Here is a 72,089-nt window from a genome sequence, read left to right as displayed (position 1 = left end):
CTGCAGCCTGCATTGCATACTTACTTGCATCAGTCAAATTACTGCACAGCTTCCTTGCATTAAATAACAAATATGTTACAGTGGGGATGAGATCTTCAGGGACTTATTAAGATATACTTTGTATAAGTGGAACAAAAGGATAATTAGGATAAACGTATAGCACTGGGGTACTCTGGACATTAACAGTAAATCTGCTTACAACAACTAAATAAAATTTATGAACATATTTGTTTAATAATGTTGGGATATTAGAGGCCAATAAAACACTTCCACATGTTGATATTGAATCAAACATGCGACTAGGCCTATATAGGCATGGTTGACCATAGGATACACATGTAACTATTTTGGGCAGTCTGATATGCAGCATTGGAGCAATGTAACTAGAATTGCTATCTCACGGCGCTTGGGTCATTGGTTCAATTCCCACCAGAGCCCAATCTGTGAGTTTGTATGTTCTCCATGAGTTTGCCTGGGTTTCCTCTGGATGCTCTGGTTTCTTCCAAAAGTCCAAAGATATAATGGTAGGTTAATTGGCCTTTGACAAAATGAACCTGTGTGCGTGTGTGTTAGAGAATTTAGATTGTAAGCTTCAATGGAGCAGGGACTTACCTCCCAATCATTCCGATTCAGACAGGACAGTCCCAATTTGAAGGCTCTGTCCCGCCACACCAATCATCCCGATCGAACTTTACCGGTGAGAAAGCTGGAAGGTTCACTGTTGCTCTGCATGATATGCAAGGAAGGGCTGGCAAACTTTAGCCCGGGGGCAAGACTCGACTCGTCAGCCTATTTTAAATGAAAACAATTCAGGAGGCCCAGTGACTCAGCCCAAGGAAGCCGACAATGGGACCGGCCTGGGGGGGGGAAATGCCTCCATGCCCAGCCTACCCCTGATGATATGGCAGGTAAGTGGTGAATGCACATGACAATGAAGGAGTTTGGATAGGAGGGAAGGAGAGAACAGAGCAGCCTAGAACTTCCATCCCGTTGTTGCCTTGTATGCTACATATCCTATGTACAGCACTGCATAATATCATTTGAGCTATATAAATTAATTATTATAAATAAAAGAAGCAATAATGCCTTTCCTAGTTTCCAACACTAAAAACATGCAAACAGGTATGGGGATACAACTTATGGGTTACAACGACCCCGTACCCACATTTGTGGTCAGGAGTGAAAGTTGCACGTTAGAATCTTTTAGACAATGTTCTATTTACTTCTGTTCACTGGAGTGTCCTTCATTGAACTTACATATTGCAGGTTTCTGGGCACCTACCACCCCCACTTCCTCTTTACTCTCTACCCAGCCACACACACTCTTGAGTTATGAAAATGTTATTATGATTATTTAGTCTTAATTATTTCTCAGCAATAAAAATGATAACCATAACAATAATCAAAGGTCCTTCTTGGATAATACAGCACCTGCACCCACATCAGTGGCATCCACTTCCACCACAAAAGACTGGATTAGAATGTCTCAGGACAGGAGCAGAGATGAATGCTAATTTAAGGGCCTTCAACGAAGATACAGCATCTGAAGTTCAGTTGGCAGTATCTGCCCCTTTGCGGGTAAAGGCAGTTATCAGGAATACCAGGTCAGAAAAGGTATGAATAAAGCTCTGGTAGCAATTTGCAAAGCCCAAGATTCTCTGGGTGGCTTTCAAATTGGTTGGATGTACCCGATCCAGAATGGCTTCATAGAGAGGATATTACATCTCAAAGCAAGGAGACCTATGGACTTCAAACTCACATTTTTCAAATTTGGCAAAGAGACAATGCTCCCGAAGTTTTAGAAGTACCTGTGTGACATGAAGACGATGATGAGCCAGGGACTAAGAATAAATCAAGATGTCACCCAGGTATACCACAAGGAACTGGCTCAGGAAGTCACAAAGTACATAATTTATAAGAGACTGGAAGACTGTGGGTGCATTACAGAAGCCAAAGGGTATGACCAGGTATTCATAATTGCCTGATTGGGTATTAAAGGCAGACTTCCATTAGTCTCCTTCCTTTATGCGGATGAGATTATGTGTCCCGTGCAGATCGATCTTAGTGTAGATTGTGGTACCCTTGAGTTGATTGAAATGGTGATCTCATTTAGACCTCGTTAGACTATACAGCTAAGTAGGCTCCAGTCTTACTTGGTCGCAAATAAGAATCCAGCTCCTACTGAGGACTTTGAGGGCCTAATAAAGCCTTTTTGAAGATTATCCTTCACATATTCTTCCATTGTATTGGTTTTGGGGACAGAAAGTGAATACAATCTCCCCTTAGGCAGCTTGGATCCAGGGATTAGATCAATAGCACAATCGTAATTCTGATGAGGGAGTAAGGTGTCGGCTGCATTTTTAAAGAATACATTCTGAAAGTTATGATAAAGAAGCTGTTCCAACAGAGGCAGAAGAAGCCAGAGATGCAGGATCAGACAAGACGAGGAGCAAAATGAACTCCAGCGAGCAATTTTTTATAAATGACCGGGTTGTGAAGATAGAGCCAGGGATGACTCAGGATAAGCGTGACAGAGGGACAATTAATAAAATAGAAGGACAAAGACTCCAAATGAAGGAATCCCTCAGTGAGTTGCAGAGAGGGAGTTCTAGAGAACAACTTGCCTCCAGGCAAAGGGACTCCATCTAGACCACAGACTGCATGGCTGTATTGATCTTCACACAAAGGATACCTAAAGAGTTGGCAAATCTGATGTCCAGGAAATTACCGGCAACACCAATGTAAAGGAAGGCAGAGACTGTTATAGAACTTGAGTGAAAAGAAACTAGAGCAGGAACCAGAAAAGCATTTTTGGAAGAAATAATATGCAGACCTAGACAGACCTCTTCCTCATCCTATAGGCCTGATCTTTTCCCGACTTGTTAGGATAGTAGCGGAGAAGATGGCCCTCAATGTTAAAGTAGAGACAAAGGCCCATGGTATGCCTTCCCATTCTCTCTTCAGGAGAAAGACGGTATGCCACTAGCTGCATTGGTTCAACTCCCTCCACTGATGTAGGAAAAGAAGCCGAAGATATATAAGAAGAAGGTGCCTTATATTCTGCTTTTCTCTCTTTAATCCACCTATCAATTTTAATGGCAAGTTGCATAAGGTCTTCCAGAGATGAAGTTGAAGGATACTGCACCAGAGAGTCCTCAATCAGATCGGACAACCCTGAGCGCAACTGACTATGAAGTGTAGTATGGTTACTCTCGCTGTAGGTAGACTATCACCTGAACTCGCTGCAGTATTCCTCGACAGAGTGCCGACTCTGTTTCAAAGATCTCAGATATGATTCAGCAGAGGCCACCCAATCTGGATAATCATTTAGTAGACCTAAGGAGTTCAAGAATGCAACTAGATTGTAGAGTGGGGCTACTAGAGTTTAAGCCAAAGGGATGCCCCCAGGACTTAACTCTTGCGTAGTAGAGGTTTATGTGCAGGTAGAAACACTATCTAGGAACAGTCCAAAGTATCAGGTACCATCCCCGCTCTTCTCCCATGTGCTGGGGGTGGATGCCTGTAAGAAGATTCTCATGGCCTAACTATTCCCAACCTGGCTTCCAGCGGGCGCACGTGCAGTGGATGCCATGTCCTGTTGGTAGGCAATGGGACCCTCTCTGGGTTGCTCTCAGCAGTCGGTGACGTACTCCTTCCCTTTTATAGAAGCCTTTTACACCACTAGGGTGCAGCCAAATCCAGCATTAGGTCAAACCCTAGATCCAGTGTTCTCCCTGCCTGTTTCTCTCACCTGTATCCTGCTCCCTGGCTCCAGACCCAGATTGTCTCCTGACCTTCCCTTTGGATTGCGATTTTGGCTGAGACTGATTTCTCTGGTTTTGACTCTTGGCTAACCCTGACCATTCTCTGGATAAGCCTTTGTACTTTGCATCTCAGTTAGTTCTGACCCAGATTGTTTGACTACTCTTACTTCACCTACTGCTTCGCTGGTGACACACTCTGAGAACCTTAACCTGCGCACCCTTTGCAGCCAAGTCCATACTCCCTTGAAGGGGGTCCCTGGTGAACACCAGGGATGCGGTAGACTCCGTGCCTCCTTGTTCAGTTGCACTAATACCAGCAAGTGAATGAATGGACATGGTGACCCCTCTTCCAGTTATCTTCTGCTCCAATTGGCTCAATGAGTTAACCAGCAAGAGTCCAACCAGGCAAAACTTTTACAATGCATTCAAGGAGTATTCGCCCGGTTAGATTCTCTCCAAGGCTCCTTATCTACTCACCAAGTATTTCCAGCCCCCACCCACTCTGTCTCCACTACCACTGCCAGCACAGCTTGTTCCAAATGTCTAAGAAATGCTGAGGATTTTTAAACCAGTGCACCATTTAATTGGAACTTGCTCCAGAGAACTTTGCGAGGATCAAGTGGCCTACATCATTTCCCTTCTCACTGGTCAAGCCCTCGCCTGGGCCTCATCTTTTTGGGAACGAGATGATGCAGTTCTCCAGAATTCCATGGTCTTCATTGAAAATTTACAGAAGGTTTTTGATGAACCTAGCCATGTTTCTGTTAGGAACCCCTCCAGCCGGCACAACACAACCCGGAATCTACTCTGCCAATCAGGTGTTCACTGGAGCCCCTGATGGTGGGGACAGACTGGGCCGCAGACTGACAGAGGGTCGTGAAGTGTGTACCGGCTGGGGAGAACCCAGGCAAGCGGAGTGAGGTCCACGCAGAGGTCAAGGGCCAGCAGCAGACAACAATATCGGTAAACAAGCTGAGGTCAGGGGTCACAGGCAGATAGCAGAAACGGTAAACAGGCCGAAGATCAGGGTCACAGGAAACACAAGCGAAGTCCAATTCAAAGCCATGGGTTATACACGGGAAATCAGTAGCAGTATCAGGATACAGGAACAAGCAGGTCAGCAGACTGGAGCACAGAAGCTATAACCGGCAATGAGGTAGCAGACCTCATTGCCTTACGTAGTAGGCCCAGCCAATCAGAGCCTGGCTCTGATAATCCTCAGCCCCCTTGCACCTAGATTAATTAGCCCACAGGTGTTGTAATATGTTGAGCGCATGCGCCCCGACTTCTCACCGCCGGGACGCAGCGCTGAAGCGTCCATCCGTTGCCCCGGGAACGGCCGGGTCATGGGCGGAAGTGACGTCCCGGTCGCCATAGCGACGGCCGGGAAGCAGGTAGGAGAGTCGCGGCGGCTGGGCACCGCTGCGGCTCGTAACAGTACCCCCCCTTGAGGAGGGGTCGAGGGACCCCGACATCCAGGTTTCTTTGGAAATTTTTGGAAGAAATCCTTCAACTGTTTAGGCGCACATAGTCGTCTTCGCAGAACCCAGGATCGTTCCTCTAATCCACGTTTTTTCCATTGTACTAAGAAGTGTACCTGCCCCTGCACTTTTTTGGAGTCAAGAACTTTCTGGACCATAAATTTTTGTGGTGTGTTCCTATTTCCCACAGAAAGCCCTGTCGGCTGGGATTGACTCGGGTATAGTACTGGTTTAAGAAATGAACAATGAAACGTGTTCGGAATCTTTAGTGAGCCAGGAATCTTCAACCTAAAAGATACCGGATTAATGTGCTTGGTGATCATGAACGGACCAATAAATTTAGGCCTTAGTTTTTTACAAGGCTGTCTGAGCCTAACATTCCGAGTTGAAAGCCACACTTTCTGGCCCACTTAGAATGAGCAGGTGGTACGATGGCGGTCCAAATTTTTTTTAGCAGACAATGAGGATTTTCTCAAGGAGGACTGAACTTTCCTCCAAATTACTCTCAGATCAACAGCTGTGGAACGAATCTCCGGGATACCAGCAGATTTGAGAGAATATAGTGAATTAGACCTGGGATGGAAACCGAAGTTACAGAAGAACGGGGAAGTTTGAGTAGATGAGTGAGATGAGTTATTGTAGGCAAACTCTGCCCAGGGCAGCAAAGAGGACCAGTTGTCATGGAACTCTGAAGTATAACATCGGAGGGACTGTTCCAGTGACTGGTTAACCCTTTCAGTCTGCCCATTTGACTGAGGTTGGTATGCGGATAATAAACTGATCTTGATTCCAAGGAGAGTACAGAAGGATTTCCAGAATTGGGCTATGAACTGAGAACCCCGATCGGAGACGATGTCAGTAGGAAGTCCATGGAGCCGGAAAATATGTTGAATGAATAAGACGGCCAAATCCCGAGCAGTAGGCAGTTTGGTTAGTGGAATGAAATGTGACATTTTGCTGAACCGGTCTACCACGACCCAAATGGTAGTGTGTCCTGCAGAAGGTGGTAGATCAACTATAAAGTCTATGGACAAGTGCGTCCATGGTTTTGCAGGAATGGCCAAAGGAACTAACTGACCTACTGGACGGGTCCTGGGGACTTTGTTTCTGGCACAAACCTCACATGACAAGACGTGACTCTTGACGTCAGCAGACAAAGATGGCCACCATACAGTACGGGAAAGGATTTCTATTGTCTTAAAGACTCCCGGATGTCCGGCAGTTTGACTATCGTGTGCTTCAGCAAGAACTGCCCTCCTCAGATGAACTGGGACAAACAAACATCCTACTGGAGTATTATCAGGGGCTAATCTCTGAAACCTCTGTAAAGTACAGCTCAGGTCTTGGGTTAACCCAGCATGAATCATAGACACAGGAACAATAGGTTCTGGGCTAGTGACCGGAGCATGATGTGCCAGGAAACTTCTGGACAGAGCGTCCGCTTGAATATTTTTAGAACCAGGACGATAGGTGATACTAAAGTTGAACCGAGTGAAGAACAGCGACCAACGAGCCTGTCGGGGGTTCAGACGTTTGGCTGACTGTATATATTGCAGATTCTTATGATCCGTTATTACGGAGATCTGGTGTGCAGCGCCTTCCAACCAGTGTCGCCATTCTTCAAAGGCCCATTTAATTGTCAGCAATTCTCGGTTTCCCACGTCATAGTTGGTTTCTGCTGAGGAAAACTGACGGGAAAAAAAGGCACATGGATGTAAGCGGTGGGTCTGGGGATCTTTTTGTGACAAGATGGCCCCAGCACCGACGTCAGAGGCATCTACCTCAAGAATAAACGGTACCTTAGGATCCGGGTGTCTGAGTACCTGAGCAGACACAAAAGCTTTCTTCAGGGTTTCGAATGCAGTTCTTGCCTGTTGTGACCAAACAGCTGGATCACCTCCTTTACGGGTCAAGGTGACGATGGGAGCCACGATATCCGCAAAACCGCCAATAATCCTCCTGTAGTAATTGGCGAATCCCAGGAATCTCTGGACCGCTTTGAGGTTATTCGGTTGTACCCAGTCTAGGATTGCTTGGACCTTGGTTGGGCCCATAGAGAATCCTTCCGAGGAGATAATATAACCAAGAAAGGATACCTTCTGAACCTCAAACTCACATTTTTCAAGTTTAGCATAGAGGTGATGTTTTCTCAACTTTTGTAACACTTGTCTGACATGACCCTGGTGTACTGACAACGAGTCCGAATATATGAGGATGTCGTCCAAGTAAACCACAACGAAATGTCCCAGAAACTCACGTAGTACTTTGTTAATTAGATCCTGAAACACTGCAGGGGCGTTACTCAGACCAAACGGCATGACCAAATATTCATAGTGGCCGGAGAGCGTATTGAATGCCGTCTTCCACTCATCACCTGCTCTAATACGTATGAGGTTATATGCACCCCGGAGATCAATTTTGGTGAAGACTGTTGCACCTCCTAGTTGATCGAACAATACAGAGATGAGAGGAAGTGGATAGGTGTTTTTAACTGTGATGAGGTTCAATCCTCTGTAGTCAATACAGGGTCTTAGCCCTCCGTCTTTTTTAGATACAAAAAAACAACCAGCCCCTACTGGAGATTTGGATGTCCTGATGAAGCCCTTTTCCAAATTCTCCTCAATATACTCCTGCATGGACTTGGTCTCGGGAGCTGAGAGGGAATACAGGCGTCCCTTAGGCAACTTGGAACCAGGTATGAGCTCAATAGCGCAGTCCAAGTCACGGTGAGGTGGTAGGGTATCCGCCGCTCTCTTAGAAAACACGTCTCAGAAGTTGTGGTATTGTGAGGGAAGTTGCTCCGGAATAGACTGGACGAACCGCGGCGGTAGTGACAAACAGGACTGTTCACAATAAGAACTTTAGTGAACAATTTCTCCTTTTACCCAATCCACTACAGGGTTATGCCGGGAAAGCCATGGGTGACCCAGGATCAAGGGCACCGATGAGCAATCAATAAGGAGGAAGGTTATTGATTCTGAATGGAGGGCTCCGATATTCAACTGTAGTGGCGGGGTCTCTCAGGAAATCTTGCCACCAGGTAACGGAGCTCCATCTAAACCACAAACCATAACAGCAGACTTGAGTCTTACCATTGGAATTTCAGCAGCGCGGGCGAACCCGATGTCAAGGAAGTTGCCCGCAGCTCCACTGTCAATGAAGGCTGCCAGGTCCATGGAACGGATATTGAACGTGAGCTGCGCAGGGATCAATACGGCATTTTTCGGGGAGACAATTTGCAGACCTAGGCGAACTTTCCCCTTGTTCCCTAAGCATGCTCGTTTCCCGACTTATTTGGGCAGGAACGGGAGAAATGGCCTCTTGTGCCACAATACAGACATAGGCCTTGTGATCGTCTCCTGTCTCTTTCCTCAGGGGAAAGGCGATATGCTCCTAATTGCATCGGTTCCTCACCATCCGTGGAAACAGGAACAAAGGCGGTTGGAGGTGATGATGTCTCCTTTTCAGTTTTCCGCTCTTTATACCTCCTGTCATTTTTAATGGAGAGGTGCATCAGATCCTCCAGAGAGCTAGGAGATGGGTATTGCACCAGCGAATCTTTGATCTGCTCCGATAAGCCGAGACGGAACTGACTACGTAAGGCGGGGTCGTTCCATCCACTATCAGGTGACCATCTACGGAATTCAGCGCAGTATTCTTCTGCCGACCGCCGGCCTTGTTTCAAGGCCCGTAGATGAGCTTCCGCGGAGGCAACTCGATCCGGGTCATCATACAGTAGACCCAATGCCTCAAAGAAAGAGTCTACAGACTGCATGGCAGGACTAGTCTGTGGCAAAGAAAAGGCCCAGGACTGGAGGTCATCTTGTAGGAGGGAAATGATGATCCCGACTCTTTGATGCTCTGAACCGGAGGAACGGGGTCTCAACCGGAAATAGAGCTTGCAACTTTCCCTGAAATTCCGGAACAGAGATCTATTTCCAGAGAAGCGATCCGGCAAATTCATCTTAGGTTCACAGGAGGAACTTGGAGTGGGTTGAGAAGTTTTTGCGGCTTCTTCTTGAACAGACAGACGCTCAGCCAATCCCTGGATCATCTGATACAAGGACTCAACATGGGCTGCTAAGGCCTGTGCTGGAGACGGTGTGGATCCGCTTCCATCCATCGCAACCTCGTCTCAGTGTGTGGGCCGGTTATAATGTTAGGAACCCCTCCAGCCAGGACAACACAACCCGGAATCTACTCTGCCAATCAGGTGTTCACTGGAGCCCCTGATGGTGGGGACAGACTGGGCCGCAGACTGACAGAGGGTCGTGAAGTGTGTACCGGCTGGGAAGAACCCAGGCAAGCGGAGTGAGGTCCACGCAGAGGTCAAAGGCCGGCAGCAGACGACAATATCGGTAAACAAGCTGAGGTCAGGGGTCACAGGCAGATAGCAGAAATGGTAAACAGGCCGAAGATCAGGGTCACAGGAAACACAAGCGAAGTCCAATTCAAAGCCAAGGGTCATACACGGGAAATCAGTAGCAGTATCAGGATACAGGAACAAGCAGGTCAGCAGACTGGAGCACAGAAGCTATAACCGGCAATGAGGTAGCAGGCCCAGCCAATCAGAGCCTGGCTCTGATAATCCTCAGCCCCCTTGCACCTAGATTAATTAGCCCACAGGTGTTGTAATATGTTGAGCGCATGCGCCTGGCTTCTCACAGCCGGGATGCAGCGCTGAAGCGTCCATCCGTTGCCCCGGCAACGGCCGGGTCATGGGCGGAAGTGACGTCCCGGTCGCCATAGGTAGGAGAGTCGCGGCGGCTGGGCACCGCTGCGGCTCGTAACAGTTTCTTCTGCTGTTTCCAGTCTTCTGACTCTCTGCCAAGGGTCTCTCACAGGAGATCAATATGTTTAGTTCTGGATCCTGGCTGAAGAACTTAAGTGAAACAATGAGACTTTGGTAGCCAAAATTCTGGCAAAGTCTATCCCACTGCATAAAGAACGATCTGGGTTCATGTGATCTGCCCGCTAGCCTTGGTGATTTGGTTTACCTCTGCATTAAAATTGATATCAACTGTAGGGAATGCACTCAAGAGCGGGATCAGATCTGTCGCCCCTCTCCTAGCGTGGTTCCATGCTTTTAGTTCCCGACCCATACTACTGAAGAACCAATGCAGATCGGTTACTCTCGTCTTACACAAGTAGAGGGGGATCGGCACATTAAAAATCACCTTTGCTTCTATTGCGCGAAGTCCAGTCACCTGCTATTTTCATGCCGAAGGAGGCTGGGAGATGCCTCCTCCTAGGTGATGACAGGTGGGTTGCCCTAGGATCCAAGTCCCGGACTCCCTGTTCATTGAAAGAAACTGACTTCCTCAAGCCAGTCACCCTATTTTTTCCAGATGGCCCTCTCCCGTTGGCAGCCTTTGTGGACTCTGGATCCGCCAGGAACTTAATTTCTGCCAATCTCGCATCTGAGTTCTGTCTCTCTACTCACCCTTTGCCGCAACTGGAACTGGAACTGACAGCAGTTGATGGTAATCAGATCACCAACAGTTCCATTACCTGTGTTACTAGACCAGTTTGGTTGCTGGTCGGAGCCCTCCTCATGGATTGGATTAAGTTCCTAATTCTCCCACAGTCTATCAACCCTGGTTTAGGACACATTCACTGCAGTTTGACTGGCTCCAAACTCAAGTCATCTCTTTGGGTTCCTTCTGCAGGCAACATTGCCTAACTATACAACCTTCCAGGTTTCTGGTACCTTGTCTCACCCTTACTTCACAGTTGGCTCTTCCTGAACCCTATTTTGATTTTATTGACGTTTTCATCAAAACTGCCTATGAAACTTTAATTCCACACCTACCATGGGACTGCCCTATTGATTTAATGCCTGGTAAGAATATTCCTAAAGGCAGGGTATATCCATTATCCTTACATGAGTCACAAGCCATGTCAGAATACATCTCTGAAAACCTTCTTCGGGGCTTTATCCGAAAGTCCTCCTCCCCCACTGGCACTGGCTTCTTCTTTGCTAAAAAGAAAGATGGCACCTTAGGACCTTGCATAGATTACCGCAAATTGAATGCTACTATGATCAAGGATAGCTACACTCTTCCTCTCATCTCTGAATTATTTGATTGTATTCGCAGGTTTTAGATTTTTGCAAAGTTGGATCACAGAGGCGCTTACAATCTGATTAGAATTTATGAGGGTGACGAGTGGAAAATCGCTTTTAATATTCAGGATGGGCAGTATGAGTATCTTGTAATGCCTTTCAGACTCTGTAATGCCCCAGTGGTCTTTCAAGAGTTTGTTAATGAAATATTCTGGGACCTTTTGTACCAATCTGTAGTTGTCTATCTAGACGATATTCTAATTTTTTTCTCAAAACCTCTCTGCTCATCGAAGGCATTTTATTAGAAGTCTTTTCCCATTTATGTTAAAACCATCTGTACTGTAAGTTGGAGAAATGCCTTTTCGAGCTTCCCCAAGTAACCTCTTTTTGGGATATCTGGTCTCAGGCAAAGGTCTTCAGATGGACCCTAAGCAAGTGGAAGCAATACTCAGTTGGCCACAGCCCATTGGTTTTAAAGCCACACAGCGTTTTTTTGGCTTCACCAACAACTACCGGCAGTTTATTAAAGAATTCTCAACTCTCATTGCGTCCATTACCTCTCTCACTCACAAGCAAAGACCTGGCCTCTGGAAGCGGTCCTTGCCTTTAATGCTTTAAAGAATGCCTTCTCTGTCACCTCAGTTCTCAAGCAACCCAACATAAGCCATTCTTTCTGGAAGTCGATGCCCCTACCATGAGCGTAGGGGCTGTGCTTTCTCAAAGGAACTCCTCCGGGGTTTTGGTCCCTTATGGATTTCTCTCCAAGAAATTTTCTCCCTGCAAACTAATTATTACATTGGGGACAAGGAAATGTTTGTTTGCAATTAAGATCGCTTTAGAAGAATGGCATAGCTCCTGGAGGAAGCTCTTTCCCCTATTACAGCTTTCACAGATCACAAAAATCTCTACAGTCTGCACAATGCCTTAACCCCTGTCAGGCTAGTTGGTCACTATTCTTTTCGTGATTTCAGTTAATTGTGACCTACCGTCTGTTTATGAAGAACTCCAGGGCGGATGCCCTTTCTAGATATTTTGACAACCTTGATAACTGTCCTTCTTCCGAAACTAGACTTGTTATTAGGTCAGTCAAGGTCTTGGCTTTGACTATATCTACAGTTAAGAACCCTCCCATCGGTCATTCTTTCATGAACCCCCACCTTTGCACCAGTGTTTTAAAGTTGGATCATGATTTAAGGTTTGTGAGACATGCCGGTATCAAAAAAAAACATTGCCCTACTGTCCCGTTATTATTGATGGCCTTCTCTTGCTTCAGTCCATAAATATATTCTAGTCTGCAAAGTTTGTGCTCGACATAAAGTTTCTAGGCAACCCCTAGCTGGACTTCTTCTCCATCGTCCTGTTCCAGATTCTTCCTGTACCAACATCCCATGGACTTCATTACTGATCTTCCTGAAAGCCATGGTTATAATACCATCTGGGTGGTGGTTGACTGCTTTTCCAAAATGGCCCACTTCGCTCCACTGAAAGGATTTCCATCGGCCTCAGAATGATCTCTCCTATTTATTAGAAACATTTTTCGCATCCATGCTTGTCCCCTCGATGTTATCTCCGATCGTGGAGTACAGTTTATTTCAAGGTTTTGGAGGTATTTTGGTAAAAACCTTGGGGTCAGCCTAAAGTTCTCTTATGGGTACCAACCCCAGACCAACAGACAGTCCGAATGAGTCTATCATGACTTGGAGTCCTTTCTTTACTGCTATTCCTCCAAACATCAATCTTCGTGGAGTGATCATCTCCCCTGGGGTTTACATATAACAATCATCAACACAAGCCTACAGGACTTTCTCCATTTTTTGCAGTATTTGGAAGGCAACCTGTTCTACCCACCTATTCTTATTTATCTGACTCCTCTGTGCCTGCAGTTCAAGGCATGGTTCGTGACTGTTCCCAGATTTGGACCCAAATTCGAACCAAACTCTTGGAGACTTTGAAACGATACAAACACTTTGCTGACTGTCACCATAAAAATTTCTCTGTACTTCATGTGGATGACAAGGTGTAGTTATCCACTTTTAATCTTTAGCTCAGAGTTCCTTCCATAAAATATGCACCAGGTTTTATTGATCCTTTTTGTATTTCACATATTATCAATTCAACATTCTATAAACTTTAGCTACATTCCTCCCTCTGAATTCATATCTCCTTCCACATATCCTTATTAAAACCTTTTGTTCTCAATGAATTTTCCAAGAAACATTATACTTATCCTCCTATTAAAACTGTTCTGGGTCACGAATATGAGGTCAAATGCATTTTGAATTCCTGGACTCTCCGAGGCAAGACTCAGTTTCTGGTTCACTGGTAAGGCTACGGCCCTGAAGAGCGATCCTTGGTCAATGAGGAAGATCTTTACGATCCCCATCTTCTGGACCGTTTTTAAAGAAACAAGCTTCAAACTTCCTCCCAACTGAGAGGAAGGAGGTACTGTCAGGCACCTCCATGTGCCAGGGATGTCCGCCTGCCTCTTCCTGTTGAATGCATCCCATTGCTTAGCAAAGTTTGCTCTCCCTATTCCCGGCCCGGATTCCAGCGAGCGCATGAGCAGTGGGTGCCGCCTCCTGTTGCTAGACAGCGGGATGCTCTCTGGGTTGTTGTCAGCGGTCAGTGACGTTCTAGCCGCCGAATTCCTCTGTGGCCTATCAGGCCATACTCTAACCTATTTATAGTGTGCTCTGCCACCACAGTAGGAATCAATAGTAAAATATAATAAAGAAAGAAATGCATAAATCTCTTATAGCAAGTGAATCATACCATCACAAATAGATATGATCTATATAAAGCTATAGCTAAAAATATAAAAAGAAAGAGTCCAATTTAATCCAATGACATGGGCACAGTGTGATGAAAAATGGTTCAATTGTCCACTCACCTACAGTGCACTTGTAGGGAGTAAATAATGCTAATAAACCAAGTTAATCAAACCATAATCATATTGGCAATTTCAAATAAGGAGAGATTTCACGAGACAAAATGTAAACATTGGGATCCACTTTATGTCTCAAACCAGAACTAAATATTGCTGGAACTAAACATAGGTATTCTGCTTCTAGGAAAAGGGTTTATGGATGGAACTTGGCACAATGAGTTCATAACTTGGCTCTCCATCAGCCAAAGGTACCGCCATTTCCTTATGATCCACTGTACCATAATCTACAGATAGCAAAGCTATTTCATTTTACTCACATATAGTTGATTGTTCTGTTGTAGAAGACATGTAATTTAGGATACACAGATTCAGATGTTAATCTCTTTCTCCAAAGGATCACAGATAAATACATGCTGGTTCAAACTAGTTATAGATCAGATGCGTTTCTCCACACCAAATGTGGTTTTATCAGAGATATTATTCTCACAGTCCGGTCTTACTTTTAAACAGGTTGTATCCGATGAAAAAAATTAATGTTTATTTAACTCTCACATGTGTTATTTAGATTAAAAACATTCATTGTTAATAAATATAAATATAATTTGTGATGGTAGTTGTGGTTAATCACAATTAAATTAATAATATATTAAAAACATATATATCATAAAATATTTGAACTTTAAAAGTATAAACTATATATATAATGACAAAAATAATAAATAAAAAATATAGAAAAAATATTAATATATCTATTCCCAACTTCATACATTTCTAACGACCTGAACCATAAATACATTTACTGTAGTTTTATCTATGTATAAATAATCTCTAATTCATTTATTAATAAATTAATGTGGGTTGGAACTTTAATAAATGTGTCCTATTTACAAATGTAGGTGCGAATATAAGTGTATGTGCTGTTTACCTGTGCAATTACGTTATTAACCCTATTATGACGTAGAGTACTAATCTCAATCACATGGTTAACCAATACTAATCAATTTAGCCGACTTCATCCAATTATTCGATTTAGACACATCGAACTCCTAAATCCTATGAAGGAAAAGTTATTTACTTCATCATCATTATCATCACCATTTATTTATATAGCGCCACTTATTCCATAGCACTGTACAGAGAACTCATTCATATCAGTCCCTGCCCCATTGGAGCTTACAGTCTAAATTCCCTAACATACACACACACACACACACACACACACACAGAGACTAGGGTAAATTTTGATAGCAGCCAATTAACCTACCAGTATGTTTTTGGAATGTGGGAGGAAACCGGAGCACCCGGAGGAAACCCACGCAAACACAGGGAGAACATACAAACTCCACACAGTTAATATAGATAAAAATATATACATATAATTCCACATTTATAATCTTATATCTATGCATATAAAAATAATCATTAATAATACAAACTCAGGTATCAGGATTCGAACTCCCGATCCTTACATTTTTAACTAAACCATTTGGCCATAGGCTAAATCATTTAAAAATAGTAAATTTTCATATAATACTTGAGAACGATTTCTTATATTTTTCAATGTTCTAACTTTCATAGTGATCATAATTTATAGATATCAAACATTTTATAATACATTATATCTCTCAATTTAATTAAACTAATGTATTATATGGAAAGAAATAGACAAAATAAATAAATGCTCCTTAATTCTCAAAACATATTCAATTCTACACAATCGTTTAACCCCTTTGAGTGCATTGAATCTAATAAGGAAGCATACCTGTCTCCACCCCTTATTGTAGGCTTGATATATTCTATACCATTCACTTGAAAGCCATCCAGGGAACTTTTATGTTCTTGTATAAAGTGATGGGCTAAGCTGTCTGAACAAATGCCCTTTAAAAAATTCCTCCTGTGCTCAAGGAACCTTACATTAAGAGTCCTTGGTCCTGCCAATATATTGAACTCCACAGCATCATTCCAATAAGTATATAACAAATTTAGATTGACAATTCATAAAGTTCTCAATGTCATGGTTCTCTCCTGTTATTGTAGAACAAAAACCTTTTTTTTTTTTTAATTTGAACAAGTTATGCTTGTTTACCACAAGTGAAAAAAGCATCTAAGTTTTTTCGGGAAGTCACTCAAAACATTTTTCCTAATTTCCTCATTTCTCTGGAAATGATTGGGTACTTACTTATTCTTTAGTGTAGTTGTTCTTCTAAAATATTATTCTAGGGTCTTTCTGAATTGTGGTCATCAATATTTCATCATGTTCAAGGATTTAAAAGTTCTATTTGATAATACCTTTGATTCTTTTGGAATATGAATTATATTGGCTAATAAATATTGCGTGTTCTTTACCATCTAGTTTTTCTTCTCTAATAAATTGTTTTTCTTTCTGTTTCTTCATTAACAATGTACTTCTATTAGTTTCCTTAACTTCCAAATAGGCTTCATCTAAAAGTTATTGTGCTTGTCGAGAGAAGGTTTCATCAGAGGTACAATTCCTCCGCAGCTTAAGGAGCCGTCCTTTTGGGATGTTGCTCTTCCAACTATTCAAATGACAGCTAATGTAATTTAAAAAATTGATTACTGTCTGCTTCTTTGTGAAATGTCTGTATAACAATATGGCCCTCCTCCACTGATAGGGCAATATCCAGAAAATTAATGCTACTTCTATTAAAAGAACTAGTGAACTTCCAACCAAAATTGTTAGTATTACGGTGTTTAACAAAATCGATAGAAGAATCTGTGTTCCCGTCCGCCGTGGAATAAGAACTTAAAAACAGTATGGAGCAGTAATAGCAATTTAGATTATATATAAAAATAAATGTTTTCAGAGATATAATCAATAGCTATAATATTTTGTAACATAAACATAAAACTTTAATTTACCATCAGTTATGCCAACATCAGACTGTGACTCACATTCCTTTAAGTACATTCCTTGTATTTCCTTATACCGAGCAAGTTACAACCAAGATCACCATCTTTGTCTAAAAGGGCTGTCTCTTTAATGGGTTGCTCCACTTATTCAGGACCTGAATTTGTTGGTAAATTTATTATATGCATGCAGAAATTAACACTATACTCACAATAAGTTCACACCTAAAAAAAAACCTTTGTTATATTTTTTTTAAAGCAACAACATGTTATATCATCAACAATAGAATTGAAAGCTTTAAATTGGATTAAAGGAATAAAACAAAGGAATTGATTTACTTTAAAAGAAAACAAATATTCACATTTTTATACTGGCTATGAAAAAGAGACCAGATACTCACAATATAGTAAATTGAGGAATATTAGAAGTGATGCATAATTTTCATACTATTATTGAGATGTATTACAAGAATATTACAGGTGATGTAGAATCTCAATATTACCTGGATCTGACTTTAATCAATATTATATTGTATACATTTTTAAGATTTTTAAGATTTTGCCATTTTAACATGTTGTAAAAAGAAATATAATAAAGGTTTTTAATTGAGTACAACATCCTTATAGTTCTACATTTCTGCATGAATAAAAGGAGTTTATCTACAAACTAAGGTCATATAATTAAAATTATACATTTTTTTTAACCTGAAGTGCATCCAAATAATAACTCAGTCAGAGAGTAAAAATAGTCCATATTTATAATGGACCTGCACAGTAATTGCAATTAGTGAGTGTGTGTGTGTGGGGGGGGGGTATTGTTTATTTATTAAAGTCACTATATTAGCTATGTTAAGGCTGTAACTAACAACTGCAGCTGCTGCTATCCAGGGTTATAAGCGCCATTGCTCCTTCCTCAGCTCCCCCACGGGTGGAAAATAGTTGGGCTGCAGTAATGGGAGGGCGCCTTGTTGCACTGCTGGCTTTTGTGTTACTGAATGACACCGAAGCTCAGTTGCCGTTACATCACCAATATGTGGCGGCTAGCGGCATTGGATGTTAGCTTAATTATGCTCTTCGGCCGCCTCCAGAATTAAATAGATAATGTTTCATTAAGAGACATTATAAATGATTGTACCTGATTTCTGTGGCACGACTCTAGAGCCTGGCACCCTAGACAGCTGCCTAATGGAAGCGCCGAGTCTGCTGCTTACACACAAAATTGCATTGAATAGTCGAAAACAAGCCAGGTCATTATCAAATGGTCTACAGAATAGTGTTTAAATACAACAAATTTTATAACATGCTGTTTTTTTCTTGTGTGGTGCATTTCAGATCTTAGAACATTGCACTTACACTGTTTCCTAATGTTATGATGTCAGTAAATGACTAAAGATAATGTAAAATATGCAAAGGATTTTTGTTTCTTTAAATACATTTTTATTAACATAAACAAATAAACTCAAAATATGTCCAGTGCTGTAACCAAAAACAAATTTCAATTCTGGAGTATAGCTTTAAGAAAATATTTTTTTCTTATAGTATATGCCTGCAATGTTACATAAAATGTGCGATTAGACTTAAGCAATCAAATAGTCTCTTGTCTTAAGCTGTCTCTTTAACACGTCTGAGTGCAATGGAAAATCTTCTGCTTTTCTGACACAGTGGTTGTAAGGCTCAAATGTGAGAAATGAGAATAGACACATAACATATGTCCACCACGCAAATGAATTAAGCAGACATCACATAAAAATGTGAAAAAAAGAAAAGATCTGTCAAGTTTATCTTCTCTGTTTATCCGTTAGGAGTACCTGTACCCCCCATAGAATTGTTTGTTGATTTGAAATACATATTGCACTAGATTTCTTTTTTTCACATTTTTATTTGACGTCTGTATAAGACATACATGACTGTGTCTTTGCCTTAAAACTACAGTGGAGGAATCCTTTAAAGACTGCTTTATGTGAAGTTTAAAGAAGAGATTCTGTAAGTATTATTCATAGGGGTGTATACGTTGGATGGTGGCTGATAAAATCACATGCTTGATGTGCAAGCACAAAGTGGCCTTTTGTAAGTTTACACACAAGAGGGGTATTACAGTTTGAACAGACACTAGGATCACAAGGAAAATCATTGCAATTATTCTGTATATTGCGAATAACTTGTATACATTATTTATACAGTGTTGTACTATTAATTGTTTTTGTTCTTTTTTTTTTTAATGTTCACGCTTGATACTGAGGCTTTATGGAGGATTTTCAGTTCACCAAATATACCGTATTTCCCCATGTATAAGACGCACCTTTTTACCCCAAATTTTGGGTCTAAAAAAAAGGTGTGTCTTATACACTGCCAGCGCTATTACCTGAATGAAGAAGGCGGCACCTGGTGTGAGGATAAGAGAGAGGAGTCCCTGCTACTTAGTAACAGCGTGTCCCGGCTAATCGGTAAAAGGACCTTCAGGCACCTCCCACAGTCTCGGAGCTGTCAGTCACGTGACCGACAGTTCCGAAGACTGCCGATAATTTCCGATGAGCCCAGCGTTTGAAGTGTCTGAGCCCAGCCTGTTTGAAGTGTCTGAGCCCAGCGTGTCTGAAGACAGTAGACTGCACAGCGTTGATGACAATAGACAAGTCACGTAGACACACTTGGGGCGTGTCTACATGACTTGTCTCTTTTCAACAACACTGTGCAGTAGCGCTCATGTCACTGAATGTGGGACTTGTTATTGTAAGCTCCTCTAGATGTGAGATCTCTGACAAAAATCAGAAAGAGCCTTTTGATTCCTCCTGCTGCACACTGCATAAAACTTGAGTTTAATAACTATATGTAATACACCTTTTTTTTAATTTTGGGTCCCAAAGGTGCGTCTTATACATGGGTGCGTCTTATACATGGGGAAATACGGTAAGTATTTTCCAAGTGTGGATGCATGCAACTCTGGATAGGCATAGGTACTTAAGGATATTTTGTGGGCATGTGCAGCTGTTTATGGTAGGAAAATAAGGCCCTTTATCTTTATGGGGAGGACTGATTTAATCAAAGTGATAACTTTCCTGAATTGATAAATTTTTTGGAAAAGTCTCCAGCTTCTGTCAAAGTTTGATGACCTAGAACAAATAAAAAATGCTATTAAGCAGATATGCTATTAAGCAGCACTATATTTAAGATATTTATAACACTGGATACATAATCCAAAAATAAGCACAGACACAGATTAAAACAAAAACTTTTATTAGAAGGAACTTTGATAATATGGTTACCAGTGCAATCAACGATACCACAATATATTTTGAACAATTCTTTACTCAGTCTGGCAGATCTGGTACAACTTGTGTGTTATATACACTATGGACCTCATTAAGAGTCGGACGCAAAGTCTGTTTTAGGCGCAAGTGTCCAAGATGCAGGCGGATTTGGTGCTTTCTGCACGTGCATGATAGTGTTTTTTTGTTGGATGCGCCTAAAACGGACTTTCACAGGATTGTCAGTGTTTAAACTACAGTAAATAAATAAATAAATAATTTAGGAAGCCGGCAGCATTCCCCATCTACATGTCCTCATCTAGCCTCAGCTCTCAACAGCCTGGGCTGCTTTCCGCTATAACAGAAAGACCACACGCAATGGGGCCTCTATGCTATAATGACAACCAGCGTTGGACTGGCCTGCCGGGGTGCCGGGGTATTCCCCGGTAAGCCCTGATGCTTTATAGCACCCTCTGTTTCATCGTTAGGGCGGAGCTAAGAGAACAGCTGATCCCGACTCCCAAGCACTTTTGCTAAATACAGAGATCCCAGGTGCGGCTGCAGCTCTTTGCACCGGTGTGTTACTGTGTTTTGCAGTTCAATCATGGAGGATCAGAAAAACTGTCAATGGAGGAGGAGCTGCCGACATACAGCCACCCAGAGGAGCTGCAAGAAGGGCGCAGGAGTCATTGTTGAACACAGTTTAGTAAAGTGTGCAGCCTGTAATTTTATTAAAGAGACATGAAGAGACACGAGGAGAGAGGAAAGAGACATGAGGGATAACTGAGGGATGAGGCATGATGGATAACTGAGGAATATGGGATGAGGCATGAGAGATAACTGAGGGGATGAGGCATGAGCGTAGATTGAGGGATAAGGCATGAGGGATGACTGAGGGATGAGAAGAGAGGCATAAGGGATGACTGAGGGATGAGAAGAGAGGCATGAGGGATGACTGAGGAATGAGGCATGAGGGATGACTGAGGTGTTCTGCAAAAAAAACTAATACTGCCAGTGCACAAATAATAATAAAAAAGCCCTGCTAGAATAACACTATATATACTGTTATTGTGGGGAGGAGAAGGGGGGAAAGCAGCATGGCACAATGTGATGAAGCGGGGCCAGGATAAGAAAGGGAAAAGCAGCATGGCACAATGTGATGAAGGGGGGCCAGGAGAAGGGGCGAGGAAGCAGCATGGCACAGTGTGATAAAGGGGGGCAGCATGGCACATTGTGATGAACGGGGGGCAGCATGGCACAGTGTGAAGGGGGGAAAAGCAACATGGCACTGTGTGATGAAGGGGCACCAGGTGAAGGCATGGAGGGCGCAGTGTGGTCATAAGGTAACACAGCATGATGATGATGAAGGGGCACAGTGTGATCATAAGGGGGCACATTGTGGTGAGGATGAAGGGGCACAGTGTGATCATAAGGGGGCACAGTGTGATGTTGAAGGGACAAAGTGTGGCGATGATGAAGGAGTACAGTTTGGTGAAGGATAAGTGTGTGATGAAGGAGGAGACGACCCCCTCTATTTTACCTTTTATGTTTTTACTTTGGCCTAGGGGTGCCTTGAAAAAATTACTGAGGTACTAAGGGTGTCTCAAACTTAAAAAATTTTGGAACAATTGGATCGGGAGAGGAGTGGAGAGTTGCATCCATGACTCCTAAAAGTTAATATCTATAAATGTTTACTGTTTAATGTATTTATTTGTATTACTCTCTTTCGCAAATTTTATTATATGATTGTATTAAAAGAAGCAAAGCAGTATTGAATAATTAAATACTTCTAAAAGAGGAGGGAGCAAATTTATTTTTTCCAGTGGGGCGCCAGACATGCAAGTACCGGCCCTGTACAGAGAGCCAAGATGTGGCTCTCTGCACCTGCAGTTACGTTGTAACCGGCAATGACGTGGTACAAGAAGATCCGACCCTGGAGAAAGAGCTGTCATCCTGAAGACCTGGAAAAAGGACTCAGGAGAAATTGCTGCTGACCAGGTTAATACAGCAGCAGCTGCGCTCAGCCTTTCACTGTAACAGAAATGGGAGTGGGGAGAGGGGGGAGGGGAGAGCCGCTTCCAGCCAATAAAGAGTGATACTCCATTGATTTAGTTCAGTTTATATTACATTTTTACTGTTTGCAAGAATGGATGATTCTTGCATGTTAAATTGTATATGAAAGAATATAAAAGAGTTGAATTTAATTAATGGTCTATTTACATTGGGAACGCACAGCTATAGTCTGTATCAATAAGTAATTCAACTGACAATTACGTTCAATATGATCACAGATACAATTTGATTCATAAAGCACAGTGTACTTTTCATTCATCTGATATACATAGTTTAATTCTGTTAAAATGTCATCTGGTGCCAGAACAATGTATTGCAAGAAATTTCAATATTAAGCTTTGAGAAACCAATTTACATGGTGTAATGTGTTTCCTTAGTGGCAGCACACAGAAGATTAAACTAGATACACTTTCTAGTGTATATTCTATATAACCACTTACTTCCTATGTCACTCCTGCTTAGCTAACTCCTTACTTACAACGGCACTTTAAAACCTTATCTATTCCCTCTAGTTTCATCCCTCCCATACTACATATTCTCATCATGCACACATTAATCCACCATCATTTACTCAACTTCCCTTCAATATTTCAGCTCAACCCTTCCCTTCATTACTTCCCTCACTACCCTATTCCTCACCTGCTTGCACCTTTGAAATTCTTTGCTGGCCACACCCTACACACTCCCTAACCTACACAAGTTGATACTAATCTGACTCATATATCAACCTTCCTCTCACCCACCTCCTCCTTCTGGCAGCTGGTGACATCCCCTCAACACCAGGCCTAAAGCAATCCCCACTAATCACTCATTGTCATCTTTCCATCCCAAAATTGCCCACCAACCATGTATCTTCTACTCTTCTAACTTATTTCTTATCTTGCCACTTCATCCCCTCTCCCTTTTCCTACACATTCTGGATAGCTAGATATGTCTTCAACAAACTCATACCTATCTGTAGCCTATTCCTTTGTAATTTCCTCCGCCTCTTTGTCAATAATAAAACATGGCTTTTACCCGATGAAACCCTTCGATGGGAGTAACTCTCTTGACCACACTCTTCAACCCAGTGGCAGAAAACAGTGGACTCCCCTGGCTGTACCTTCTGATCACCCCAGAACCCTCCCTCTCCTCCTTTGAAGTCCATAACATCCATCTCTACTCTTCCTCCCACCTCTGCTTTCCTATCATCTATTGTCCCCATGCCATCTCCGTATTTCTTGATAACTATGTGGCCTTGCTTCTATCCACTAACCTACCTTATTCTAGAGCCAACCAATGCTCTTCACCTCTTTGCCACCTTCAACTTGCTTCTGTGGCCACCCTACCTCTTTTTATTTGCTATCTACTTCTAAGATAAAAAGACAAAATTGACACCATCCATCAAGAAATCTCCTCTCAACAAATCCAGTATTTCTCAACCACCATCTTCTCCACACCATTATTACTTTACTGAGATCTTTGCACCCCCCTCAACCTGTCCCTTGACCCTGTTTCTCTCCCAGTGCTTGCACCTAGCTCAACTCTTCAAACTGTCCTTCTCCACTGCCACTTTCCCTTCACGCTTATCTCTCCTATCGCATTTTGCATTAGTGTCATCCTCAATTCTGCCCCCAGCTTTACAAAACAGTCGTTAAGGAAAGCAATGCATAAAAAAGGAGTAACTTTGCATCTGGGCAAAACCATGTTGCATTGGAGGGGGAGATAAATTAAAAATTTGCGGAGATTTATAGTTGGAGTAGTACATGGTTTATATCAACTTTATATTTCAGTGTAAAAATAAAGCTATCAACTATTTGTGTGCTACATGAAAAAGCCAGTTTTTCACATATGTGCAAAATAATAAAATAATTTGCACCCCTTGCATTGTAACATGTTTTGTTTCAGAGAACATTTACTCCTTATTTTGCATTACTTTCCTTAATGAGTCAGGCCCAGTCTCTTGCACTGACATGTCACCTCCTCCTTCAAAATATTGGACAAATATGCCCCAGACTCACTCTGGATGTTAACAAAATTATTATCCATCCATCCATTACCTCCTGCCATGACCACTGCAACCTCATCTTCTCAGCCGAAACCTAACTATCCTCACTACAATCCGTCGTAATTGCTAAGGTAAGACTAAAGACTAATATTCCTCTCTCAGCACACCATATCCACTCTACCACTCTAAAAAGATATACACTCACTCAATATAACCTCCAGAGTCAAATTCAAACTACACACCCTTACCTTCAACACCCCACACCTCATCAGACTTCTGACTCTCTCCCATGCTCTTGGATCTGCCTCTCACCTCTGCCTAGCCTCCTCATAACCACTTCTCCCTCCTGCCTCTAAGACATCTTCTGTAGTTATAGAGCTCCCAACTCCCACCTGACCAAGATCTCTCTCAACCTTCAATATTATTGTACTCTCTTGAAATTCAACTCTTCACAACTCCCTTTTAGATATACTACAAACTCCTCCACTCCAAGTCAATTAGCTCTTATTGTCTCAACTTTACCCTCTCTCTTTAGGCTGTATGCTCACATGAGCATGGTCCTCTTTATCCTTTGTCTCGTATATGCACCGTTTTCATCAATCTTGTTGGCATTTTTTCTGCATTAAATATGGTTTATTGTTTGCATGATTTATTAAATGACTGTCCGGAGCTGCAAAGTTTTTTTTAGCAACTTACATATAAACAATGATGTCCATGGAATAAAAATTAAACAACTCTTACTGTACTGCTCCCTCTATATCAATGTATAACATGTATAACAAAGAGAGTGGTTTGCCACAGGCCTCTAAGAGAGGAATCAGTGATTCAGCTGACAGTGTGCAGGTAAAGGCTGCAGACCGGGTTACACACAGGTATAGCAGTGCACCAAAGTTCAGAGATATACAGGTGTAAAACATATGTGACAAAGTAAAAGTATAACATGTGATTTAACTTACATGGTTTGAAAGTGTCTTTCTACAGCTGACAAGCAAGGCTGAAAAGGTGTGTCTGCAATGAAGATTAATTACAGAACAGGAGACTTCGTTTTAAAGGCAAGGTGGGAGTGTATCCTGTATGTCAAGCCAGGGCTGTAGTAGGAGTGTCACATATATAAACCTGTATTGTGCACTTGTGCATTGTGACCGACGTCAGCTAGTGGCCGGTGACCAGAGAGAGAAACTGGGACTAGCCAGTGTTTTACTTTGCCTGCTGTCGTCCTGAGGAAGTGTATGCTTTTTATTGTGATGGAACAATAATAGTACTGTTTATTTTAAGAAAGAAGTTGTCTTTGTGTGTATCTCCAGAAGGGTGCCCATGTTACAAGTGGTGTCAGAAGCGGGGATGGACAGCCAGAGCACAGCTGTCCACCCAGCATCCAGATGTAATGGTGGTGAGTGAATGTATTGAATGCCACTATCACACACCAAACTGTATAAAAGCTGTCAGCTGCAGTGGGGAGATTGCTGTATTGCAGAAAAGCAAATGTTTTGTCTGTGGAGAGACCTATAGTAGCAATATAATAATGAACTGTTCACACTTGTTTTTGTTTTGCAAAGGAGGCAAAACTTTTTAAAATTGCTGAGCATTTTAGTGCCACATTTTGGTTATTCACTGAGCTGTGAGTTGGATGTGGTCCATAGAAAAACCCTGTGCATAGAAGCTCCTGTTTGCATGTGTCAGATGCTAAAACAAATTTGTTTTGCTAATTGTAAAGATCATTTTTATGTTTAAAGACTGCAAAAGAACAAAGAGTAATTGCTGCCAGTGCCAATTTCCGTTACTTCAGCCAAGATGGGCAAGAGGAAGAATAAAATATGTCAAAAATAAAGTTTACAAATAGGTGTGGCTAAAATTCAGTCCCAGCAGAAAATTTGGGAAAACCTGCACGGGAATGTGCAGAGTGGAGATTAAGTTGAAAAATCCCATGCTCTCTGCACAAACCTGGTGTTACCTGCATCAGATTATGTGGCCATGGAAGAATATGATTGTTTAGAAAAAATGTTTAGAGACACATACTGTTGTCTTGTAAAAGAAATGTGGAATTTAAAGTAACAGTGTGAAGAAATGGAAAAAGCAGTGTAGGCACTTAAAGAAATTGCAGAGAGATTGCAGCAGAGAGAGCAGTAAATGCTTGGTTTTGAATATTTGAAAGATGAGATAAATGTGTTGCAGAAATTGTATGAAGAAAGATAAAAAGCAATGGGAGCTTTTAAAGAGATAGCAGCAAAGAAAGCCCAAGATATTGCTGTTTTAATACAAAAACTTGTCATGGTTCAACTAGAGTTGCACACATCAAAAGAGTCCTGTAAAGGAACTTGTGGAGTGCAAATTGGAGAGGCTTCACCTGGCTGTATAGCTTGAAAATCTTGAACAATTACTCCATGAAGAAAAGTATGTCGAGGAACATGACCAAGCTATGGCCTTGGCATCCTCTCTGAGGGCCCTAGTAAACACTAAGCATTAGATCGTCCAATTGTGTAAACCTGAAGTCCCAGTACCCAAGAAGATGCCTCATAAAACTGTGCAGCCCAAGGTGTCTCCCAGCACTGTTCAGCCCGAGGTGCCTCATAGCGGTGTTCAGTCAGTGGTGCCTCATAGCTCTGTTCGGTCAGTGGTGCCTCATAGCTCTGTTCAGTCAGTGGTGCCTCATAGTGCTGTTCAGTCAGTGGTGCCTCATAGTGCTGTTCAGTCAGTGGTGCCTCATAGTACTGATCGGTCAGTGGTGCCTCATAGTACTGATCGGTCAGAAAACTTTATAGTACTATTACTAAATGAAGTCCAGCTGTAAGCGTGTCTGACTGGAGGTGTTTCGAGTGTGGAGAGCTTGACCACTATAAAGCCAGGTGCACTAGACCCGAAAACTCATTAACTGTTCACTTGCCCAAGCTGGGCCTGTCTTCTAAAGGTGCTGACCTGGAAGTTTCACAACCAGTGGTTCACCTGTAATCAAATAGATTGTGTGGGAGAACAACAAAGTTGTCCAGGCAGTCGTGTACTCTGGGAGTGACCTTATGCTAGTATCCAGTTCTGTCCTGCTGGAGCCAAGGTCCCACAGTTGCCCAAAGTTAAAGTGCACTGCATGCATGGGGTAACCAGGATGTTAAAAAGGACTGTTTTGGCCATAAGAATCAAGGGCCAAACCGTGAACATAGTGGTTGCCATAGCACCTAAACAGCCATATAACCTTGTTCTGGGGTGAGACTTCCCACTATTTAAATAAGTCCTCTGTGCGAAAATCCAGCCGCCAGCAACTAATACACAGGTTGGAATCCCGGTCTTAAAGGATCTGCCTAAGGAACCACAACACCTGGACCTTGATCTTTGGAAGTGGCCAAACCAGGATGAGGGTATAGACTGGTCTAATTATCCAGAACTGTTGAGTGTGCCAGACTTTGCATATGACCAGGAAAAGGATGTGACTTTACAGCATGCCTTGTAATATTTGAGATATTGTGAGGCCTGTCAACTTGGCAGGCTATATGCCATCTTAAGTTGTCAAAAATAAAGTATTGTTTGGAGTTGCTGCTGTGAGAGGGAAGAAGGTAGAGTAATTGATAGTTCCATAAGTCCATATACCCTTAGTACTAGAAGCTGCACACACTCACGTATGTGGAGGCAAGGTAACATGTGAGAACAAGCTCTACCCAGGTTTTACTGGCCTGGACTCTATGTAGCACATCGGGCTCTCCGACCTAGGCCCCAGCCCTCTCAACCTCCTAGAGATGTCATCATACGCCTTCATTATTACTCCACCAAAGAGAAGATTCTCGTCGCTGCTCGGGACCATAGAGACCTTTCCTACTCCGGGACCAATCCTCTCTTCTTCCAGGACCTCTCTCCTATCACATTGAAGAAACGTCGTGACCTAGCTGACATCACCCAACGCCTACGTTCGGCCGGCATCCGATATCGCTGGGGGTTCCCCTTTCAGCTTTCTTTCTCCCATGATAACCATGCATACTCAATCAAGACCCCGGAACAAGGTCGGGACCTGTTACAAACTCTGAAATTCCCAGATCTCCCGAGCTCATCCTCTACCTCATCTGCAGTGACCCGTAAACGACCTCCTCAAGCTGAATGGTCTTCTACGTAAATATTGCTAATTTAAATGTTCTTTATCCTACTGTTCCGTATTTGTTACTCTTGATATAATACTTTCGGTGTGTATCCTATGTTTTACTGTTTACATTTGCTCGGGGTCTTGCCCTGACTGGGAGGATCCGAAGACTCTACTCCCACTTGTCCGTGGGCCACTCTCGGGCCACTTGCCCTTTCCCACCGGCTCTCCCCCCGAATGGCTAGACCTCTGACCAAACTCACTGTTTATAACCTAGGAGGCGATCCCACATGTTTCACACTCTGTTAAAGCTATGTTAGTTCATTTCCCTTTTGGATTTGCTTATTTATCTCGTTTTCCTAAGATTTGCAACAACACATGATGCTGTACTACACCTGTCCATTGTTTAGCATATAAGTATACATGTATATATATATATATATATATATATATATATATATATATATAAGCTGTCCATACACCTTGTTATTCCTCCTCTTGAGGGAGATTGCCATTTCGGCGGACATTGAGCGGCGAGGTTTCGCCTCTGTGTAATGGTTTTCTATTTAGATTCCACTCAGTTGCTGCTGGGTGGCCGTCAACATGGTTTTGTTCCACTCCTATGTTCTTTGTAGATTTAACATAATTCATAATCTACTTGTTTTTCACTGTGGTGATCTTTACTCAGTTTTTTGTTATTTTACTTGTGTTTGGTTTACTTGTAAAATGTTTCATTGTTTCTCATTGGGTAGTCTCACTACTCCTTACTTGACCTGCTATCCCGCTCCCGCGACCTCTTAGCGGTCGATTTTTCCGTTCATTTTTGGCTGTCCATGCCTTGCCCCCCTTTTCCGGTACCTATGTTGTGCCTCTCGTTTCAAATCCGGACTGGCTTCCCTTCGGGGAAATTGGTCTCCCTCTTTTCCTTTTCTATCCCCTTCCTGTCCCTATTCACTAGCCCTCTCACTCGCTCCAAGCCCCCAGACCCGCCATGACTCTCAAAATTATCTCCCTCAATACTAATGGCCTCAATTCTCCCACCAAACGCACAATGGCCCTTCAGCACTTTAAACGTCTTAAGGCAGATCTCGTTTTCTTACAGGAAACACACTTCAAGATTCCCCACCCTCAATTGACATGCAAGACATACCCTCATACTTACTATGCATCCTCTGATTGTAAACAAAGAGGTACTGCCATCCTCATACATCGCAACACTCCTTTCTCACTGGAATCTCAATACTCTGACCCTCTAGGCAGATATCTAATTTTGGTTGGATCTCTAGGTTGCGCCAAGCTCACATTAGTGTCCCTATACGCTCCTAGTGTGGGGCAGGGTGCCTTTTTTAACGCATTTTTTGAACAACTTGGCTCCATATCTCAAGGTCAAATAATTGTAGATGGCGACTTCAATTCCACCCTGGTCCCCGGGATGGACCGCTCCTCTATCTCCTCCTCCTATTCCTCCGCTCACCGAGAATCTAAAACTCTGGTATCCCTACTCAAATCTTACGACTTCTACGATGCTTGGCGCCTCGCTCACCCCTCTGGCAGGCAATACACTCACTATTCAGCTCCACACAACATCCACACTCGCATTGACCTCATTCTTATAGATCGCCCTACCACCCAGCAACTTGTTGATTCCGACATCCTTCCGGTTAGCTGGTCCGACCATGCTCTGGTCCTGCTCGAAATCGCCTTTCCCCGTCCGCGCTCTTCTCCCCCAAAATGGCGCTTGGATGACTCCCTACTTCTAAAACCCGATCAGATCTCTTCCATTTCCGAATCCATTAAGGAATTTATCTCTCTGAACTCCTCACCAGATATTTCGCCTTCCATTCTCTGGGAAGCACACAAAGCCTCCATACGCGGCACACTTATTGGGCTTTCCGCCTCACGCCGCAAAGCTGAACTCTCTCGCATCGCGGATCTTGAATCACAAATCGCAGCTCTAACGGCACTACACGAGCGCTTTCCGAAACGCAAGACCCGACTCAAGCTGAGTGCTCTTCGCGGGCAGTTACAGCAAATTCTCTCCAAAAAGGCGGCCAAAACTCTTGGTTGGCTCCATCAGAAGTTCTACGAGAGGGGAGATAGAGCGGACAGACTCTTAGCCCAGAAGCTACGAGATAAGCGCACCCGCAACCGTATTGACTCTATCAAGAACCAATCCGGAGTTCTCACCTATGATCCCAAACAAATAGCCGGTATCCTTACACTCTAAAATTAATGACTTTTTATCCTCAATTGCCCTGCCTTCACTTACCACTTCACAATCTGATTTCCTTAACAAACCGTTTACTGCCGATGAAATTGCCCAAACCATCAAAGAACTCAAAAACACTTCAGCCCCCGGCCCCGACGGCTTCACGGCCGTGTACTATAAAACTTTTTCCAACTTCCTTATGCCCATGATTCTCGAGCTCTTCAACGCCATACTCCTCGGCTCTAAGTTTGATCAGGCTACAACTCGGGCAGACATTGTGGTTATACCCAAGCCTGGACGCGACCCTCAACTCTGCGAAAATTATAGACCTATTTCCCTGCTCAATGTTGACCTCAAATTATTTGCAAAACTCCTCGCTAATCGCCTGAACTCAGTCATCACCTCTCTCGTTCATCCCGATCAGGTCGGTTTTATTCCGGGACGTCAGGCATCGGATAACACCCGGCGAGCAATTGATCTGACCAACGTCTCCAACTCACGCAAAATCCCCACCCTACTTATAGCTTTAGATGCGGAGAAGGCTTTTGATAGGGTGGCCTGGCCTTATATGCAGCGGACCCTCGAGGTCATGGGCCTGAAGGGCCCCTTCCTTCGGGGCGTTGCCTCCCTGTACTTTAACCCGACCGCTTCCGTCCTGGCTAATGGCTTTCAGTCCTCTCCCTTTGAAATCGTGAAATGGTACGCGTCAAGGGTGCCCATTATCCCCACTTATCTTCGCACTTATGATTGAACCTCTCGCTCGTAAAATCCGTATTAATCCTGACATCTCCGGTGTTCGTGTGGGTCCATCCGAACATAAAATATCTCTATATGCGGACGATATTCTTTTGTCAGTCACAAACCCTATCATATCTCTTCCAAACCTACTCAAGGACATTGCTCTCTTTGGCACTCTTTCCAATTATAAAATCAATGCCTCCAAATCAGAAATCCTGGACCTTAATATCCCCTCTACTCTTCTATCAACCCTTAAATCCAGCTATGATTTTAGATGGCAACCCCACAAACTAAAATATCTCGGGATCTATCTTACTAGACTCTATGATCAATTGTACGCGGCAAACTTCCCCTCTTTATTCTCGGCCATTAAGGCTGACCTTTTAAAGTGGGATAAACTCATTATCTCCTGGACTGGCAGAATAAATTCCCTTAAAATGAACATCCTCCCTCGACTTCTATACCTGTTTCAGACCTTACCCCTCAAAATCCCTGCTAACTCCTTTAAGCTCCTTCAACAAATGGCCACCAAATTTATTTGGTCTGCTAGGAAGCCTAGAATTCGCATGCAGATTCTCCACAAATCTATTCAAGAAGGGGGCCTGGGCGTTCCTCACTTTCTCAAATATTATCGCGCTACTCACCTCACCCAGTGTGTACTTCTTCACTCTCCTCCAGGACAGCGAGTTTGGGTCGACATTGAATCCGCTCTCTTAGACACTATCTCGCCCTCCTCACTTCTTTGGCTTAAACCCCAACATCGGCCTCCTTCCTCACGTCTCCCCCCTCCATTAGCATTCTCACTGGCCTCTTGGACCCACACAGTCTCCTCATATAATTTAGCTCCCAACTCATGGCGCATGACGCCTCTCTGGAACAACCCCGCCTTTCCCCCTGGACTCCGCCCTATTCAATTTTCTCACTGGACGCGTTGTGGCATTAACTTCCTCTCCGACATCAGGCCATTGCCAATCTTCCCATCTTTTACTGATATTCAAACGCGATTTCGTATCCCTTCGTCCTGCTTCTTTCAATACCTACAACTTCGGCATTTCTATAACTCTATCCGGTGTACAGTCGCTGATATACATCTAACTTCTCGCTTGGTCTCTTTTTGTAGCCTTCGCTCCTCTTCTCAGGGCCTGATTTCCACATTCTACCGCCTCATGGTAAAATATAATTGCCCCCCTAAAGATTCTCATGAGCTCAAGTGGGAGGAGGACATGGGGGAGTCACTCTCTCCCGGGGAATGGGTTAAGATTCGCCTGAATCTCTCTAAGACCTCTATTTGCATCAAGATCAGCGAAAACAGTCGCAAGATCTTTTACCGCTGGTATCTGGTCCCTCACCGTCTTCATATGATATACCCAGACTCCTCATCGCTATGCTGGCGCCAATGCGGTCGGGAAGGTACCCTGTCTCACATATGGTGGCATTGTCCAAAACTACTTCCTTTCTGGAAGTCGGTCCATCGGTTAATTTCTGATATCACTCAGATCTCCCTTCCTCCATCTCTGTCGTATTCCTTACTTCCGCGCTCTATTCCCAAGATATCAAAATCAACTCAGAAACTCATCACACATATACTCAGTGCTGCTAGATGCCAAATTGCTCTATTTTGGAAAAATCCGAGCCCTCCCTCTCTGCCATCGGTTATTAACCGCACATGGCAGGTTTACCATATGGAGTATATGACTAGCATTCTCCGCCACACCCCCGTTCAATTTAACAAGGTCTGGAGTCCTTGGACTGAGCATTACGGAGCCTCCTCCCCTCTCGCATTTTAAGGCCCTCAAGCCCCTACTATTATTCCTAAACCGTGTCATGGTTCTCCACCTTCTCCTCATTTTACTTTTCCTTGCTCTGGCTAGTGATTCCCCCCGTCCCTATCACCCCTATTCTTTCCTCTCTCTTTCCCCTCCCTTCTTTCCTCTCTAAATCTATTTTTGCTTCTTCATATCATTAATAATATACTGTTTATATTTCGTGGAAACTTCGTTGCAGCTTTCTGTCACCTGTATTGCCTGTTTCCCTTTTTGTCTGTTTGGAAAAACTCAATAAAATATCTTTTCAAAAAAAAAAAAAATACAGTTTATTTCAATCAAAAAGGTGTCCATGTGTGCATCCCCAGAAGGGTGCCCGTGTTACACATGTTCTAAAATAATGTTTATTTTTTTTTTATTCACGTTTGGTATAATAGGCAGTGGTCTTAGGGTCCTCTCTGTTGTACTGGAACCACTTAGATGGCAAAATTGCCATGCCAGGGGTCACAATCTTGTTAATTACTCAGACTCCAACAAACAGTGAGGTCAAGGAGAACTCAACTGCTTTTGGGTGTAGATCTGGTAGCGTGGGTATGGGATGGGCAGTCTCAAGTGGGCTGCTTTTCCCAATTGTAGGGATACTCCACACTTGTTATCTCCATCATAGAGGAGATTAATCATGTTGTTTATCACTGGGGCTAGTTAAAGATTTGGGAAGGGGTCTAGCTGCCCATTTTTTTTTAATTATTTATATTTTTTGCTTTAAACAAAACCAGGCCTCTGAAATCAGGTACTGAGCTGAGGTTGTTGGGTTTTTTTGCTTTCTTTCAGAACCCGCCAAGGAGTCATGAACGATAGCTGAAATTTATCCTAATCACTGTGAAATAATGTCTGGGATTCATACTGTACAAACCTATTCCTATCACCCTGCCATTCTTACTTCAAACATATGCACTTCGGAGCCAATATTCAATAAAATGTTTGATAATCTTCTACTGGGTTACAAGTGGAACTATTTGCTTTAGTGTTTTTTAATTGTCTTACATGCTAGGCGGTTTAGAAGCAATTCATATTTTGTGGATTTGCATTGTCAAAGTTCAGACTGCTTATGCTCCGCCCCCCTTGCATGTTCAGAAAAGCAAAGCGAGCGGTCTCCAGAGTGGATGGATCAGTATTGCCGCGCCTCTCTCACCGCTGCAGATGCATGTATGGTAAACTTCTGAAGTACTGTCAAAATATTTTTTAAAAGTTTTGCAGCAAGATCAACTTACCTTAATCAAACAGATATTTAACAAACCAGTTGGTTGTACACATATTTAATTCATTTTATATATATATATTTTATTTTAACTATTCAAGCTAATCAAATAAAAATATTTTCTTTCAAAGCATTAATTTTCAAAATATTACATCCAGCAGCAAATATATGGGATATGCATTCAATATTTTAAGAAACATATGATATACATATATAGACTATGTAGTTCTGTCGGCATGCATATTCCCAAAATGAATAGGCACAATGATGTTCGCCCACTTGTGTATAACTGGGATAAACAGAAATACGGACCCAAGAACTGAAACTAGAAGAAATGTCCATAAAAATACCCGGTCCAAAACTTGAGCCACAAATTTCCAATCTTCAACAACCTGGGAAACAAAACAAAATTGTTACTTGTTAGTTAAGCTGCACCAACTTTATTCTTGTGATGTGATACAACTTCCCAATTTCTTTGCTCGAAATTTTATTTTATATAAACATATACAATAAAAAATACAGCAACTCAATAATGTAATTGTAACATTTTAGGTGGTCCTCATATGTTGGTGTGCTTTGCTTTTGCTGTTGATATATTGGGCTTCTAATTTGCTGTGTTGTGTGTGTAGAGTTGCACAACATTTTCAACGCTGCTCTGCAAAAGAGTTGCCTCATGTTGCATTTGTCTGTGAAATGCATACCTCCCAAACTGCCCGATTTAGGTGGGACAGTCCCAATGTGAGGGCTGTGTCCCACCATCCCGATTCGGTTAATCTCAGGTGGGAGATTGGGAAGGTAAATCTTATTCACTGCTGCTCTGCATCAGTGTGCTCACGGCAATGGAGGTGTTTGGAGGGGAGGGGAGGGCAGGAAAATATGGGACACTTCAAAAGCGCTAGGTATTCTCCCATCATGGCGCTGCCGTGCCCCCCATCGTGACATGGTAGTTATTGTATCCAGTATTCCATGGCATAGACTTAGGCAAGAGCATGGATTTAACCCCAGATAAATGCCATCATGGGAGTTGGGCACATGCACTGGATGTACTTTGGCTCTGTGTTCCCTATTTATCATTCTGTCTATGTCACATGCAAGCAATTAGTAAAGGTCTGTACATGGTGCAGATCACTTGAAAGAAAACCAAAATAAAAACACTATGCCATCTTTCTTTTGGACAATGTTTTGGCAAACAGAAAAGGTAAATAAATTATGTGGAACTTGATATATGCCATAAATTTGGGTCTGGAGTGGCCCATTACAATGTAAACTTAAAGCAGTGCTTTTTACAAAGAGAGAAAAAACAATGGCTACAACTGGGAAGATAATGAATTTTCCAGTCAACTCAAATGCTGTAAGGACTGCAAATCTCCCTGCTCCACGTAAGACGTCTTTTTACTGTTTGCATCTGACTGTTACCACTGCAGATATAACTATGTAGCGGTTATCTCCCTATTCTGTCATCACTTTAGATCATTACATCCCAATGTCTAAAATGGAGAAATTAGGGACACCTCAGGCCGCACCGATAAGGACACTGCACCATAATCTTGACTGAAGAGCTGTAGAATTTTAATCCCATGGAAAACAGGGCAATCCCCAAAATGTTGTAGGTAAGCATTGGCCATGTGATAAATTAATTCATTACTTGCAGAGTAAGTCTCTGTCTCTGTCCGAGTCTGTTTTCCTACATATATTTGTTTCTGTGTGACTATATCTTTATTTTTATGTTTTTTAAATTAAAAGTTGTGTATTATAAGAAATAACGTAACCCCTGCTGTAAATATTTGTCCGGGACACTCCCAAATTCTGAGTAGGTCTCCTGGACTGCCAGGAGAGCAGGCAATTTTCCTGTAACCTGCCTGCAGGGAACCTAAATGACGCGATTCGGAGTGAATCGAGTCATTTTGGATCAGCCCCCACTACAAAAATGTTGATTTTTGTTGCGGGGGTGGGGCCAAAATAACGTGATTCACTGTGGACACAACCCCTCCAGGACACACACCCCTCCAGGATTTCCCAGAAAGCAACAATAGCAAGTTGGCAACTATGTGTAAATGATCCAAATTTACCTTGATACCCTTTATAACAGCATTCAGCCCTCCTCCTTCTTCCTACTGTTTAACTTTTTAAATGGTAATTTAACTCATTGGTGGCTTGTAATGTCCTTATAATTTACAGTAGCTGGTACATTATGCCATATAAATTGGGAATAATTTCCCTTCTACTCTAAAATATAAGCATATTAGAGGGCAACCAAAAAGTTTGGTGACCATATAAAGGCACAAAACCGTAGGCTGAGTATTTTCTAGCACTAGAAGCCAGCCAGAGAATTAGATTTTCTCCATAGGGACACTGCAAGTCATCTATGGGAACGGAGCTAAGCTTAGATTTGTTGAGAGGTCAGATAGGCCCTAGTCTAGGACAGCAGGTAAATCCACCTGCCCATGTTGCACAACTGTGTTTCATATTAATAATATATTTACATTTAATAAACATTTAACCAGGCAATTAATTAAGGCTGAATTATTTCCATTTTATTTAGTTTAAACAAATGGGATGTTGTGGGGTTTGGGACCATAACATTTTATTGTAATACATTATACATCTGGCATTTTCAATACACATAAATAGTACACTCTAATAATACACTCATCAAAATCTTAACCGTGATCATGGATGTGCTAGGACAATATACAAAAAATTATTTGTTTGAGTTTAGCCAAGCTCTCCCCTGATTATATTGAGCAGAAGAAGTGAATTAGGATGGGAAATAAAAAGTAAAATCGGACCCGAGTGACGTAAGTATGTAATAGAGATTACCCTAGTTTCCTAGGTTTGTGGTACATGGTTAGTACAGGGCAAAAATGAGGCTGTAGATCTAGGGTAAACAGCAAAGCAGTGCACCAAACTGCAGCTTCAGTGGGTCAGGAAAGAAAATGGACTTTGGAAAAAGAATACGATACAGAAGGTGGCAGAAAAATGTAGTGGCACAGGGAAGACAGGAACAGCCCAATCCACTGTCTCTACAAGTGAAATATGAGTGAAGGCTACTGTAAGAGAGGAAAGCCTGTATTACAGTTTAATGCAGACATATACACAGGTTTCTAATATGGTAAATACAGAGCAAGGAAGAGTAAGTATTTTCCTACAACATATCTCAATAATGCTATATCTTGATGGGTTTGACTATTGCTGCAAATAGAGCACTGGTACTGCAAAGAAAATAGAAATTAATACAAAACCCCATTTACGTGGAATTTTCCCCATGTATTGTATTGCTTATAATATATCCACATAGTGGCACTAGTTTAGACTAGTGAAGCATTCTAACACTTGTCTGACTAAATTGCACAAGAGCGCACAACTCACATAATGCCAGTGTGGTACAGGTAGAGGCACCAAACGAGCTCAGTACACTTGCCAACGGGAGCTCTATTCTGCTGGGTTTATAAAAGAAAAGGGAGTGCATGTGTTTATTGACCATCGCTAGTGAAAATAATGTTTCACTATGAGCCAGCTGTCACACCTTGATGTGTTAATATTAAAAGGTAATTCCACCTAAAGGGTGGCATACACATAAAGCGTGGGAGGTGGGTATTGTACTGCGGAAAGTGGCATTCCGTTGGTTATCTGTGGCTCCAGTTCTAAGAGCACTGTCTAGAACCATGGGTAACAAACCACGTGTAGCATTCCATGGTAAAGATTACAGCCCCATTTTCAACACATTGGTCTTTCGGGGACATTATTCTTTAAGAATCTTCTACAATGTTCAATTATATTTACATTAGAGCAACACATTAAAAATATACTTTAATGTCAATTTTCCTATAATAGATGAACACAATTATACATACCTCACGAACTTCATTTTCCTTAACCACATGCCTTGTTATGTAACGGATGGAATCCAAAGCTGCCTCTAATGTATTCCTGGATGTCTCCGGTCCATTTACTATCCCAGTCTCTTCTTTTCGTGTAAAGTACCTGTCTACATGACTCCTCATACAGAGCAGCTTAGGGAGTCTGTGAAGAAAGATCTTCCGGACCCATGGTGCCATTGCATTATGTGTTGCAGAAGAACGGTTGTGAATATTTATGGCAAAAACTGTTATAACAATTGATAAAGTTACAAATATCATGGTAAATACCAAATATTCTCCAATAAGAGGTATGACCTTGGAGGATGACGGAATGATTTCTTCAATCACTAGGAGGAAAACTGTCAGAGACACGAGCACAGAGGTGCAAAGTGAGATTTTTTCACCTTCATTGGATGGCAGGTAAAATACCAGGATGGTTAAGAAGGAAAGTCCTATACAAGGAATGATAAGAAAAAGTGTATAAAAGAGCGGCAAACGTTTGATGACGAAGGAATAGGTAATAAATGGATACCAACAGCAGCCATCTGTTCGGTTCCCTCTCCTTCCTGTAGCAGTTACTATTTCCCATTCTCCATTATCAAAAAAGTCTCTCTTGTCTACATCATAATCCTCTAGAATGATATCAACTTGTGATCCATCATAAGTCCAAGATCCGAACTTCATGGAACAGTTTTGCAGGTCAAAGGGGAAAAAGGTAACATCAATGATACAAGAACTTTTATAGTTGGCAGGTGGCGTCCAGCTTATGGTGCCATCATATCTCACCACAGCTTTTGTAACAGAGCCTTCAAAACGACCATCAGCACTAAAATAAAGAGAGTTATTCATAAACAGTATATTTTTATGCAATGCCCTTTCTGTTACTTCTGCATGAATTAAAAACTGGTTCTCCATCTATAGATTAGTTTAATTTAGGGACTTGTAAATCCCCACCCCCACTGCTTTTATTATTTTCTGTATTTTTCTGGCTTCAGTTTCTGCTTTTTTTAGTCCTTTAATTACAAAATTGTTGGCATTAGAGATAATTTTATCTAACATTTGTACAAATTGTCTGAGCAGCTTTATCTTGTATCCAGGGGAAAGAAAAAAAACAACAACTTTACCTTATGATATAAACACAGGACTGAAAAGCATAGAAGGAAGGCAGAAAGATAAAGCAATGTAATAATGTAGTAAAAAATTGTAGTAAACATTGAGAAAGCTACAAGAGCCGAACATTCTGTTGGCTCCTGCCTAAAGCTGTTTGTGCTTCAGTGTCATTTTGAATCCCTAGGGGGTTCCCTACCTTTTACATCAGATAGGACTAAAAGGTTTGAACAGTTTGTACTATCTCTGCCATGCTTTACCAGGACTCTTCAATTACAGATCACTTAAAAAAAGAATGATGATATATATCAGCTGCCTGTAATACATCCTCAAACGTGAACCCTTCCCCACCACCATCTCCCAGAACCTGCTTTTTATTCTCAGCTAAACTTATATGCTGTATACTTTTGATATTAAAAAAAAAATTTTGTTGTACTTGTCAAACATAAAATTGCAATACATTCAGTATTAAAAGATGGTTGTCCATTGATGCTATTGTAACTTTTACTTGTATAATGAGCACATTCTGATGTCAGAACATGCCAGTTATACATTACTCACTTCCCCAGTTGCTGTAATTACATTATAATATAGAAGCAGCTGCTACCGAACCTATAACCTGTGATGTCATTGGATGCGCATGGAAGAAACCATATTCCAACCGGATTTGAATGAAGCTGGCAGAGGAAATGGTTGTGTTTTGGCTGATAGTAGGGATCACTGACTCTGCAGCATCATCTACCATTCTAAAGTAGGTGTTCCTGTTGTGCCGTAAACCTATAACCACAAGGGTGGGTTGAGGTTTATAGGTTTAGGACACCACAGAGAAATAAATAAAATAAAATAATAATTACACGTTTAAAATATATACAGTGTATTACTAAAAATAATGTGTGTATGTGCATTTGCCAGTATGTTTGAAAGTCTGAGTCTGTTTTCTATATATATATTTGTGTCAGTGCGACTATATCTTTTGTTTTTATGTTTTGTTTTTTTTATTAAAACTTGTGTATTATAAGAAATAACATAAACACTGCTGTAAATGATGAGAATTCACCTTGGAGATCCATGACTTATATAACTGTACACTGCCTGCATATGGCGACTTGTAATGTCCTTATAATTAACAGTCAGGGGTATATTATGCCATATAAAATGGGAAAAATGTATCCTACTGTAAAATATAGGGACATTAAATGCATCAGGATATATAAACGCACAAAACCGCCAAATCTTTTCATTTAGGTCACAGAGCTCTGAGGTGACTTCTAATATTCTTTATATTTTACTGTAAAGCCATACATTATTTCTTATAATACACAACTTTCAATTTGAAACAAAGCAAGTTACTTGAAGCAGGTGATCCTCATATCCAGTTGTGTTTTATGTTCACTGACAAATATACATTACATTACGCAACACGTTAAAAATGAGTCCTGTGGAACAAGTGACATCACTATTCTCTAAATAAAAGTTATATTTTATGGGAGTGATATCAATTACTCTCTAAATATAAGTGAAGACATCAGTACAAATATAAGTATGTATTTTACAGGATAGTTTACATATATTTATGTCACTTATTATATATAAATTATATGTGTTTAGAATTTCCCAGCGCTCCACATCTACATGCAGCTTAAATTAATCCAAATAAAACCATACACTAATTTAAATACAATTAAAATGATACAAAAAGAAGAAAAAATTAAGCGCTTATGGTTTCTCTAAAATTCAGAAATTAAATAATAAATATACTTATATTTTGTGGTCTTGATGTGTCTGTAACTTCTTTTTCTTCTTCTATTATGTGATCCAAAAAATACCATAGAAATAAACAAAATCCAAATTGTGTAGTAGGATAATGCAAATAATACAGTAAACACACCCTAGTGTATAGAAAGTAATAGTGATTAATGTCAAGACTTTATGAATTCATCCTTCCTATCCATGCTGTATTATACAATATATCACGCGTGTCACCCCCTAGTGATGTTACACTGACCAGGAGTATACCTCAATCTAGCCTTTGTAAGAGGAAAAGATGTAATGATCTCCTCGAAAAAGATTGAACAAATTTGGCATATCGTCTAAAATTGATGAACTTTTAGTTCTGCAAAATCCAAATGCAAACTCACATTGTTGAAAATATATAAAACATGTAACATATCCCAAGTGTAAACAAATGTGCACAGAGATTTTCTCCTCATCCTCCATCCATATCACCTACCAGGATAAGGATGACCATCTTGATTAGGATCAAGCATCCAGTGTTTCTCTGAATCTTTTAGATCTTGTTAACGCTGGCTATAGATATCCTGTTTCCTCTGGTTGGAGATTTTGCCAATTGTTTACACTTGGGATATGTTAAATCAAAATGTGAGTTTGCATTTGGATTTTTCATAATTGAAAGTTCTTTAAATTTAGTCAATATTATGCCAGATTTGCTCCTTTTTATTTCACATATTTCTCAACCGCAAATGGGGAATTGAATTGTGAGAGAAACAACCTTTTTCGAGCAGATCATTACACCTGTACTAGTTCCTCTTACAAAGGCTAGATTGAGGTATACTTCTGGCAAGTGTAACACCACTAGGGGATGACACGCGATATCTTGAGTAATACAGAACGGAAAGGAAGGATGAATTCATAAAAGTCTGGACTTTATTCACTATTACTTTTATACAATTAGTGTGTTTTATATAAGTATATTTATAATTTATAATTTTATTTCTACAAGAAAAACAATAAGCACTTAGTTTTTCTTTCTTTTTGTATAACTTATTTTATATATATAATGCACTTACTTGTCATAGAGAACAATATCAGGAATCCAGATAGAATCTGATGGAACACGAATTGAAGTTATTCCAGCAAACTCTTTAGGTGCCCACCGTAGCTTGACATCTACCCATTCCTGATTGAAACAAAGTAAGTTACCACAGTTAAGTATTTGTTTATTAAATATGGAAAAGTAACAAACTAACTGAAAAAATGAAGTAAAGTACGTAACGTTGGGAGATTTGTAAGACATCTCCCTAGTGATTTATGCAAATAAGTGTCTCTATCCTGGATGCACACAGGCATATCCCACCTACAGACATAGTATTTCACCTAGTTTGGATCAAAAGATGGTTTCAATGGGACGTGAGTAATCAATGCATGTCTCAAGATTGGAAAATACAAGATAATAAGGAGAGATTAAAGATTCCAGTTATATGAAGTATCAGAGGTGGTAGGACAGGACGATCAAGATATGAGGAAATGAGATTATGGGGATAACTGGGTCAGGTAGTAAAGTAAGAGGAGCAAAGAAGAGATTTCATTTTTGACCGCAGGGTGAGATGAGGGTGCCCAAAGGATATGGTTGAGAATGAGCAGAAGTGTTTACCGCAGGGTGAGATGAGGGTGCCCAAAGGATTTTGTTGAGAATGAGCAGAAGTGTTTACCGCAGGGTGAGATGAGGGTGCCCAAAGGATTTTGTTGAGAATGAGCAGAAGTGTTTACCGCAGGGTGAGATGAGGGTGCCCAAAGGATTTTGTTGAGAATGAGCAGAAGTGTTTACCGCAGGGTGAGATGAGGGTGCCCAAAGGATTTTGTTGAGAATGAGCAGAAGTGTCTACCGCAGGGTGATGGCGGTGCCCAAAGGATTTAGTTGAGAATGAGCATGAGTGTTTACCGCAGGGTGATGACGGTGCTCAAAGGATTTAGTTGAGAATGAGCAGAAGTGTTTACCGCAGGGTGATGGCGGTGCCTAAAGGATTTCGCTGCGAATGAGCAGAAGTGTTTACCGCAGGGTGATGACGGTGCCCGAAGGATTTCGTTGAGAATGAGCAGAAGTGTTTACCGCAGGGTGATGAGGGTGCCCAAAGGATTTTGTTGAGAATGAGCAGAAGTGTTTACCGCAGGGTGATGAGGGTGCCCAAAGGCTTTTGTTGAGAATGAGCAGAAGTGTTTACCGCAGGGTGATGAGGGTGCCCAAGGGATTTTGTTGAGAATAAGCAGAAGTGTTTGAGGTTGTAAATCTCCTGTTCAATAGTATTAGGCTGTGTTAACACGGACATTTTAATTTAAGTTCTGGCTTTTGGCAGAAGAGTATGGAAGCAGGAAAGAAATAATTTAAATCACATATAAATCATTGGTTTCTAAGGGGTCATGGACCATTGCTCCACAGAGATCAGTAATCTCTATGCGCCTATCCATCTCTCCGCCATTCTCCTACTGCGGGGTTAAGGATGGAGTTGAATATACTAAATTAGTATTATTATTTTATTATTAATTGGAATAAATGGACAAGGAGTAGATGAGAGAGATTAATAGAAGGAATGAATTAAGTTATAAAAGGAAAACACTTTATAAACTTTACATAACTATTACTTCAAATAAACTATGTTTCTTCCATAGATATAGAATTCAGATCACCCCTTAAGCTAAGTACACAATGGAGGTTTTTCAGCCAAATATCGGGCCAAACACCCGATAAACGACCATTTGGCCCGATATCGCATTAGTGTGTTTGCTTGCGCAATGAACCACAGTTGTTCCAAAGGTCTGATCGTTGTTTCATTTGATTGCTTGTTCTGTTTAATAATCTCGTTCCAACCGCCTTTCGATCCTGCAGTGTGTCTGCACTTACATGACTGTCTGCCCAGACAGAGAGTAGGAACCTGTCACTGTGTCAACGTTTATTTCGTTCGAATAAATGTAGAGAGTGCTGTAGGTGGAATAATTTGTCAGTATGTTCTGAGACTGAATGATGAAACTTTGTGCAATGTGTACCTAGCCTTCCATATCATACATGTGCAAGGACTAATGCATACCTGCTTTATCCAGACATTAGTGGTCATCAGCTGATTTTTCTCATCCTGTAAGAGAATACAAATATTTATAGGGATTATTTGTAACTTTAGATCTCCAGTACCATTTATATTAATAAGAAAAAGGCACGTGCAGTGTAACATACAGTATGTACTACACATATTTTTGAATGTACAATAAACCCTGGTAGCTTATACAGTATGATGCAGATTTTCTAGGTAATATTAGACTGTCTTATCTAATTATTAAATTAAAAATAACAATAAAAAATTGTCATAGTTTAAACAACAGAAAAAGGAATATCACGTACAGTTCTATGGATTTAGAGTGTGATTTTTGAGAAACTTTATTTTAATATGGATAATAAACAAATGCTAATCATTAATAGAAATTATTAACACAGACATTTATGACTTTATAATGCAAAGAACTCCGATGCAAACAACTTCAAACTTAAAAAGCTATTGAAAACAGGAAAATAGTAATGTATCTGTGATGCTGAGTTGTGGCGTTTTACAATTGCAAAATTCAACCCTTTGCTAAGAGATTCTCTGCCTCAGCTCAATAGCTACCAGCATTGCAGGGATCCTGCTTCTGTCACATTACATTATCTCTCATGATCTGCAGGAAACCAGACCTGTATGTCTCATCTCAACATGTATAACTAGAATAATTCCAGAGTGAGCTCAGACAAAAAATGCCTGATCTGCTTCCTTTCCTCACATCACTTTCTTGGAACCTCTACAGGCTTTACTTCCCAGCACTCCACATACGCTGTGCTGACTAGTTTGGTCGAAGATAAATCTAAAGGACAATATTCGTTATTATTTCTTTTTGACCTTTCTGACGTATTTCACACCGTTGACCACTAACTTATCATGCAAACACTGTATTCGGTAGAACACTGAGAATACCTACCAAGGCTGTCCTTTGTTCGTCAAATCCAATCTACCTCCTTATCCAGTAACATAAATATCAGAAGCATCTCTGGAATCTCACACAAGACACTGCAAAAACTTTAATTCACACAATTATTATCTCCTACATTAACTATTACAAATCCATTGTTACTGGTCTTCCTCTAACCAGATTTACACCCTTACAATTTTCCTTTTCATCGAACATTCTTCTACTGCTGCTCTGCTCTGACAGTCTACAAAGAAAGCCATTAACAAAACTGTACCAACATAAATTTCTTCATATGTCTGAAGATATCCCTTGGCTCAATCCCTTCACTTTGCCCAAGATATGCGTGCCTCTCATCCTAACTAATTATTTGCTCCTATTGGTGAGTGCAGTACTCTTTTCTGTCCGCACATACTCTGTGAAATTCCTTCCCACATACAAGATTTTCCTAGCTCTCTTCAGGTAAGCTTCTCGAATTCCCAAACCACTGTCTTAACCTACTTAAAATACCCTACCTGATTACTAGCCCCTAAAGAGTTCAAGCAAACCTTACATTTATTCTCTTAATACACTCAAAATCTTTCTGACCCCAAACATATAGTGCTGTGTGACTGTATCATATAACCCCACTAAGTACTTTTTCCCAGTACAAACTAGCTAGACCAATATGTAATTTGTGGAATTTAACCTTATGTAACAAACTCCTATTTTCCTATAAATTGTAAGCTTGTGAGCATGGCCCTTTTACCTCTGTGCTTGTTATCACCCAGTTTTGCTTTATTACTGTTTGTAAACACTGTGGAGTATTCTGATGTTATATGTATAAATGTTACTAATAAGAATAATAAGAATTTTTATTATTATTATTATTATTATTATTATTATTATTATGTATGGAGATGTAAATAATAGTATGTGTTCTCTCTTTTTAAAGTTTTCTACAAAAATAACATAATAAAACAGAAACTCTGGTCTAAATTATAGTGATAAAAAGTACTATACATACTACATCCACAAGCTGTGTGATTGCAAGGCCAAACTTCACTGTCACGGTGTCATTTAATTGTTCAACTGGACGAACCCACTTCTGATAATCTTGTTCTTGAAATAAATATTTGAACAATCGATCTTCACTTTTGGCAATAAAAGATGGTTCAGATATCCCTATGTATAGACAAACAAAATAAACAAACTTAGCATAAGATGAAAAAATAAATACATTTATTTTAAATAATTTAAATTCCAAAACACTGCGCCAATATTACTGATTTATATTATGGGGCTAATATGAATATATAATTATATTAAAAGGGCTATACTATTTGATTGCTAATGGGGGCAATAATTATGTACGATGCACACATGTGGCACTACATATTGCCCTCATTATATAGTATATAATAATACAATAATATTGCCCCCTTAATATAATGAAAAATAAAATTTGCCCCCCGTAAGTTAATTTTAAATTAATTTTGCCCTTTTATAAATAATGTATTGTCCCCATAATTCACAAGTCAATACTGCCTCCTGTTATGTTCTGAATGTTAAAATAGCTCAAACAGCATGTAGTCACCTCTCACAAACACCTCTTGCTTTGGTTGTTTGTCAAACAGCAGCTTAGTAAATCGGGATGGCGAATTATAAAGTGACGTTTTTTTAACAAGTGGTTTCAGCCATTTAACTAGCGGTTTGGCCTTTAGTAAATCCAATGAAAACACTGAAACAGGTGGTTTCATCGAAAACATTTCATAAAAAATCTAGCTCTAGCTGATTGTAACTAACTACTAATACCACTTTCACATTGCCAACTCGACAATATCCCGGTTATATGAACCCGGCATATTGCTGGTGACAGAGCCTCCCACCCTGGCAAATTCCTGGGTCAACCGGGTGCACTGAAACCGGGTCTGCCAAAAAAAAAAAAGAACAATAATAAAAAAAAAAAAGAATGATAAAATATTGACTTATCATTTGATTGAAAAACCCTGGTCTCAGCATTCAGACTGGCATCTACCCGTGACAGACAAAAGGAATAACCATGCAAATCCGACCCGGGTAGACGCAGGGGGCCCTGCGTTCACACTGAGCCTAGACCCGGGTCACCGGGGCTCGCCCTGGCAATAACCCAGGTTTTTCAGCCAGTGTGAACGGGGTATAATAGTAGTTCAGTTAGCTTTCATTTGTTTTGAGCCTCCAGTGATCCTCTAAAGAGAACTGTGCTGTGCTAAATTATATGATAAGATTATATGTTATAGTACAAGAATAATCTTGGTTACGCACATATTGTTATACCTACTGTAAGTACAGTTCAAGATACAGAAGAGTCCAGTGACCAGGGCTGGACTGGCCATCTGGCACTTCTGGCATTTGCCAGGAGGGCCGATGACTGTATGGGCCGGTCCGGTCCCTGCACTTCCAGTCCCGCAATTTTTTCTTTTCTTTTTTCTTTTTTAAACTTCCGCGTGGCCGCGCAATGACGTTACATCGCGCCGACGCAGCCGCCTTCGGTAAGTTGGTGCGCTGTTTTTTTTTTATTCCGTCCAGGGGATAGTGACAGGCAGAGCCGTAACTAGGGTGGTGCGGGCGGTGCCGTCGCCCCGGGCGCAAACCCAAGAGGGCGCAGCAGCCGTCCGCTACCATCCCCTCCCCGCCGGCATAGTAAAAAAAAAAATTACAGCAGTGTTAATAAAGATTTAAAAAAAATAAAAAAAGTCACCTGACCTCCCGGCGCCTCCCGGCAGTCTCCTCGCTCCCACTGTATGTCGGGCGTGACGTCATCACGCCCGACGTAATTTTCAGTGAGGATTCAGCGAGGAGCACTGCTGGGGCAAATAGGAGCAGCAGCAGCGCAATACAGGAGAAAGAAGAACAGAAGAGATAAAGGCGATGGAAAGGTAAGTGAAAATGTATTTATATTATGTGTGTGGACAGTCTATGTATTTGTAGTGTGTGTGGGCAAGCTATGTATTTGTAGTGTGTGGTTAAGCATTGTAAAGTACAAAAAAGAGCTTGTACTTTTGGGTGGAATGGTTTATGGTTCTCTCCTGTTCACTTTAGGAGTGTCTACTGTGTGCTGTTTCACAGATCCTGAAAAAAGTCACAATGCCCCATTGTAAGCTGCTGCTAGCAGCAAAAGGGGCACCATGGTCCTGCTATCCCTCTAATGGCTTCAGTTTCTTCATCTATGCTAGCCATCCTGCTAGATTTAAATCCTGGGCGTAACAAGCTGCATTTGATTTTGAGTGCCGACTGTGCTGAAAGGATGCTTTATATTTTGCTGCTATGTTCTGTAGTGGGATTGAAAAGTGAGGGAGGGTCTGCCTCTGGGTGTTGCTTTGGCTACTGCTCTCTGCATTAAGGTGTGTTCTGTTTTTGGGTGCAATATTTATATTTGGGAAGGGTTCTGCTTCAGGGTGCAAAGCTGTATAATTCGGGGTGATTTATAAAATGTATCTAATAATTTGTAATTATTTGAGTATTAAGTGCATAAAATATTACAATACCTATCACTATATATTTTTTGCATACATATCAGAATTCTTTCAGTACATTTCTAGCCACACCCACACATTAGGTTGGCCACACCCACTTGTCATATGCCACTCCCACTTAGATGGGGGGCGCCGGTGCCCTGTCTCGCCCAGGGCACTAAAATGTCTAGTTACGGCACTGGTGACAGGTACTGGGGAGGAGGGCTGGGATGGGCAATAACTAAAAGTTACTGCACGGGAGAAGTGATGTCTGCAGGGGGAAGAAAATGTCTGCAGGGGGAAGTGGGGGGGAGTGAGTGACAATGTATGCATGGGAAAGGGGGGGTGAGTGACAATGTATGCATAGGAAAGGGGGGGTGAGTGACAATGTATGCAGGGGAAAGGGGGGTGAGTGACAATGTATGCAGGGGAAAGGGAGGGGTGAGTGACAATGTATGCAGGGGAAAGGGGGGTGAGTGACAATGTCTGCAGGGGGAAGGGTGGTGAGTGAAAATGTCTGCAGGGGGAAGGGGGTGAGTGAAAATGTCTGCAGGGGGCAATGACTGTAGGAGGGGGACAATAAAAATGGCCAATGTGTGTGGGGGACAGTATATGACTATAATGTGTGTGGGGGGACAGTATATGACTGTAATGTGTGTGGGGGGACAGTATATGACTGTAATTTGTGTGGGGGGACAGTATATGACTGTGATGTGTGTGGGGGGACAGTATATGACTATAATGTGTGTGGGAGGACAGTATATGACTATAATGTGTGTGGGGGACAGTATATGACTATAATGTGTGCTATTAAGTGAATGTGGGGCTGCTTGGGGAAAATGAGGTATATTTATTGAATGTGATTATGAATTATTTAATGCCTGAGATGGTTGTGGGAAATGGGTTATTTTTATTAAACATAAATGCTATTTAATTTCTTGCTGGGGTTGTTTGGAGGGAGGGAAATAGGTTAACTTATTAAATGGGAATACTATTTAATGTTTGGGGCTGGTTGTAGGGAAATAGGTATATTTATTAAATGTATATACTATTTAATGTCATGGCTAGTTGGAGGGAAATAGATGTATTTATCAAATGTGAATACTATTATTTTAATGTTGGGGCTGGAGTGAGGCCTAAATTTTAAACGTGGGTGCTATATTGATTTAACACCGGTGCTGGTTGGAGTTTTCTAAATTTCATATACCCATTTATTTTTTTCTAATAGGGCCTCCAACATTCCAGGATCCAGACAAGCAGCAACTGATCTAAAGACACCAGCAGCCACAAGTGGTGACAATGACAAGACAGGTAGGAGACCAGGACAGTCTGCCAACTGTCCTGAATTTGGTGGGTGACTGTCCCGCTTTGTCAGGATTTGGTCTGACTGCAAGGACAGTTGGGAGGTATGTCCTACTTCACATTGTACTGCTATTGAAGGCAGAACTGTGTGCACCTAACAGTAATGCTCACAGTATTGCCTGTGTATTTGTTGAAAATGTGTCTAATAATCATATTACTTCATAGGAAGGAGTTTCTCTGTCTTAAGTGCCTAGGGCCCCTGAGCCTTAATCCAGCTCTGGTTAGCAGGAGGGAGCGAATAGCTGCTCCCAGTCCCTGGATAGGACACAGCCTGCAGAGAAAGCCGAGGAGCTCTAAGTCTCATGAGATTTATTAATCTTGTGAGACTAAGAGCTTCCCTGCTCACTCTACAGGAAGTTCCCACTCTGATGGATATCAGCAGCATCAGAAGCATAGTGGGATGGGGGTGTTGTAATGTGATTCTGGGGTGGGGGGTGGTATGATGGGGAGAGCCTGATAAATGTAATGTTTTATTATAATGTATGTATGTATCAATGCCCCATGTTGACCACGCCCCCAACATAATGTGGTCACACCCCTGACGGCGCCGCTGCTGCACAGCGGCACACGGTTTTGTCCTGCTCATCAACAGAGATGGGACTGTATGCTTGAAATGCCAGGTGCTGATTTTTACTCCCAGTCCGGCCCTGCCAGTGACTAATAGCTAGTCAGGCAATCATAAATGTCACTAGCCACTTTTGATTGGCTCAACGCTAGTTATTTTATTGATAAATTATGGAATTCTGTGAGGGGTGCTTTTTTTTAGTTTATTCCCACCAAGAAAGTTGTGGTTGAATTTTTTTTTTTTTTTTAATAAAGTGGTAAAATTGGGGTTGTGATGGAGTCTTTTGTTTAGATAAATATTTTAATAAATAAATAAATGTGTGTGATATTTATTTAGTAACTTAATATATAGGCCAAACATAAATTTCTGATGATGATTGTCATATCTTTGCTCAAGACACTCTATTTTATGTTACACGTATCTGTTGCTGTGATTCAGCAGCTTATTACATAGAGTTGGCCATATTTACTCCAAAAGTGCAGGCATAAAATCCATGTAATAAAAAAAGCTAAATTACTTATTTACGATACGTGCAATTAAAAAAAAAAAGCATGCTTGAATATGCTGATGCTTGTAGAACAACTAGTGCGAGCATGCTCTGTCATTCAGGGTTCACTGGGACCTGTAGTGCATCATTGTGGGGTGTAAGCAGTACTAACACAGAGCGTCTCTGTCACGCTCTGGCCAATTAGAGCAAAGCCGACCTGTATTCATTAGTAGCTGACAGGTTGTCTGACAGTTTGCACAGGGAGGCTATTTCTGGCAAATCTTATTGCAGGAGTCACCCTTGCTGTATAAGACCCCTTAACCTGGTCTGCATTTCACTCTGGCGCACAACAAAGAATACAAAATCTATTTAATTCCTGGACACACCATTAGGTTAATTTATAATGTAACTAAAAATAAATTGCTTGGCAGTCACTGTCACCTCTGCTCTATTGCTGGATGAAGGGAAGTATTAATTATGATTTGAGCTTCATGTACATTCACACCACACCTGTATGTGAAGTTCACCCCACTAAATTATACAAAGAGCACCAGTCATAAGAATCCCTTCAGATGAGCAATTGTAATATTAGACATGTATTCCGCTCATCCCTGCCACATTTAGATCATGGCTTAGTGAGCAGCTCTAGAGATTTAATTATGAGCAGAAGCAGTACACTGGAACTGTATTTTAATAGCAAACAGCCAATTGTAAAGTATAATTGAAATAATTATAAATCATATATCAATGTTTCATTTGGGTAATGTCTTCAGCTAAACCGAGCTAATACACTTTGGCTATGACTTATAAATAAACATTTGGAAGTTGTCATTTAAATGGATAATATTTGTAGGTCACTACGAATCATTTATGGAAGTACAAAAATGTTTCTCCCCCAGTGCAAATGCAACTTCTGTCCAAATGGTCCTAATTTTAAGCAACACACAAACTGATGTAAAAAGCTGGGTGGGTCAGGGAGTTCTTGTCGAGGGGTGGACTCAATTCATTAATGCGCTCAGTTATGAAAGAACAAGCTTTTGTTTTGCAGAGTATGATTATTTGAGATCCAGGGGGTGCAGAAGGCATATCTGGGTGGCGGTATCTTTGTAGCAGGTGGCTGACCATTGAGCAGTGCAGAGCATTTATTTTTACCATCAATTAACTTTTTCTGGTTCAAAGGCCACGAATATGTTTTCACATGTCCTCGAAGTGGTGGAAAATAAGCATTGATCTACACATGGAGATGACTTTTGCAGCTTCCAGAAGCACTTTATATAGAAAAGAACATTTCTAGACATATTTTGTCCAATGTTATAACAATATTCAAACACAGAATAGTAACACTTTTAATATAGATCAGTGGGCAACAGGCTACCAGCGTGGCACCAATGGTCTGGCAGACTTCACCTGTGACAACCATCTCTGTGCTCCCCATTGACTTGTTCTCTGCTTCTTTATAAAGCAGAGAGTAAGACAGAGCAGCTTCCGCATCATGTGACCTCCTCTGTACACTGCAGGGAGGTCATGCAGCACATCCAATCAGAGGAGGAGGGAGTGCAGTGCATCCTGTACCACATGATTTCCCTCTTTCCTCTGCGGGCTGCATTCAAAAAGTAAGTATAATGACTACAGATCAGTAGATTAGTTAGTGAGTGAGGAAGTTTGAGTAGCATTTGGGAAAGTCTGAGTGGCATATGGGGAAATATGAGGCATGTGCGAAGGTCTGGGGAGCATTTGGGAGGTCTGTCCGGAGATCTGAGTGACATGTGGGGAGGTCTGTGTGACAGGTGGGGAGGTCTGTTTGGCATGTGGGGAGGTCTGTTTGGCATATGGGGAGGTCTGTTTGGCATGATGGGAGGCCAGAGGGGCTTGTGGGGAAGTTCTGGAGTACATATGGGATTTAAGGCTGTTTGAGTGTTTGTGGGAGCATTTTGTAGAATGTGGTGGAATTTTGGAGCAAGTTAGAGGAATGCGGCGTGTTCTGATTGGAAGCCATGCTGGTGATGTTACAATAGAGGATTGTCTCTTTAGTGATAGGCAGAGTGAGTAACTATGGAGCAGAAATAAGCTGCAATTGGCCAACAGAATTAGTTGTCAGGCAGAATACTCGTGTCAGGTAATCAGATTTAAAAGGTTATCGAAAACACGCCAAGGGGGTTGGCAGGAGAAGTTTAGATGGGGTCAGAATTTAGAAGTTCTCGGAAGTGTAAACAACAAAGAAAGTGAATTTAAAAACAATTTAGGGCTGGTGAGCCACTGTCTGATCAGGGGACCGATGCTCTGCACTTGTTGGGTAGGCCTGCCACTGACTGAACTGGTATTTTCACAAGGAGGTGGCCCACTCCTACTGCATGTCCAGTACCAGCCACATCTCCTGCTAGAGTAAAGTTCTCCTTATGCATTCAACTAAGCTACGCTGGACTCCTAGACTTAGGCCATCCAATGGGAAGTACAGGTGCATTGCACACAGCTGTGCAGGAGAAAAGGACAAGGTACATCTATACCTCCTTGTGCAACTGCCTGCAGTCTCCGACTTGTAGGAAGGCTACTAGGCCTGGGCCAAGGATGGGAGGCTGACCATTGGTTCATCATCTCACCATCATCTCACAAGCTTTTTCACACTCTGCTGAGTGTGAGAGGAACGATGTGTTGAGGCCCACATGCCAATCGGCAAATAAACCTTTATTAATATTTTAACTACTGGTATAAAACATTTATTTATTTTATAACACTTAATGGAGGTTGGGACGATGGACTTGTTGACAAATTAGAGTGAGAGAACGACATACAAAAGTAGCCTAATAGGTCAAAAATATTAAAATTGACCCTCACCGCCTCCACATCTATGTCTGTTCCTTTAGTTCCACACACGCCTAAATAAAATTGTGTATGGGCCCTAACAATGTCACCGAAATATGGTAGCATTCAGTGAGCAACTCAGAATGATTTAGAGTTCATACACATCAGTACTTGCTTTACACCAGTGTTCTGCCATACTGTGGTGCATTCAGCCACACTGTAAAATAGCTAAAAAAGCATTGTAAAATGCATATTGTTCCCTATGAAAAGGGATTAGTTAGTACACATGAATGCCTAATATGAATTGAACTCAAACACTGCATGCATTGACTCAACAGAGCTGTACTGGGATTCAGGTAAAGGTAAGATAGTACAATTCACCCCACTCTACAACAATATAATTTTAAGCAATAACTTTAATTCTGAAAAAAACATAACATGTTATGCGTATACCAAAATATTTTATTCATTAAATAATTTAAAATACAATGCAGCATTTATGGCATATTTTAAAATTAAATAGTAACCAAATCACTTCTTGTCTTTGCTAACAATGAAAATATATTTATGTATAGGCTACAAATGCATTCATTGCCTTTTCTTAATTATATACAATACATAAATAAGGTGTGACATATTCAGCAAATAGAAACTGGGAACCCATTATATTTTTATGTTGTATTTACATTCATTTGACAATGCAAACATCCATACAAAGTAATTGGATTGGTGAATCAATATTAATAAATAGCACAATGAATTACCATTGTTTTCTAAAGCTGCCATTTATCCTAGTAACTTGAAGCATTTATTTTGCCCGCAGAGCAGAAGTTATTAATGCCTCTGCAGTGGGCAACTGTCTACGTATGCAGGAATCATTATGCCAAAAATACAATTGGTGTATTTATTGTACTGCTAGGAAAAACTAAGTTTCAAATAATCCTGAAATAAATATCATTTTGCATAATGACAATTTCCAAAATATAACAAAATGGTTTAAAATACACAAGGCGTCATTAAACGGTTTATGTCAAAATTACCTACAATCTGATTTTTTTTCTGAGGCCTTAAAAAAATGACTGCCAAATTTCACTGTGACTATTTTCAACTGTGAATAACAATTAACATTCTATTAAACCTGAAATGGCAAAAAAACATTTGTCATGAAGTTTAAATTGGTAATGTATTATACACTTTCACAAAACACAGTATACTTTGGTATAGAATGTCACAATACACAGTATACTCATTATATTATTACTATCATCCTGTTATAACACTAACATATTACACTAACATATTACACACACTAACAGTATAAATACAACTTTATTGTTCATTGACAATGTAAATGCTTAATGTAATCACTAGTACAATTCCTTTATATAGATTCTAGGGTATAAGAAACCTAATGCTGTTTAGTTATATATAGTTTTCTTGTATGCACAAACATGAATACATAAACAGAAGTAATCAAAAGCCAACAGCAGAATAACCACCAGTACATCACAGAAAAAATGTTCACTACTAGAATCTTATTATAACAACAGTTCTATTTCACTGCGCATTCAGGTAGGAATTGTATTGCGACTGTGTATTATGGCAAGAAACCTATGTAAGTGTGATACTGTATATGTTTACTATAATGCTTACAACATGCATAACAATGATCACAACATAACGGCTGTCATTTACTTACCAAAAGCTCTTTTCAGGTCACAAAAACTGAAGAATAGCCAAAGAAGGTAGTGTCCACACCCAATCATCTTCAGACATTAAAAAACATTTTGTATGGCAGAAGAATAGAAATGATTGCGGTGTTCCCCAAATGAATATGTACAGTAGCTTTTCATACACCTAATATTTGCATTTTCCTCTGTTCTAACCTGCACTCACCATTGTGCGGTGATAGAACATGCAGAGTGCAAAGATGCTATTGTGGATTACAATGCTAAAATAATTCTCCCTACCATGCAGGAGCTAGTGAATGCACCTGGTAACTGCCTTCTGCTAAATTCATTATGTGTCAATAAATGCAGAAGAACGAAGGGGGATGGGATTAGATGTTCCTAGCTAGTGCTATGGTAGCTCAGAAGGCACAGTTTTTCTCATCAGCTTTAAATCTTCGTGGAGGCAGAGAACAGAGTATAGGACTGCATATTACAGGACATGCAATAAATTTCTAGGCTAGGAGGTGGATCTTGGTTTTACAACCCTGCACATTTATAGTGTATAGAAGATGTACTTCAGTTATTTTAATTAATTGGCATCTTGCCTTGTTGTTTGTTAATTTCCAGTCTTGTATAATTTGTTTCATTCCAATTTAGACGTGCTGAAGAGTACTCTGGTGCTATATAAATATATGTTAATAATAATTATAATAATAATAATAATAATAATAATAATAAATAAACCTCATGCCTGCATAGGAGAGCAAAATTCAGTACTAATGAACTGCATTGACAACAGAGGTCACAATATAGAATACCAGTTATTTATATATTTTTCTATCTTTCCATCAACTCTCTTTTCACACTGTTAATTCTTTGAGCAATTTCGCCTAAAGGCATCAGTAGTGATGTACTCACAATTTTCCATTCTACCTTAAAGGACCTCTGGACATAAAATAAAAGTCATCTTATATAAAAGTAAGGTTTTTTTTGTCCTTTAAACTAAAACACAATTATCTTATTCTGGCAATATAATAACTAGCCCCATGCATATATTCAACGGCCCTTTAACTCCTTCGCAGTCTTGTTTTACATTTTACTGTACCCCCTCTATACCATCTTTAGGGGCACATTTATCAATATTCACATAAAGTGAAAAGTAGTTTTCAATCCTTATCGCAATGATAAGGATTGAACTATTTCTTACATTTATGTACAACCCTGCACAGAAACAGCAGTTCCGAAAAACTGCTATTTCTGTGATGTAAAAAATAATACTTTTACCCCCCTCTTCGAAAGCGCTGTCTCTGGGTCTTCTCCTCCTTCTTTTCATTCTTCAATTGCGCATGTCCAGTTCTAAGAGCAAAGCACAAAGATCCCCTCTCTGTCTGTATCGTTGCAGAGAGAGAGCGCTGAGTGACAGGGAGGGATCATGTGATCCTCCACACATGCGCTGTCCAGCTCTGCTCTTCGGAGCAGAGCTGACAGCATTGGATTTCTTCAATTATGATAATGTTCGCCAGCTTCAGCACAATAAGTTCCCGAAAAAAATATTTTTTCGGGACTTGTTAGATTGCGGCCAGAGCAGTCACCATACTGTTGTATGGTGACTGCTCGCAAAAACGATAAGGAGTGCAAAGCAGCAGATATCCATGATATCTGCTGCGATGCACCTTTAATAAATTTGAGTAGGAGACATCGTGGACTACTTTACACGGTAAGTGCGCGATAGTGCACTACCGTTATTTCTTAAATATACCCATTAGCATTCTCCCAGTATACACGTTCAGACCTGGGTAACTATCTTTAGCAAACTAATGCTACTACTACCACATAGATCATTTCTGCTTTATATGAATGTTTTCAAATATAAAACATATTCCGGTGATTTTCACGTCATTATCTTACTGATATATTTATAAAATATTATTAGGATATTTTTCTAGTAAATTATGATTGTAGCATGAACATGTACATGGAATATCAAAAGTAATAGCATCCAAAAGAATTGGAAATGTTGGATTCACTTTCTTCAGTACTAAATCACTGACAGGTGCATCAATGTGTAGTGGAAAATTGCTGCTCACTGACTGGCTGTCAATCAGATATCCAGCTGCCTATGTTTATACCTTAAGCAGCAGCCTGTGCAGTCCTTTCAATGCTAAAAGCCAGAGACTGTCTATGTGCTTCACTTAACATTTTGATCGAAAAATGGTAGGTGGAAAAGGAATTTACAAGGGGTCAAGCTGCCTAAATTTAAATGCAAATTGACTAGAGCAAGGCATATATATCTGGTCTCATGCAACCTCTTGGTCTCTCTGTAGTTGCACTGTGATATATTTGACCAATGACAAAAACTGTCCTGTCTGCTGAAATATTTTATGCCCTTGATTCAATAGTGCACTTCTTTGAACTACATCAGGGTAATCACCTAGTATAAATTGAAACAGTTGGGGAAACCACCACATATCGCTGGAGGTTTAGTGCTATAAACCGCATGTACTATAGGGAGGTTTGCGGCTGCGATACAAAATGCCTGGAGATGTGTGGCAGTTTGAAAACAGCTAAACCGGCAGCGGTTTAATCAAAGCCGCCTGTGGATTGGTCAAAACCGCCATCAAAACCGCCATAAAAAAGACAGTTTTTTTATACATGCTTCTGATTGGCCTAAAAGCTCAAACATGCTGTTTGGGCTATATTGCCACTGAGAACATAATAGGAAGCACCAATGACATATAAACTATGGTGGCAATCAGTATTTATTGTTTAAGGGGAACAAATTAATTTCTAATTAACTTATGGTGGCAAACTTTATTTTTCATTGTATAAAGGGGACACATTTATTATATTATTAGATTACGGGGGCACTATGTAATGGCACATTGTGCATCATAAATAATTATAACCCACATTAACAATCAAATAGCATTGCCCAGTTAATATAATTATATATTCATATTTCCCTCATAATAAAATACAATAACAGTGTCCTTTTAATATAATGAAAAATAAAATTTGCACTATAAATGAATTATAAATTAAATTTGCCCCTTAATCAATAAGTAATGATTGTCCCCATAATGTATATGTCTATGGTGCTTCCTCTTATGTTCTGAATGGAATTATATGTTAAACAGGATGTAGTTTGAGCAATCTCTCCTCTCACAACCGTCCTCTTTTTTCTGGCTGTTTTTCTGGCGTTTTTTTTGACCCGCGATTTGTCAACAGCAGCTTAGTAAATCTGGCTGTTTGTATTTTGATTATGTTAAAAATCGGGATGAGGATTTGTAACGTGGTGGTTTCTAAAACTGTGGTTTTACAGCCTTTTAACTGGCCGTTTGACCTTTAATAAATCTGGTGTTTTTAAAACGGCTGGAAAAAACGAACGAAAACTGGTGGTTTCATCAAACCGCACTTTAGTAAATCGAGCCCAGTTACCGTACAAAGTCTGTGATGTATGAGCAACTTATTTGCTGGACCTGATTTGACTCTCAAATCATACTAAGTTGCATGAAATAATTTCAACTGATCCTGTCTGCTGCAGAGTAGAATATCCAATGTGTTGTGAGATTTTCTCTTTGTTTATGCTGCAAACATGCTTCCTATGATCAGTCCTAACCTCATAACCTTAAGTTCAGTTCTTGAGAAAAAGTATACGACTAAACTAGTCAAGGGAGGATTGGCAAATTTTAGCCTGAATGGCAGGACTCGACCCGGCAGCATATTAGGAACATTTTAAAGGGAGAAAAAAATGCAGGTAGTACACTATGGGACCGGCCTGGAGGGGAGGGGGGCAGATGCCCCCTGCTCTCAGCCCAGCCTGACCCTGAAACTGGTACATCATCATCATCAACATTTATTTATATAGCGCCAGCAGATTCCGTAGCGCTTTACAATTGGGAACAAACATTAATAAAACAATACTGGGTAATACATACAGACAGAGAAGTAAGAGGACCCTGCTCGCAAGCTTACAATCTGTGGGACAATGGGAATTTGAAACACAAGAGCATGTGCTACATCATATTACACAATGGACCAGCTAGAACGCAAAGGTAAAAGTATTGAGTGGACTGTCTGATCAGTCACACAGCAATGTTGGTCTGAGGATTGTAGTCTTGTGTTAGCTGTGTAGAGGGTGGTAATAGGGTAACGTAGGGAGTTGAAGATGCTGGTTGAGGAATATTATAAGCTTATCTGAAGAGGTGGGTTTTCAGAGAACGCTTGAAGGTTTGAAGACTAGAGGAAAGTCTTACTGTGCGAGGGAGAGAATTCCACAAAGTGGGTGCAGCCCGGAAAAAATCGAAGATAGACTTTTTTTTTGTATATATAAATAATGACTCCTGGAGTCATTATTTATTAATTAATTTATAAAGATAGATCCTCAGCAGCAGAAACATTTATTTTTATAGACATCGTACTGAAATGAAATGTGATTTGAGGAATCTTAAATACATTGTATGATTTGTATTTTTTCATGTGTAAAAATAGGGATGACAGTTTCAGATCTAGTAATCTCTTTGATGTGTGTTTTGGCCTCTACTAAATCGCATGGTTTACCAACTGCTCATCAAAGCTCCAAAAACATGCATTTTGACAAAACCACATTTCAGGTATCCAGGTCTCCAGATAGAGCAAGATGTTATCCGCATAGAGCAAAATGCATCCTTCAAGAGAACCTACCCGAATGCCAAATGCAAGAGGAGAGCAGCACACCAGAAATGCCAGTAGTTTGATTTCTGGTGCAAATAAATAGGGGACAAAAAGCTGTCTGATTCTATGGGAAAGAGAAGAAAACGATACAGTATACCAATACAGACTCATGCTGAGTCCAATGTACTGTTTTCTTACCATACAATATGCAAATCTGTACTCCGCATGCCTGCATGAAAAGGCGTATGCCTACATTTGTATGCAAAATTGTTACTTATGACTACATACGCTACCCAGTAGTATTTACTAAAGACATGCATAGTATCTCTGAATCCCGCACCTAGCATTTTATCAGTAGCATTTCATTAACACCAGTATAGTGCCTCTGATTACTACTGTGTCTGCTTGTGAATCTCTCAGCATATGCAGCCAAGAAGCATAAAACAATCACATCAAAGTAGTGATTCTTTAGTACATAGGCAGTTAATCCTCGTTAGTATAGTGGTAAGTATCCCCGCCTGTCACGCGGGAGACCGGGGTTCGATTCCCCGACGGGGAGGCTTCACTTTTTTTTTTTTTCCCTTTAGCATTCATAATAGTTTGCAATACATTACATTAAGAAGTTCTGCACTATGTAAATGTACAGCATGGCCGTTTAGCTCATAATAGGAAAGTCCATGTGAAGGGGCACGGATTCTAGTGTGAAGCTGACCATTCCATCATGTCTGTATATGCTCGAATGAGCGACATTGTACATTTAAAGTTTGTAAATAAACGATTAGATATTTGCCTATTGGAAGTACACTTGAGAGCTACATTATAATAGATTTGCTTTTGCTAAACTTCTTTTGATGTAGACATTGTGAAAGTGTTAAACATGACAACAGTATTACACATGATATGATGAGGCTGTGTATTCTGTACAAAACAATAAAGTAGCTAAAGAATCACAGAGGAAAGTTACATTCTCTAATTTCCGTTTTATATGTTGCTCTTATGAACTCCACGCAGACTAATTAATGCTTTCCTGTGTTTTAAAGCGATCTGCACGAATGTAATTGAAATGGAGAACATATGTAGTGTTTGAGCTATGTGTATTTCCCGAAGAGATGTTTGAACAGCTAATCCTTGTAAGTTTTATGAAATAAATATTTGTATTTATTTTATTCTAGAGCAGTATAATTTCTAATGCATAATATTTGATACTTTAAGTTTCTCTCATGTAAAGCCTGTATTAGAGATTTACCAAACTATTTACATCTCCCCTTTTGTGTTCCATAAAAATATTTAATTATTGGGCCGGTTAGCTCAGTTGGTTAGAGCGTGGTGCTAATAACGCCAAGGTCGCGGGTTCGATCCCCGTACGGGGATCGTTTAGGCTCCCGGGGGATTCGTTTTCATTTTATTTTACATTTGAAAAGGTTCATTATAATGTAGTTTATGATAAAACTCTAGTAATGTACTGACATTTTAAAATGATGACAGATGGCAACAGGCATGATATGACAGTGCTGTGTACTCTGTACAAAATAATAAAGTAGCTGGAGAATCACAGAGGAAAACTTAATTCCCTATTTTAAATTTTGTATATGTCTTTTGAACAACTGAGCTATGTGTTTGCCTTATAAATGCAATTAAACAGCTAGTCCTCGTTAGTATAGTGGTAAGTATCCCCGCCTGTCACGCGGGAGACCGGGGTTCGATTCCCCGACGGGGAGGCTTCATTTTTTTTGTGCCTTATGTTTGCAAATACGCATAAATGATTTAACCTCAAGAAACAGGTCATTAAGCAATAGCAAGTTAGCTAACTTGCCTATAGCAAAGCACATAGAGAATATCTTCTTCCTTCAACATTTTACTGTAGACATATATCTCAGTTGGTTATAACTAACCCTGCAGGTATTAGCTCAGTACAGCCATTATATGTTTCTTATATCTACACTTATTTTAACGTTTTAGCTAATATTTTCAAATTTCTAAATTGCATTAACACAATTCTGCAATAAAGTAACCAAAACATGGATAAAAAGAATACAATAAAATTCCATATTTATCATAATATTGTACCTTCAATTTATTCCTAGAAATATTAAATATAAACTATAAATATAAAAACTAGGTTCCCTGTCAGTGGATCTTTGGATATGACTAAAATATTATGCTGGAGGAGCAAAAATGAATGGCCAGTACGGGGATCGAACCCGCGACCTTGGCGTTATTAGCACCACGCTCTAACCAACTGAGCTAACCGGCCAACTAAGCGCAGCTTGTTATGACACATTTATAGAATTAATAGTACTTAGCTCAAAAATAAGGATTAATAACCTTGCTTATAACCTTGGACATACCAGACAGGAGATAAGCCAGTCCCCCCCCCCTCCTCCCCCCCGTGGAGTTCTCCTGTTGATCATGAGAGACTGTATTAACATCTGTGTGAAGGGAACATGAGTGGTTAAAACCTTTTGGGGCGTAGTTTTCTGTAATACGTGATTTTTGTTATATAGATAGGGACTTGTTACTAATAAAGCAGAGTTTATTGTACACTCAAACCATGCAGTGTATTTAATTCTCTCCAGCTGATGAGCTCATAACTGATAGACTGACACTTACAGGTGAACATGCAGATATAGATTCGACATATGTGTGTTTAATTTTGCATGTAACATGCATGACAACAGTCCTGATTTTCATTGGCGAACCCTGGCAATGGAGTTAAATTTGAACAATCTTGACATTTTTGTTGTTGTTGTGAAGGGTGAACCTTTATCACAGAAGTTAAACCTCAAATGGTGAACTGCAAACATAGTAGTGTTCTCAGTTCAATATAAAAATAAAAGACAATAAAATACTTTTATATTCATGAAAAATATTATCTTGATTTGGTAAAAAAAAAAAAACTTTAGCACTAACTTCGAACATGAACTTCCAATACAGGGGTCTATGCATCATTAGTGACAATAGGGATGCAGAATCTGTCAATATGTATCATAGCAGAACGCTGCACTGCATATTGATGTTCCGCCCGAATCCAGCAAGCATTCCCCTTCTTTTCAATTCTTGCGCAAAACCCCCTGTTCTGCAAAGTATTTTTCCTAGTTACCAGCAGTCTAGCGCTGACGATGATAGGAGGGAGTGCGCACAGCACTTTCACTATATCGCATTCTGCAAAGCCAGAGAGGCTTCAGCAGAATTTCATAGGAAAAGACCGGTAAAGCCATCATGAGATAGTAGTACCTGTCTGCGCAAAGCAAAGCTTTTCAAAACTTCATGCATTGCAGAACATCACAGACTATTATTAATCTATGGGGACTGTGATGCTGCACGATATTTGCCTAAATTGAGGAGATTTCTGTGAAATCTCCTCTGTTAGGCAGTTAATGCATGGCAACTATCATCATCATCATTTATTCATATAGCGCCACTGATTCCGCAGCGCTGTACAGAGAACTCCTTCACACCAGTCCCTGCCCCATTGGAGCTTACAGCCTAAATTCCCTAACACACACATAGACAGAGAGAGACTAGGGTCAATTTTGATAGCAGCCAAATAACCTAGGATTATGTTTTTGGAGTGTGGGAGGAAACCAGAGCACCCGGAGAAAACCCACACAAACACGGGTAGAACATACAAACTCCACACAGATAAGGCCATGGCAACTATACTTAAAAGATGCGGAAACTGTAGTTTACGCATCATTTAAGTGTCAAATTAGCTTAATGCATAGACCCCACAATCTGCAAAGTTCTAACAGCAATCTAATTATAACAGAAAATACGGTCAGCGCTCAATGATCAAAATAGCTGCCGAATATCGTGGATAAACAGGGTACACGGACCTGTGGATTTACAGTGCAAATATATGGATTTCCAGATTTATCAGCGCTAAAAGGTACCCAAGAGGTCTCTTCAGAAATAATACATCAGAATAAAATAATGATGATCATAAAAATAGAAATATAAAAGAAAAAATTAGGTATCCAAATAACATAAAACAACCATCTATATCTATATGTCATATAAAGTCTCTTCAATGCTGGATATGTAACAGATGTTCACTCGTGGGACAGAAATATTTGTGACTTCCACTGCACCATCACCTCCATACATAAAGTAAGAAATCAATTCCTACCAGAAGGTAGTGAGTAATGGGCACGTAACAGGTCCTTTATTTCTTTCTTTCACCGTCCCCTCTTAGATAATCATAATATCTTGCCAGAAAATGTTGCTTTCTTCGTAATATCTCTCTATACATTAGAGTCATAAAAACAACACAAAAAAATAGATCTAGCGTGATATTGTATAAAAAGGGGCAATTTTATTAAGTCCCATATAAAAATGACAAAAAAGCATAAAATTCCAACAGTAAAAAGATGTTTATGTAGAAATACTCCTACCATATAGCCAATGTAAAAGTGCGTATAAAGTATCCATCAAATGGATTCCATCTCATTCTCTCTCACCGGCAAAATATCAAGGGTATTTCATAGGAATGGTAAATGTGATCAGTGAACTACAAGCAGTAAATGCGAGCTGCAAATTATGAACTGCAAATTTAAATCGGTGTCCATAGCCGACTTTTACTTAATAAAACCACAAATACCACAAATACTCAGTGCCTAAAGGGATTTTAAGTGTACTAGCAACAGCTGTAAAATGAGATGCAAACTCTAGAAAAATATATATATAAACTTTTAAAAGCACTTGATTATTTGAAAATATTTATATTAATTCCTGTGGATGTAATACAAATTATATTTAATAAAATCTAATACAGCAAAACACATAAAACACATTTACCAATCACATGAGCTCCTCAGTACATAAATAAATCTAGCAGGCATAAAGAGTTAAACAAGTTTGCTACTAATAAAACATAATGGCCTATTTATTATTGTTTTTTTGCATTAAATTAGCCGGAAAGCGGCCGTTTTCAGGGGATCAACGCACATTTTAGTAAGGTGCAAATTTATTAACAGTGCATTGCAGCAGATAGAATAGATATCTGCCGCTTGGCATTTTTTTTCCGAAATCCATATTTAATAAGTAATGAAAAGCCATTTACACGAACAGTAATGTACATCAGCTCAGGCTTATCTAACATCTTTTCATCTTTTTCTATCTTGCCTTTTCTCCTTTCCTTTTATATCCAATTACACTAGACCTCTAGTATCTGTTATTTATTTTATTTCTGACCTTTTATCATTCTATAAATAAATCCTCTTTCTGCCTCATGTTCAACCTTATTTTATTTGATTTTATTTCCACCATATTCTACTAAAGCTGGGTACACACTCCAGGTTTGTCAGCCAATTATTGTGCCAATCACACAGTAAACAACCGTTAGGTCCGATATTGCATTAGTGTGTACACTCCCACAATCATGTTTTATCGTACATAAACACATTGTATTGTTCGATTGTATAACTGGACTAAATATCTGACAATGTCAGGCAAATTCTAAAGTATGAATGCACTCATGACCTGCAGTGTAAGCAGCTCTCCAAAGAGTTTACCGTCATGATCTTTTCAGCAGATGGTTGTGACAGACGAAGAGCACAGGTCTGAAGGTAAATCTTGTAAAACGTGTATAGTGTGTACACATGAATGGGCATGCTGATCAGAGCTTTCAGTCATTGGTAAAATCATTAACGATATCACATCTGGACACATTTTCTGTATTGTGTACCCAGCTTTACATACCATGGGTTAAAAACCACTAGGAAAAAGTTACCAATTCAATATTTTATTTTTAGCTATAGTAAAACTGCAGCTGTGGATTATGTTTTTTTAATGCTTCTTCTCGTCTGACATCAGGAATAGAAGATTGCAGGTCATTGATGTTGAGAAACTTTTACGAACCCATTCACTTGAACTTTTCTCTAGAGATCAGCTAGGTACCCATACAATTCTTTATGTTGCTTTCAGTCTAAAATTCTAAATCTTGGAAATATTTTAAACCCTTTTTTATTTAGACGTGAATTGTTTTCCTTTTACACTGAACATATGTACATGGCTGTGTAAATTTTATATAGTATAAAATGTCCTGTATGTACTATTTAATCTATACAGAGCCACAGGAGATGTTGGTGCCTTTCTAAATCAGAGAGAAGAACAATGACTTCCACTGGTAAAGGGACTTGCCTCATGAATTATTATTAGGGCATAGTACCACCATTTATATTTTGGGGGTACTCTATCAACATATTTGGACTGCGTTCACACAATGAATAAGGTTGGAGAACAAAGAACACTCCAGTCCACAAATATATTAAAAAGTAACTTTTATTAATTCATTGTAAAATTATCTTACCATGCAGAAGAAAATCAGCTCTTACAACGGGTTATGTTTTAATAACACTTTATTATTATTATTTTGTTTTCTGTATGTTCTCACACTATATAATTAGTTATCTTTAGCTATTTATTATATTATTTCACCACTAATCGGCCTGGTAAGATAATTTTACAATGAAGTAATAAAAGTAATTTTTTTATATATTTGTGGACTGAAGTGCTCTTTGTTCTCCAAATCTATTCATTGTGTGAATGTGCTTTATAAATCAGTAATAATAATAGTCTTATCTTCAGCCATATAGTGTATATTGCAGAACTATGATGCTAATTTAATAGACTGAATAGCTGTATCTCACAAACAGTCGACCGCTGCTTTTAAAGTAGCAAACTCCAACAAAGTGTAAGATTAGTGTGTGCTGAGCCCTGATTGATGGAGCTCAGGACATGTAGTTACTGAGTGCCATGGCAGTGCATGCAGTGCATGTATGGCCCCAGCTACACTGATTCTGAAGAAGTAGCAGGAAGAGGACAGGCTCTGAGTGGGATTGATGAAGAACACAGGCTATTTTCAGAATCAGAATGCAATGTGTTTACACAAACATGGATTTACATGCATCCCAACGCTTACAATATTTACACTTATCTATGAAATTCTAGAAATGCTATGATGTCCTGCCTTCAATGTTGGACCTTTACACATCAAAAGATTTATTTAACATATGGGGCCTTTCTTCAGACAGTTCAGAATACACATACAGAATACACAGAACGTCACAACCCCAAACAAGCCATTTCCTACATCACAATACACAAATGACTTTCTAAACCAGGCCTGTCCAACCTGCGGCCCTCCAGGTGTTGTGAAACTACAAGTCCCAGCATGCCCTTTCAGCTATCAACTGGTTGTCTTCTGGCAAAGCATGCTGGGGCTTGTAGTTTCACAACATCTGGAGGACCGCAGGTTGGACAGGCCTGTTCTAAACAAAGACTCATTGTATCTGATATATACCTAAGAACTCATGCATTCCCTCCTCTAGCAAGGTTAAAACAAACAAGTTTCTTTCCTTGTCTCAGAAATAAGGATTTCCTATATCAAAATATACACAATATCAAAAATAAGTGCATTGGCAATTATATAAATAAGCGCCCTGCGCTATTTACTTTAAATAAATTTATACCATAAGTTATTTGTAAGTGATCCAGTCACACCATGGTTTCCAGAGCATGCTGAAACTTGTGGAACAACATGTACAAGCTTGCACTTGCAGCCATGGCCTGTTGGAACATGTAGTTCTACAAACTCACCAAATAGCAAAGACAAAAACAAACACAGCATGTTTTAATCTTTTATTTGAAATAAATGCAGATCCAAACCACTCATCTTCCACTTTATTAATCATATATAAGAGTATAAGTAAAAAGGAGAGCCCCCTTTTATTGAGTACTCCCATGGAAATAGTCGTCTTGGAAAGGGCCCCTATACCAAGAGGGGAAGGGTCCGCTGCACTGCGCAGCATGGCTATTTGGGAGAGCCGCTGGAACAGAGAATAGAGATTGCATGGCCTAAGAGTTTCTGGATGAGGGGGTGGCTGTACCACATAAAAGGAGAGACCCTGGATATTGGGATAGATATATTAGAGAAGCTGTGAGATGACCGACAGTATGCCTGCAAATCTGGTGAGCTGAGCAATACTGAATACCTGTGAGTGATTGTGGTACTACTGCTCTCAGCAGTAGCTGGTATGTAACTTGGTAATATCCTGAAATTACTGTGATAAAATACTGTGCAGAAGAAGTGAGGATATTGTGTATTGAAGTAGCAATTTTAAATCTGCTTAACAACTGTGATGGAAAAATTTGGCATTTGTGCAGTTATACATCATTACAACCGTTATGCTTATGCGCCGGTGAAGGTGTTTAAAATAAAGAGTATATAGTTTGTTACATTATGAGATGGTGGGGTGCTCAACCTAATATGACTCTGCACTGTACTACTTACAACACGTGTGTCCTCCTCAAGGGAAACATCTGTGTTAAACACCCACCAACTAGCTGGGGCAAAAGGCTGCATATTGTCATCAGACCAGACTACCAGAGAAACCTTCACAGGATAATCAATTTGGGATGGCATGTTTTATTCATTAATTTTATACACAGTAAAGATTTGTGCTATTAATCATCATCATTAGCATGTATCTTGACACCTAGACTGAGCTAGCTGCAAATGATGCACCTCCTAATAGGTATATCTGGAGGTCCGGCCTACTGTAAATGTCCTGCTGCAGGGAAAACAACAGACGATGAATGCAGCATAAAGGGACTGCATAATTATATTCAGTAGACCATTATGAGGATCCACACTGCTAAGCCCACATTCTCACATAGCTTTAATACAGGCAAACCACTTTTGGGGTCCGCAAATCACTACTATTTGCTGATTTGATAATAAATTTGGCATAGATGTGAAGCAACCGTTTCACACTCCCTTATCTCATCTCTTCCTTTCTCTTGCCCATACAGTGTTACTCACGGTTGCTGCATGCTATAGGGACATGGATAATTAAACTCGCTTGAATATTTTAACAATCTATCTTGATAGTTTTAGACAAGCTGATTTATCCCCAGAAGTAAAAACTAGGATATAAAAAACCCTCTATTCATCACAGTCTGGAAAATCTTAATGACTTGCTGTGACTAAAGTGTCATGCCATAGAAAACAGCTGCTTGACAAATGTCATATTTATCTATAAAGATATATGATCAAAATGTTTTTAGAAAATAGTTAATTTAAGAGCAAGAAAACACAGTATTTGGCATGCAAAGTCAATAATTAAGAGCACTAGAGTTATCTACAGTTGTTCAGTGTATGAACATGGATGAATTCAGAAATAGTTAGTAACATGTCTATCCACTCTCTCTCTATATACTGCAGACCAGGTGGCATGAATAGATGGTAATGCGCCTTATCAATGGCTTCCAGGTGAAATTCTTAAAACATTTGAAATATGTGCATTGCACATTAGACCATAATATTTTGTACATTCTTTTTGCAGTATTGCCTTTATTTCAAAGTTTTATTTTCAAATCACAAATAAATATAAATTAATTTCACATTCATTAATTGACCCAAAATAGATTTTACAAGAGAATTGAAAAGCATCTATATCTGTGTTTCCCAAATCCAGTCCTCAGGGTCCCCTAACAGTGCATGTTTTCTATATCTCTTTGCTGGAGCACAGGTGTATTCATTACTGACTCACACATTTTGAAAGATCCACAGGTGGTATAATTATTCCACTTGTGATCTGCAAAACCTGCACCGTTAAGAGGACTGGGTTTGGGAAACACTGATCTATATGATACCAAGCAAGGTGAAAAATTACCTTTAAGTATATTGACGGGTCTACAACAGGCAGAGTGATAGAGATCAGATGCAGTTGCTGTAGGTGAAAGCCAGCTGTTGATTAAAGAAGCTTGATGGAGAGACCCAAGCTGAGCCAATGGTGAGCAGCAGAAGTCCTGGCTGTATGTAAGTAACTGAACCCTGGTCAGTACAGGACAAAGTAAGGGATCACTGGGCGTCAAGGAAAAAATATTTTTTCAAGGGAAGGAAGCACAATCAAAAAATATATATTATTAAGTGAAGAACATTGAATCCGGAAACACTGATTGTTTTTATTACATGGACAATTGTATGTGTTTAACATTGGTTGAAATGTGCCTAGAACTGCAGTTTCCTCTTTAAATAGTGCCTGGAAGGTGTAAAAGCTGCCTCACTGATGGTGTAAAAGGTGCCTCACTGATGGTGTAAAAGATGCCTCACTGATGGTGTAAAAGGTGCCTCACTGAAGGTGTAAAATGTGCCTCACTGAAGGTGTAAAAGCTGCCTCACTGATGGTGTAAAAGGTGCCTCACTGATGGTGTAAAAGGTGCCTCACTGAAGGTGTAAAAGGTGCCTCACTGAAGGTGTAAAAGCTGCCTCACTGAAGGTGTAAAAGGTGCCTCACTGTAGGTGTAAAAGGTGCCTCACTGATGGTGTAAAAGGTGCCTCACTGAAGGTGTAAAAGGTGCCTCACTGATGGTGTAAAAGGTGCCTCACTGAAGGTGTAAAAGGTGCCTCACTGATGGTGTAAAAGGTGCCTCACTGATGGTGTAAAAGGTGCCTCACTGAAGGTGTAAAAGGTGCCTCACTGATGGTGTAAAAGGTGCCTCACTGAAGGTGTAAAAGCTGCCTCACCGATGGTGTAAAAGCTGCCTCACTGAAGGTGTAAAAGGTTCCTCACTGAAGGTGTAAAAGGTGCCTCACTGAAGGTGTAAAAGATGCCTCACTGATGGTGTAAAAGGTGCATCACCGATGGTGTAAAAGGTGCCTCACCGAAGGTGTAAAAGCTGCCTCACCGAAGGTGTAAAAGCTGCCTCACTGAAGGTGTAAAAGGTGCCTCACTGAAGGTGTAAAAGGTGCCTCACTGAAGGTGTAAAAGGTGCCTCACTGAAGGTGTAAAAGGTGCCTCACTGAAGGTATAGGCCAATGCCTGGTTTCCACTATCTGAAGACATGGGAGCAAGATTTTTGTTTGCAGAGAATACAAATTTCCATGGGCCCTCTCTAAACAGATATCCCCCTAACTAACTGTGCCTTCTCCATCCCTTCAATCTCCAATAATTTTGTCTGGCAAAATGGAATCTTGTTTTCACATGTGGCTGCATAACTAGGCGAAATCAAGCACGTTGGCTGTTCTTGGGGGCATATTTATGAAAGTAAAAAGTGTGTTCAATCCCCGAAAATGGAATTAACCTTAAAATTCTTATATACTACCACTGCATCGGAGCAGATATCATAGATATCTGCTGGTTTGCATATCTCTTCATTTTACTGAGCATTCCCCATAATGTTGTATGGGCACTGCTCAGTATCGCTATTTACTAAAGTTTGATAAAAGAATGTTATCATTTCTTTAGCATGTCAATGCTGAAGCTGGCGTACATTATTATAATTGAAGTTTCAGTGCTGTCAGCGTTGCTCCGAAGAGCAGAGCTGGACAGCGCGTGTGAAGGGATCACATGATCACTCACCACTCTCTCTCTCTGCAACTGTATAGTGCAGAGATGTTTGTGCGCATGCCCGAGGTTTTCAGTCGTTGCATGCGCACTGGAGTGAGAAGAGCACCCCCGTGGATCGCATACTTCTTTGGCAGTGAAGAGGCAGTGTGGTAAGTAATTTTTTTCTACTTCACAGGAACAGCAGTTTTTCAGAGCTGCTGTTCATGTGTTGCTTTTTTCATAAATATGATAAAATATTTCAATTATTATCAATGTCATAAGGATTGAAAACTGTTTTACATTTTATGCGGTGGTCGATAAATGTGCCCCTTGGCAAGAAAAGCCTCTTTCAGCATAGGTCAGTAAACAGCCATCTGTGTTGCTTGACCCAGAGCCGTAACGAGGCCGGTGCGGGCGGTGCCGCCGCCCCGGGCGCAGTCCCAAGGGGGCGCAGTGGCCGCCCGCACCGACTTCTGTGTGAGGAGTGAAAAGAAAAAAATAAAATTAAACAGACCTCAGATTCAGACTGCCGGCCGCCCGGCGCATCCAAGATGGCGGCCGGCACCCGGCTCCACCCCCTTCTGAACTCTGCCCTCTGCCTCAGCGTCTGATGTCATGACGTTGCTAGGCAGCAGAGGAGCAGAGAAGCAGAGAGGAGCCAGGCA

The 72,089-nt window shown here is 40.5% G+C and overlaps 1 protein-coding gene and 3 non-coding genes across 6 annotated transcripts; 2 read left to right on the top strand and 2 right to left on the bottom strand.

Annotated features, from left to right (window-relative positions):
• Positions 1 to 34,448: 34,448 nt before the first annotated feature.
• Positions 34,449 to 55,861, bottom strand: LOC142151981 (neuronal acetylcholine receptor subunit alpha-5). Of its 3 annotated transcripts, XM_075208141.1 has the most exons (6): positions 55,468 to 55,861; positions 46,089 to 46,246; positions 44,179 to 44,223; positions 42,166 to 42,275; positions 38,246 to 39,077; positions 34,449 to 34,783 (listed from the first exon to the last, which is right to left on the bottom strand). In XM_075208141.1, exons 1-6 carry the CDS (start codon positions 55,532 to 55,534, stop codon positions 34,610 to 34,612), a joined length of 1,386 nt encoding a protein of 461 aa, XP_075064242.1. In that variant the 5' UTR covers positions 55,535 to 55,861; the 3' UTR covers positions 34,449 to 34,609. The 3 variants fall into 3 exon arrangements, with proteins under 3 accessions (XP_075064242.1, XP_075064245.1, XP_075064243.1); XM_075208144.1 differs by lacking the exon at positions 46,089 to 46,246 and having other exon boundaries at positions 55,468 to 55,551; XM_075208142.1 differs by lacking the exons at positions 46,089 to 46,246; positions 55,468 to 55,861 and adding an exon at positions 45,095 to 46,021.
• A 4,717-nt stretch (positions 55,862 to 60,578) lies between these two features.
• Positions 60,579 to 60,650, top strand: TRNAD-GUC (transfer RNA aspartic acid (anticodon GUC)). Its single transcript has one exon. It is a non-coding gene; the product is annotated as a tRNA-Asp (tRNA).
• A 1,087-nt stretch (positions 60,651 to 61,737) lies between these two features.
• TRNAD-GUC (transfer RNA aspartic acid (anticodon GUC)) lies at positions 61,738 to 61,809 on the top strand. Its single transcript has one exon. It is a non-coding gene; the product is annotated as a tRNA-Asp (tRNA).
• A 462-nt stretch (positions 61,810 to 62,271) lies between these two features.
• Positions 62,272 to 62,345, bottom strand: TRNAI-AAU (transfer RNA isoleucine (anticodon AAU)). The gene has a single exon. It is a non-coding gene; the product is annotated as a tRNA-Ile (tRNA).
• Positions 62,346 to 72,089: the final 9,744 nt, after the last annotated feature.

Source organism: Mixophyes fleayi, chromosome 4 (genome assembly GCF_038048845.1).
Source record: "Mixophyes fleayi isolate aMixFle1 chromosome 4, aMixFle1.hap1, whole genome shotgun sequence".
Lineage (NCBI taxonomy): Eukaryota > Metazoa > Chordata > Amphibia > Anura > Limnodynastidae > Mixophyes > Mixophyes fleayi.
Note: the sequence above shows the minus strand (reverse complement) of the source record. Positions and strands in the feature narration are given on the sequence as shown.

Coding starts and splice junctions, on each gene's coding strand:
- LOC142151981 (XM_075208141.1), bottom strand. CDS start 55,534: ATGATTGGGTGTGGACACTACCTTCTTTGGCTATTCTTCAGTTTTTGT. Junction 42,276..44,178: donor CTAATGTCTGGATAAAGCAG/GTATGCATTAGT, acceptor TGTTTCAATCAG/GAATGGGTAGATGTCAAGCT. Junction 39,078..42,165: donor GATATTGTTCTCTATGACAA/GTAAGTGCATTA, acceptor TCTTTATTTTAG/TGCTGATGGTCGTTTTGAAG.